Source organism: Mytilus californianus, unplaced genomic scaffold (genome assembly GCF_021869535.1).
Source record: "Mytilus californianus isolate M0D057914Y unplaced genomic scaffold, xbMytCali1.0.p SCAF_80, whole genome shotgun sequence".
Classification (NCBI taxonomy): Eukaryota; Metazoa; Mollusca; class Bivalvia; order Mytilida; family Mytilidae; genus Mytilus; species Mytilus californianus.
Genome location: NW_026262735.1, coordinates 263,974 through 336,062, shown reverse-complemented (window position 1 = coordinate 336,062; position 72,089 = coordinate 263,974). Strand labels below are relative to the sequence as shown.

General features: G+C 33.8%; 2 protein-coding genes and 1 pseudogene across 2 annotated transcripts; 2 read left to right on the top strand and 1 right to left on the bottom strand.

Moving 5' to 3' along the window:
• Positions 1-49,137: 49,137 nt before the first annotated feature.
• On the top strand, positions 49,138-50,273 carry LOC127713850 (uncharacterized; annotated as a pseudogene).
• Positions 50,274-54,078: 3,805 nt separating this feature from the next.
• On the top strand, positions 54,079-57,472 carry LOC127713849 (uncharacterized; the record flags this gene model as incomplete). The annotated part of the gene is made up of 3 exons (XM_052219821.1): positions 54,079-54,165; positions 56,263-56,834; positions 57,331-57,472. Coding segments are annotated over exons 1-3 (801 nt in total), but the record flags the coding sequence as incomplete, so codon positions are not given.
• A 5-nt stretch (positions 57,473-57,477) lies between these two features.
• Positions 57,478-65,504, bottom strand: LOC127713848 (uncharacterized). Its single transcript, XM_052219820.1, has 11 exons — positions 65,489-65,504; positions 61,350-61,759; positions 60,634-60,859; positions 60,310-60,421; positions 59,864-59,979; positions 59,447-59,613; positions 59,073-59,214; positions 58,673-58,869; positions 58,237-58,498; positions 57,815-57,972; positions 57,478-57,567 (listed from the first exon to the last, which is right to left on the bottom strand). The coding sequence occupies exons 1-11, from the start codon at positions 65,502-65,504 to the stop codon at positions 57,478-57,480; spliced, it is 1,896 nt and encodes a 631-aa protein (XP_052075780.1).
• Between the last annotated feature and the right edge of the window lie 6,585 nt (positions 65,505-72,089).

Here is a 72,089-nt window from a genome sequence, read left to right as displayed (position 1 = left end):
AAGTTTCTTACAATTTCTTTATCTGAATATTATGTACAGGTAATAGAAAAAAAAGTTGCAAAGTAACAAATATTTGAAAAACAAATGAAGTTGAAGTTTTAAATTTTCACAAATTAACTTTTTAGCCCTTTTTTGGATAAAATATCATATATTTGTACCGTGTGTGTATTTAAAACTTTAAGTACTTACGGATATCTTTGGTCATCATTTCAACCTTTCTTCTGTTGGCTTGTTTATTTAACCTTTTGCCAAGGGTCTTAAGATATGTTTTACACGCAAGACACTTCGTTGACATGTGTTTCGACGCTCCGTTTACCAGTAGGAAATCAATAAAGATAGCACAAGAGCTAATGTAGCTTCTCAATGTCCCTGCAGGTTTATGCCTTTCGTTAGTATACCATAGAAGCTCAATTTTTTTGGGGTCAGTAATATCGTGCAATCTTCTTCTGTTTTCTGTTGTAACCGTGTTCCAGATTCGAAAAACATGGGAGCAATGTTGGTTTGCCTCTCTTTCTTTTTTTTTGACAAGTTGAAGATGTCAGCCATTTTTTTAAATTCCGTAGCGTCTCGTCTGACATAAACAAAAAGAGCTTACCATAGTTCTACTTTCCTATCCCCACATGTGAGACTATTGTCTCTGTTGCTGTCCATGTTGGATTTAATTTAACATTGTAATTTTTGTAATTATCTCATATCATTCATGTAAAGAAAACTGATTACTTAAACAATGTATCCTACACGTGTTGATCTAATTTAAATCTTTTTTGATGGATGATTTTGAGCAATGCATTGTCAGTGGGATATTTAAACATATAGTCTTGAGAGACAAAAACTAGAGGCTCTCAAGTGCCTGTGTCGCTCACCTGTATTTACTGATGCTTTGGAAATCATGTAAAATAAGGTTAAATTCATAATTAATCATTTTTGTAGGACTTGTCGGAAAATTTCAAGGCAGATAAATATTAGTCTGATGCACATTTTTGCTACCTGTCAGATTTGCCCTTTATGCTTTAGTTCCAGAGATATAAACCAAAAAATCAATTTATCCCTATGTTCTACTTTTAGTCATGTCTGCCATGTCATTTTTAAAACAAGATGCCCTAATGATAATTATGGCCAAGTTTGGTTAAATTTGTCTCAGTAGTTTCAGAGGAGACGATTTGTGTAAAAGATTACAAAAGATTACGAAAAATTGTTAAAAAATGACTGTAAATGGCAATTAAACTCCTTCAGGGGTCGACTGACAATTTTGGTCATGTTGACTTATTTGTAGATCTTACTTTGCTGAACATTATTGCCGTTTACAGTTTAACTCTATACTAATATTCAAGATAATAACCAAACACTGCAAAATTTCCTAAAAATCACCGATTCAGGGGAGCAACCCAACAATGGGTTGTCAGATTCTTCTGAAAATTGCAGGGCGGATAGATCTTAACCTGATAAACATTTTTTATTGTGTCAGATTTGCTCTAAATGCTTTACTTACAGAGATATTAGCTAAAAACTGCATTTTACTACTATGATCTATTTTTAGCCATGTCGGCCTTCTTGGTAAACAGGCTGGTTCATTCGACACATTTTTTAAACTAGATACCCTAATGATGATTGTGGACAAGTTTGGTTCAATTTGTCTCAGTAGTTTCAGAGAAGAAGATTTTTGTAAAAGATAACAAAAATCTACGAACAATTGTTAAAAATTGACTATAAAGGGTAATAACTCCTTAAGGGGTCGACTGACAATTTTGGTCATGTTGACGTATTTGTAGATCTTACTTTTCTGAACATTATTGCTGTTTACAGTTTATCTCTTTCCATAATAATATTCAAGATAATAACAAAAAACTGCAAAATTTCCTAAAAATCACCAATTCAGGGGTAGCAACCCAACAACGGGTTGTCGCATTTGTCTAAAAATTTCAAGGCGAATAGATCTTAACCTGATAAGCATTTTCATTTCATGTCAGATTTTCTCTAAATGCTTCAGTTACAGAGATATAAGCAAAAAACTGCATTTTACCCCATTGTTCTGTTTTTAGCCATGTCGGCCATCTTGGATGGCAGGAGGAATCATCGGACACAATTTTTTTAACTAGATACCTTAGTAATGATTTCGGCCAAGTTCGGTTAAATTTGGCCCAGTTGTATCAGAAGAGAAGATTTTTGTAAAAGTTCATGAAACAGACGACGGACGCCAACTGATGAGAAAAGCACACTTGAACTTAAAATGGTCAACATCAAAAAGTTTCCTATATATATCTTATATAAATCTTTGTTGTATTCTCTAGTTAAATCATTTGTTATCCTAGCTTCAGGTTTTCGTTGAAATTAGTTAAGCTGTTGATTGTTCTGTATTTTGCCAACGAATTCGTTCATGTTTATTAGCATATACATTTTGCTGAAAAGTAAGGGACAACAGACATCAAAAGATCAATGTAGGATAAAAAAAACTTATATCAAATAGTTTGTGGGTTGAGAGTTACATAGATACTTTGATAGAAGAACAGGGCAATATCTGGTTATATGTATGAGCAGGCACATGTGACTATTTTTAAGAACAGGCGATATATATCTTTAAGAACGCATGATGACTCAGTTGTAGATGATATAATAACTGAATCAAACATTATTACACAATGTATAAATGCTCATCTAGGGTCTAGAGTAACTATACTAGAAATACCTTTTTATCAAATTGTCTATTGGAATTTGGCTGCCGGGATTAGTACAGATCAGATCATTGTAGTGCCAAAACACCAGGAGTTTGGTATGTGATTATAATTTTTTTTGTATTTTATTTTAGTTATCCGTTCTAAACTTACTGGTAAAAATTTTAAAAAATATGAACTTACTTCATTTTGCAGAGAAGCTCATTGTTGTATCATAGGAAAAAGGGTCTCTCTATCAATGTTTAAAATTATTTATAATGATAGTAATCCCGTTTTATTAAACGATAATACTTTTTTAAGAGAACCCAATTCAAATGCATCGTAAACATTTAAATATCTTAGTGTTGCCAAGCATATTTGATCAAGGGCTAAAGACTTTTTCGGGTAACCAGAGTGCTTTTAACAAAATTGTGGTGCACACAACACAGGACATGACCCCCTTTGAATTTGGTATATAGCTATAATAATACATGTACTTGTTTGCTACTGAAAAATATAATTCTAAAACAATAAATACCAATTGATTACTGATTTATACAAGATTCTAAGAATAAAACTAGTTTATTTAAGGACAAAACCTGCATCAAGTTGTCCAACCTTTTCTACGGTTGTCATCATGAACTTTGATTAGCATGGTTTCCTTTATGTCACTAACATATTGAACTCTTTTGTAGATGAATCCTTTAATGGTATGATGGCGGTAGAAATTTCTTTCAATGCCTCGGAGACGTCCTTCATTAATAGCATGGAAATTGAAAGCATAATAGAGGTCCTTAATCACAATACTGATGATGAGAATAACATACAGGAGAAAAAGTAAGTTTTATATCAATACTTCATAACATCAATTACATAAAGTTATCTCATTTTTACTCTATTTTCACACCTAGATTTCTCGTTTCTAGATATAGATAGATTTGAAGTTTGTAGTTAAACTACTGTAGAATATGTCATCAACTGTATATTGTAGGATAATGAAAGCCAAGACATGAAATATACATTACATAAATATGTTTTATACCGTACTCACAACAAACACCAAAAATGTGGTCATTGATTTTAGTTTTTGGAATTCAGGTATAATGTAGGTCAATACATACTCGTATGGTGTTAATTCACTCCCAGCTCTCGTAAGTACCAAGTTGGCTGCAGTTTATTTTTATAATTCTTTCTTTTTGTTGCATTGTAATTTTTTTTACAACAAAAGACACTACAGTTGGCTTATTTGAAAGTTACTTCAATACCTTTTTGAACAAACATGTTTAGATATATGCTTTATAACAATACCACAAATTAAACCATGTTGCCAAAAATTGCCAAATGTAGACTTTAATCTTAAAAGCCTAGAGTTATATTATCGCTATTTTGTTCATTCTTCCTTTGATGTTTCATTTTTCCTTTGATGTTCAGAACTGAGAAGTTTCAAATCACAAAAACAGCTTTTCTCACTCTAGGCGGAAATGGTTCGAGCGAGAAAATCAATTTGTCGAAGAAGACCAGCAATAATCTATATTTATCAATTTTGTACAAGTTGCAGTTCATTGATCAAGACTCAGGACAAGAACAAATGTATAGTCTTTTTCTTTATAACACTACAAAAAATGAATAACCATACAATATAAAGAACAAGATGGTAAAAATGTACCAAAAAAAAAAAAAAACACCATGGCAATTACCAATCCTACACCTTTGACCAGGATATGTTCCTAGATGATTTAAAATCTACAAAAACCAGGAAGCAAAATTAACTAGCAATATCTCGCAAGAAAATACAATGTACTAAGTGAAAATGGTATTCGCCCACTAAATGGTGGACAAGTTCTAAAATACTTTGCTAAAGACAAGGGTGTCAACATACACAGCTTCAACCCTCAATCAAGAGTCAGTGGACAAGACTATATTGAAAGAGAACGACGTGCCAAAATAAGATTGATCGAGCTTATATCAATACCATCAGTTAAAACAGCAAACAACATTACATCATTTGTCAAGAAAAAGCTATGTAGGAGCGACGGCGAAGAGAAAAAGAGATGCAATACATGTCAGATGGTTTCAAATGGGAGTCAGAGGGTTTTCATTATGAGACAGAGGGTTTTCATTATAAGACAGAAGGTTTTCAAAATAATGACAATCATATTTAAAAATATCACTTATTGTTGAAGGCCGTACATTTGACTTCATCCACTTCATTTGAACTTTTGTGGATATACGTCTTAATGGTAATTTAACCACGTATCCTTATTTTTACAAGAAGATCTTCATAATAAACCTACAATGTGTAGGTATTAAGAAATTATAATAAAACAAAAATAACAATTGCTGCATCTCATAAATATCCAAAACATATACAGCTGGATATATTTCACTCTGATGCAAACACTAAATATAGTTATAAATAAGAACATATCAACCATATACGATGCAAACACTAAATATATTTATCCATAATTACCCATCAACCTTGTTTTTTATAACAACAGCTAAACAATGCTAGTTCTCACTTTAATAAACGAAAACTTGTCTAGAATTGCATGTACTTATTGGTAGTGTATGATGTACATGTAAAGTAATCAAAGATACCAAGAGATGATGAAAACTTTACAAAATTGGACTTAAAGCCCAAACACGTGTCAGCATTTTAGAAAGAGTAATAGTACACTTTACACATGAATTTGAGTTAAGATCATGAAGATAAAGCAAATGACCTGTATTTTTCTTAACTTGATAAGAAAATTAAATAAAAAATTTAACAAAAGTATTTTATTCAATTTTGAATTTTTAAAAAAATTATAGAAATGATACATTTTTTGTACATGTGAAAGGTAATGCAAAATTAAACTACACTTACATTTCCATGCAATCAGTGGTGGATCCAGAGGGTGGGGGTTGGAACCTCCCTTTTTTGGACGATCAATGCATTTGAATGGGGACATAAAGCTGGACCCCCCCCCCTTTTATAAATGGCTGGATCCGCCCCTGGCGATGATACATGTCAACATGCTGTGTATTAATGTGATATTTTTTCTTGTTAAGAAAAATATCACATTAATAAAAGAAACATGCAGCTCCAAATGAAACTTTACATTTAGGAAATGTAATAATATTGTTAAACAGCCATTTCTTGCAGATACTTTTTAACATTTTGCCTACCCTTTATAGCCAACATAGCAGCAATTTATTTTCAATATTTTCAAACTTTTTTTTCATACAAAAGAAGTATTGAAGTTTGTTTGTGCCAATTTGCACTAATTTTCTAAAAGCCTAAAACAATCAATCGTACACGTTAGTGTGTTTTCTGTAATTCAAGATTCAACTTTTTTGTAAGCTTAAGCCATGGTACTTTTCTCCCACTCCCCAAGGGTGACTGGGGAATAGAAGTATGGTCACCATTGGTCTTCCTCCGACCGGTAGTAAAACCCTTGCTAAAGTGGGGCGTCCGTTTTGCTGTGCGGGACGTACAAATTTGCAGCCACGTCCGGTCAGAATGGGGACGTTAAATCCGATGCCTCGTGTAAAGAGAGTGCGACGCTCTTTGCACGTTAAGAACCCTTGCAACAACTCTTTGAGGGGTCCGTAGGTGGCCCGTTGCAAGACAAAATTTCTGTCCCTATCAAATATACCCTCATTTCCCAGTTGCAGTCTATATTTTCCCGACCATCATCCCGGATGGTCTCTATTATTACAAGACCTACCCATTGTATTTATTGTTAACTTGTTTTCGTCCTGAACATGCATAAAATATTTGCCACTGGACGTTAACCAACCAACAATCAATAAAACATATCAAGTTAGGATTTGGAGAGACCATAAGGTTTTAATTTCAGTAGCAGTAAGTCATGGGGAAGACGGTCAAAAGCTTTTGACAAGTCCATAAGGATAGCTACAAGGTATGTTTTTTGGTCTTAGGCTAATTTCCATTCTTCAATTACTTTTAATAAAGTTGACCGACATATAAATGCTCCCCCCAAGGGTGACTGGGGAATAGAAATATGGTCACCATAGGTCTTCCTCCGACCGGCGGTAAAACCCTCGCTAAAGTGGGGCGTCCGTTTGGCTGTGCGGGATGTACAAATTCGCAGTCACGTCCGGTCAGAATGGGGACGTTAAATTCGATGCCTCGTGTAAAGAGAGTGCCACGCTCTTTGCACGTTAAGAACCCTTGCAACAACTCTTTGAGGGGTCCGTAGGTGACCTGTTGCAAGGCTAAATTTTTGTCCCTATCCAATATACCTTCATTTCCTGTGGCAGTCTAAATTTCTCCGACCTTAATCCCGGAAGCCCCTATTACAGAAACTACCTATTGTATTTATTAATTTGTTCTCGTCCTGAATATGCATGAAATATTTGCCACTGGACGTTAAGCAACCAACAATCAATCAATCATATAAATGCTGCCAAAATTGTTAAAGATATTATCAAAGTGCTGTACTAATTGTACTTCTATGGCATTTTCCAAAATTGCAGAAATGGCCTGTAATACACTTACCGGTCTATTATTTCTAATACATTATTCTTTTTTGTGAACAGGTGCAACGTGAGCTTCCATTAGACGGTCAGGGAAGGATGGTGATGATAATAATACATTAACAATATATGTAAGAGGTTTTAAAATAGCAAGTTTAGAAAAATGTATTATTTTAGGTGAAATCGCATATATTCCTGTGGCTTTTTTACATTATTTTTACGTACAAGTTTCTCATCAATTCTGGAAAAGGTAAAACTGTTTTGATCAATATCTTAAACATTATCTTTTATGGCAAAAATAAATGATTTAATTCATACAGCCACATGAAAACGTCATTCCTGGACTTATAAAGGAAAAATAAGTTATAAAAGCAAATTCTTATTTTAAAGTGGTTAAAGACAGTACCGCAATGCACTGTTTATCCGTTTCAGCCAGTTTGGCAGAATCTTTTACCATCAATTTTTGGCAGAAACCTCAACACGAATATTGTTATATAGTTATGTTTATAAATCTACACATAATCTGGCAGTAATTCATCACTTGAAAGCAGGAATGTTTGGAAATTGACATAAATTTTTACAGCTAAAATTTACATTATTGGGAAATGATTTTGTAAGCTTCGCCCATTTTGGCAGCTTAATTTATCATGAACCAAAAATTTATGTAACCAGTGTCCAATTTGGCAAATAAATATTATATAAATAAAGTAATGTTTTGAAGCTACACCCAATTTGGTAGCAAACAATCAGTTGAAGATGGTTATACCAAAAAGCTGCACCCTATTCAGCAGCTTGAATTTACATGAACGATAAAATGTTATGAAAGCCATACCTAATTTGGCATCACATGAATACAGTAACATTTTGAAAGCTGAACCTAATTTGGCAGCTAAAATTAACATGAACAGTAAAATTTATAGATAGCTGCATTCAATTAAATATCAGACATTTTAAGAAGCTAAACATGGTTTACAAAAGAAAAATACTAGCAAATAAATACATGACGGTATTTTACACATGACAAATATGAGTAACAACATTTTGGCAGCAATCAAAAGCATGAATATAGTAATACAGTTATGTTTATAAAAATATACCCAGTTTGGCAGCAATTCATCACTTGAAAGCAGTAATGTTTGAAAAGTTACGCTTAATTTGGCAGCTTAAATTTACAAAAAATTGGAAATGTTTAGTAAACTACGTCCAAATTGGTAGCGAATAATCAATTGCAGAGGGTTATACCAAAACTCTACACCTTATTTGGCAGCTTGAATTTACATAAACGTTAAAATGTTATGAAGCCACACCCAATTTGGCAGCAAACTACTACATGAATATAGTTATTCAGTAATGTTTATAATACAAAACCCACTTTGGCAGCAATTTGAAATTTTCACTTGAAAGCAGTTATGGTTGGAAAGTTACACCCATTTTGAATTTACATCAATTGGGAAATATTTTGTAAGCTACACCAAATTTGCCAACTTAAAATATCATGAGCAAGGAAATGTTTGAAACATGAACCTTTTGGCAACAAAATATTACTTGAATAATATAATGTTTTAAAATTTACACCTAAATTGGTGGCAAACTATCAATTGAAGACGGCCCCCAAGGGTGACTGGGGAATAGAAATATGGTCACCATTGGTCTTCCTCCGACCGGCGGTAAAACCCTCGCTAAAGTGGGGCGTCCGTTTGGCTGTGCGGGATGTACAAGTTCGCAGTCACGTCCGGTCAGAATGGGGACGTTAAATCCGATGCCTCGTGTAAAGAGAGTGCGACGCTCTTTGCACGTTAAGATCCCTTGCAACAACTCTTTGAGGGGTCCGTAGGTGGCCTGTTGCAAGGCTAAATTTCTGTCCGTATCCAATATACCCTCATTTTCCCGTGGCAGTCCAAATTTCCCCGACCTTCATCCCTGACGGCCTCTATTACTGGACCTACCTATTGTATTTATTGTACACTTGTTCTCGTCCTGAATATGCATGAAATATTTGCCACTGGACGTTAAGCAACCAACAATCAATCAATCAATTGCAGACGGTAATACCAAAAAGCTACATCCTATTTGGCAGGTTGAATTTACATGAACGATGAAATGTTTTGCATGCCACATCCAATTTGGCAGCAAACTATCACATAAATACAGTTATGTTTTGAAAGTTACACTCAATTTACCAGCTAAAATTCACATGAACAGTGAAATTTAAAGATAGTTACACTCAATTACAATTCTGAAATTTTTAAAAGCTAAACATAGGAAATACTAGCAAATAAATACATGGTGGTATGTACACATGACAAATACAAGTAACTAAAACAATGAGTTTTCTCCTTCAAACAGCAAACAGTAATGACAACATGTTTACACATAACTTATGGATTAAAATCAAGCTTTAAATTAAAGTGTGTATATAAGTTCATATGTTCACATCATATATATCCTTAAAAAATCACCTTGAAAATATGTTAAAATATTATACCTGATTTTGATTTGCTTATACTATATCCCATGGCTGACCTAGAGACCTTTTTTAAATGTCACATTGTGTAGACAATTAAAAATTCTATAAATTACAGGACATTAAATTGAATTTACATGATTTACATAATTAAAGATGATGGTCTAGTTCTACATTTTGGGTCAGAAATATTACTTAGACTGTCAAAATTTAAGAAAAAAAAAACATCTAGCCTCAGTTTTGTTGATTTTTCTAATAATATTTCTAACCTTGTAATGGATGCAACGACATAGTAAATCCTTTAAATTAAAATTTTACAGTGAAAAACAATAATGTAGGACATTCAGTATAATAAATAGCTGAAAGCAGATTATTACCACTCGAAAAAACATTGTCAACCTTGGCTTTGCTTCAGTTGACAATGTTTTTCGAGGTAATAATCGCTCTATCACCCTCTAAGCCATATGTTATTTACAAATGTATATAATGGCAAAGTAATTTAACCAATATGTTTTCCATATTATTGTTCTTAATAGTAATTGCAACTGTAACCGGCAATATGTCTAATAAAACTTTCTTGATGTCCTCTTCCTCCTGTGCAACTGTTGCTTTGAGGATGTCTTTTGATATTACATAGTCATGGAAAGTGTGTGGTCATCTTCGGTGTGACACACCCATGTTATATTATCTTTTTCCCCATAGAAACCTTCAAATATGTTAGTACATCTCTCTGATGGTGTCTCTCTTTGATGAAAAATAGTATTGTCATTACTAAATAGTCATATTTAATCTTCTTTGTGCTTTAAATTTAATGAGTTTGTTCACTTATATTAATTACAAAAATGATCTTATGTTACCGAATAGGAATATCACAAACTGTTAATCATTTATACATATATATATAATAAAAACTATAACACAATTTTCCATACGTTACGGCCATTACGGTCTTCTTCATTGGAAAATTACAACATTGAAACAACAATTACATCGCTTGGATACATTACGTAGTCCATCAGGCTCTAAAGCTTTTAATTTTTTTATCCAAAAGGCTTCTTTGTTTTTCTGTACATTTCTGTTCCAAATACTCTTTCTATTGCGGTCTCTTTCAAATTTTTCATCGAATGATTATGCTGAATGAAGTGGTTTGCTACCGAATCGTCTGTTTTGTTTGTTCGTATTGTTAACAAAACCCACTTTGGCAGCAATTTGAAATTTTCACTTGAAAGCAGTTATGGTTGGAAAGTTACACCCATTTTGAATTTACATAAATTGGGAAATATTTTGTAAGCTACACCAAATTTGCCAACTTAAAATATCATGAGCAAAGAAATGTTTGAAACATGAACCTAATTTGGCAACAAAATATTACGTGAATATAATAATGTTTTAAAATTTACACCTAAATTGGTGGCAAACTATCAATTGAAGACGGTAATACCAAAAAGCTACATCCTATTTTGCAGGTTGAATTTACATGAACGATGAAATGTTTTGCATGCCACATCCAATTTGGCAGCAAACTATCACATAAATACAGTTATGTTTTGAAAGTTACACTCAATTTACCAGCTAAAATTCACAAGAACAGTGAAATTTAAAGATAATTACACTCAATTACAATTCTGAAATTTTTAAAAGCTAAACATAGGATACCAAAAGGAAATACTAGCAAATAAATACATGGTGGTATGTACACATGACAAATATTAGTAACTAAAACAATGAGTTTTCTCCTTCAAACAGCAAACAGTAATGACAACATGTTTACACATAACTTATGGATTAAAATCAAGCTTTAAATTAAAGTGTGTATATAAGTTCATATGTTCACATCATATATATCCTTAAAAAAATCACCTTGAAAATATGTTAAAATATTATACCTGATTTTGATTTGCTTATACTATATCCCATGGCTGACCTAGAGACCTTTTTTAAATGTCACCTTGTGTAGACAATTCAAAATTCTATAAATTACAGGACATTAAATTGAATTTACATGATTTACATAATTAAAGATGATGGTCTAGTTCTACATTTTGGGTCAGAACTATTACTTAGACTGTCAAAATTAAAAAAAAAAAACATCTAGCCTCAGTTTTGTTGATTTTTCTAATAATATTTCTAACCTTGTAATGGATGCAACGACATAGTAAATCCTTTAAATTAAAATTTTACAGTGAAAAACAATAATGTAGGACATTCAGTATAATAAATTAGATAACACATAGCTGAAAGCAGATTATTACCACTCGAAAAAACATTGTCAACCTTGGCTTTGCTTCAGTTGACAATGTTTTTTCGAGGTGATAATCGCTCTATCACCCTCTAAGCCATATGTTATTTACAAATGTATATAATGGCAAAGTAATTGAACCAATATGTTTTCCATATTATTGTTCTTAATAGTAATTGCAACTGTAACCGGCAATGTGTCTAATAAAACTTTTTGATGTCCTCTTCCTCCTGTGCAACTGTTGCTTTGGGGATGTCTTTTGATATTACATAGTCATGGAAAGTTTGTGGTCATCTTCGGTGTGACACACCAATGTTATATTATCTTTTTCCCCATAGAAACCTTCAACTATGACAGTACATCTCTCTGATGGTGTCTCTCTTTGATGAAAAGTAGTATTGTCATTACTGAATAGTCATATTTAATCTTCTTTGTGCTTTAAATTTAATGAGTTTGTTCACTTATATTGATTACAAAAATGATCTTATATTACCGAATATGAATATCACAAACTGTTAATCACTTATATATATATAATAAAAACTATAACACAATTTTCCATACGTTACGGCCATTACGGCCTTCTTCATTGGAAAATTACAACATTGAAACAACAATTACATCGCTTGGATACATTACGTTGTCCATCAGGCTCTAAAGTTTTTAATTTTTTTATCCAAAAGGCTTCTTTAGTTTTTCTGTACATTTCTGTTCCAAATACTCTTTCTATTGCGGTCTCTTAAATTTTTCATCGAATGATTATGCTGAATGAAGTGGTTTGCTACCGGATCGTCTGTTTTGTTTGTTCGTATTTTTGAAAAGTTCAATAGCATCCGTTGATAAAGTGTATCACCCGTTTGTCCTACATATATAAGTTTTTCGCATTTTCTTAAACTTAAAATCATACCAAAGGGATTTAATTTAAAGTGGACATTAAACTGATGTAAAGTGGACGCCAGTCATCATAAAAATGTGAATAATATCTTAGTGAACTCTTCATATCAGTTTATCAAAGAAAGTATAAAGGTATGTGCTACACAACTTCAAGAAGTTGACCAACTCTTTGAGGAGTCCGTAGGTGACCTGTTGCAAGGCTAAATTTCTATCCCTATCCAATATTCCCTCATTTCCCGTGGCAGCCTAAATTTCTCCGACCTTAACCCCAGACGCCTCTATTACAGAACCTACCTATTGTATTTATTGTTAATTTGTTCTCGTCCCGAATATGCATGAAATATTTGCCACTGGACGGTAAGCAACCAACAATCAATCAATCAATCAAGAAGTTGATAACAATTTAACACAAATACACAGCAACATCATAAACATTTTGGGAATTGATATCTTACAAGAAATTCAACAGAATCATGAGAATAAACTGCAAAAAATAGTAGACAAAATTACAAGAATGAAGAGCAAAAAACTCAGCATTAACATCTCAAAGCTACGAATTGCACAACAAAAAAAGATCAACAACAGATATTCAAACTAGAACTAACCCGATTAAAAAGCAGAATATAGATATAATAAAAGACGGGAATTGCCTTTTAAGATGCATCTCAAAATATTTTTTCGACACCAAAGAAAGACATGAAGATATACGTCATCAAATTTTGACAACAATTTCAACAAACAAAAAGTTTTATACGAAATTTATTGACGGTGATTTCGATACCCATATAAATAACATTTCAAAAACAAATGGACACTCCTCATCCTGGGCTACGGAAGCAGAAATTATAACAGCTAGCGAAACATACAATGTTGATTTTTTTATCAAAACTAAAGTCGGTGTCATAGCTGAATGGAACCAATTTTCAAGAAATAAACATTGCAACCATGGCTTGCCGTATATTACAATACTACATGAAAACAATTTTTCGTTTGTACAAAATATTCTTAGACCGTGTGCATGCAATCCTATTAACAAACCTAATTTAGCAAAAGATTGATTGATTGTTGGTTGCTTAACGTCCAGTGGCAAATATTTCATGCATATTCAGGACGAGAATAAATTAACAATAAATACAATAGGTAGGTTCTGTAATAGGGGCTTCCGGGATTAAGATCGGAGAAATTTAGACTGCCACAGGAAATGAGGATATATTGGATAGGGACAGAAATTTAGCCTTGCAAAAGGTCACCTACGGACCCCTCAAAGAGTTGTTGCAAGGGTTCTTAACGTGCAAAGAGCGTGGCACTCTCTTTACACGAGGCATCGGATTTAACGTCCCCATTCTGACCGGACGTGACTGCGAATTTGTACATCCCGCACAGCCAAACGGACGCCCCACTTTAGCGAGGGTTTTACCGCCGGTCGGAGGAAGACCAATGGTGACCATATTTCTATTCCCCAGTCACCCTTGGGGGTATTTAGCAAAAGAAACAAATACAAAATTAAGAGACGAATCAAAAGAGTCAAAATTTGCACTCATACCACATTTTTACTTTTAATGAAAATATCTTATCTTCTATTTTCTTATCTTATCTTTTTATTTATATAAACACTACATACAGCTATTACAGTGCACATCGGAGGCATATACGGTGGATTACCGGTATTTCATTAGCAAAGCATATGGAAATGAGGAAAGCCACAGCTGGGATATGCGAAAGACAGAACATTTTTGGAAATACTGTAAATATAAATATGTCTAATCTTAACTATTGGTTCAATACTTTTTAGTTTTTTAATACGTAATTCATTCAATGTTGTAATTTATCTTCTATCTATATGCTGACACTGCAAGAAGGACAATAATCCTTTAAACATGTTAAATGATGTGCAATGTTTATGATAGAAAATATGTTGAAGATGACTAGAATTGTGTCAATTTTATGGCCACAGGTCTAATTAACTTGGGTTTTTATTTTTTTGAAGTTTAAACTGATTTGCAATTATTTGTGTTGTATGTCTGTAAACTACTATTACAAGTAAGATGTATGAGAGTCAATCACTGATGACCATTTCTTCCTATTGAGGAAAAATGGGTCAAAATATTATCCTGAAATTAAAACCATTCAACATCGTAGCAATACTTATACATGTATCATTTTCTCTTTCAAATAGACAATGGAACTAAAATGAATCCACTTTAATGATGTTCTTACCCTGTTTTCAAAATATAACTGATCATTTTACATAATGCTTTGAGGCAGACAAAGAGTTTTCGGAATGGAAAATTAAATCAATACAGTAAGTATGAACAGTTTTTTAAAATTTAAATAGTCTTATTTCGTAAAAAGGGAAGGGGATTGTAGTTACGACATAAGGAAAATAAGTTGGAGGATTTGACAAAAGTAATGCACGAGAGTAAGGATTTGATCTCTACAAGATGTACATCTGAAGAAGTTACAAAGATCACTGAACAAATTAAAAAAGACGAAGAAACAGTTATTAACCACCAAAACCATTATAGGACAAAATTGCATCACTTGAAAATACCATTCAGTCAGTGACACACCATTAGTCAGCTGTGGTACATCATCAGTCAGTGGCACAACATCAGTCAGCTGTGGTACATCATCAGACAGTGACACATCAATATCCAATTCACCAGTTAGCACCATGAATATACATGTATCAGCAGATAAGGAAACACCACTAAAATCACCCTTTAAACCATTGGTTATTGAATCCACATTAGTTAATGATGCAACAAAGGCATTAGTTGATGAAAGTTTAAAACAATTGGCCAGCAATACATTTAAGTCTCCTATCAAGGAATCAACACATTTGCTTATATCAACAAACAAGACAACACCTTACAGCAAAAGTGCAAAGCCATCAATTAATGAATAAAACAATCCCCAGTCTACACAGTTGAGGAAACTTCATCTTTTCAATCCTTACCTTATGATGCAAACGAACAGTTCTATTACAAGTTGGGAAGGTTAGCAGCGCTGAATGAAAGTCGAAATAAGAATAGAAGTTTAAATCCTGTTGCTCAAGATTTAACAAACCAACATATAAGTGTAAACTTTCATTTAGAAATGGCAGCTATGGATAGATAAAACACATTAGTGGATGCAAAGGATGCCAAAGGCATAGTCTGTGCTGATATTGATTCTGTACAAAATATTGGCAAAAGTTGGAGGGATAAAACTCGACAAAATCACCAGATTTATCAGTCAAGAACCAATGCATGTACGCCAATGACACATTTATTCCTGGAAACAGTCTCCTCTTCATCAAATTTAACGCTTATGAATGTGGTGAGAACTGGTCAACCTGTCATTCTGGTTAATATTTCCTTTTATGAGCCTGAAACAGTTTTTAGATGTTTCAATGAACTTTTTCACTTTCTTTCTATTCCTGCACTTGATGTTTTTATCGCAACTCAGTCACAGGACAATTAAAGAAGAAATGGATATGTGTGGTGGACAATGGACCTTCCGAGGCACCAGCCAGTTCAGTAGTACGAATGCTCTTAGTAAGACTTGTTAATTCTCTGGCATTAGATAGTGTTGCACAAATCTCTTTTGAAAAATTAAATTCAAAAGACAATCTTGCTGAAAGACCTCATGACTCAGAAAACCTTGTTTTAAGTAGATATGGTCCATTTAAGTCGTCTGAAATATTTGTCCACAAAAATGCTAAACCTGGAATTTCTGATCATTTAAAAACTATGGAATGCATGGCAGATGAAGTCATATCATGTTTAAATTCTGCCAAACTTTTACAGCTTCAGAGGAGTAAAAAACAACTATATTTTTGATGATGAAGATCAACTTAAACATTTTCTGAAACTTTCTGAACTTGGAAAAAATGACTGTCAGTCGGAATATTTTGTAAAAAAAACTTTCTTTTACTTACAAGCATCTGCAAAACCTGGAATTTACAACATAACTTTGCAGGATCCTATATTGAAGACTACAATCATTTATGCAACTCTGTTTCGGATAATGTAAGGAACGCATGGTTAACAGAATACTCTGCAACAATATTTTCTAAATGCCCCAAAACCCAAGTAAATCGAAATGTTAAAGAACCATTGCCTGATTTTATGCGTTGGATTGAGGCGATGAATTAGACTACATGTGTTTTGAGTCTCGACAGCAAGTACCCCTCGGTGAATGGGGTTTAGAAGAATTGTTTCTTCCATCCAACACAATAATTTTGCTGAGTTAATTATGTGTGAGTATACCTTAAACTGTCATGTCATCTGCTGCTTTACTATCCTGGTTGACTCCTAATCAAATTGAAAGAGAACTTCAAAAAATTGAGGAGAAAATAGAACATCAGATTGCAGCTGATGAAATCAAGGAACGATGGAAAGATCATGAACTTTTCAAAAAGACTCTTGCAGACCTTCAAGTTATTGCACAAAAACCTAAATATCACATATGTAAACAAATACACCAAAAGAGATTTCATGGAGCAAATAGCTGAAATGAAGAAACTATGCATTCCATCGCTGAAAGAAATATATGACAATTTGAGTACTGTTGCAGCAAATGCAAGCAGTCTTTCAAATTATTCCAACCCCAAGGGTGACTGGGGAATAGAAGTATGGTCACCATTGGTCTTCCTCCGACCGGCAGTAAAACCCTTGCTAAAGTGGGGCGTCCGTTTGGCTGTGGGGGATGTACAAATTTGTTGCCACGTCCGGTCAGAATGGGGACGTTAAATCCGATGCCTCGTGTAAAGAGAGTTCAAAAGTGTTTCTCAAAAACTCTTGTATCCACTCTTTTATTGTTTGGTGCTATTCTTCAAAGGTATAAGCTAAAGACCACTACAATGAAAGACATTGGAATTGATGTTCGTATGAATTCAAAGCTGCATCAAAAAATACATCGTAGAGTTTTAAATGATACACTTAAGAATCTCCTTTAAATATTCAGCTGAAACGGAATCATCTTAAGTCACCTGAAAAAATTATAAGTGGTATAATTCATTTACAGTTACAGTACATTACATTAAGAGAGTATGTTAATGAGAATTCATTTGCAGTTACAGTACATTGCGAAAAGGGTATATGTTAAGTAGATGAGGACCAAGACATAAATCTTTAATTTACACCTAGGTTTTCGTACGATAAAGTATGATATGATGATAATGCTAAATAAGGTTATAACTTCTAACAGATGTCATACATTTTCTAATAGATTCATTTTGGAAATACCACTATGTTACAGCGTCCTTTCTGGTCATATAAAAGATGTAGTATGATTGCCAATGATACACCTCTTCGCAAGAGACCAAATGACACAGAAATTAAAAACTATGTGTCACAAAACGACCTTCAATAATGAGCAAGGACCATACCGTATAGTCAGATTTTAGATCTTGGACTTAAATACATTCTATGATCATATCTTTTTAACACAAGATCATTTGCAACATTTCTATGCTTATCTGAAAATGATTGTCCACAGCCGTAACATTTTCTTATTCCAGCTATGAAAGTAAGATGAAACGGTTGCTTATTTAAATCGGGTCTTTGAACTTCAGTGTCTTGTCTATACTCATTCACCTCTAATGACTTTGTTAGCAGAGCCCTTCCTTTTTTGTCTCGCACTTTTTGTTATAATAAAACACCCATGCAACCACGCATCCCATATTGCATGATAGGACCCGACACTACTTTAGTGTTTCGGCAGTTAAGCTTGGGATGGTCATTTTAAGATGCATTATTTGAATATAATCAAGTATGAAAGTTATTCATGTATATATTGATATATTTATATTTCAATTTTTCTTCAATAGATCTAGTTATTATGACAGATCTGTCATCATCAGGGGTCCAACTGTCAATTTTATGTTAAAGTCTTTAACTTTGATCTCCAAGCGGGTCGCCGTTTTAGAAATCGGCCACTTTTACGACGGACGAAATATCGCTGTCATAATACGGTTACGACACTACAGGAACGAAGTATACACTGTACATGGGATGTGAGGCGAACAGCTCAAGCACAAATTGTTAAAACGCAATACGAAACTTGAAAACCGGAAGTCGCAGAGACATGGGACTACCACCATTCAACTCAGGACCACTTGACCTTTCAAATGTCACAAGGTCATGGTCATAGTACACTTTAAAGGTCTAGGTAAAATTTCATCATACCTGACATTGACCTCAAATTGAAGGTATTTAAATACTGATCATTTTTGCAATTTATAGTAGGTTGATATCTGTTTCCTTTTCAAAGACATACACACACTACTTTACTTTTAAGAATTATCTTGTCGTAAATTTTGAACAGACGGTTGGACATTCTTGAGCTTTATGTATAAAATGTATAGCTCGTCGAGAGGAACATTTTATACACAGTATGTATGCAGCAAACTCTTATCGTTTTCTTAATATGTAAGCTTGAAATTGAAGCGTAATTTTTTTTGCACTCTGTGACCTTTGACCTTGGGTGCAAATTAAAGATTATTGGTGAAGGTCCCGAGTCTCTACGACTTCCGGTTCTCGAAATAGAATTTTTATTTAATTGAGTGTAATTTTTTAAGGGAAATAAGGGTTGATAATAAACTAATTGTTTATGTTTATTAACATTGCCATCTGTTCTTGTACACGCTGCCATTTTCAATTCGATTCTATCTCTAATACTTTTTAAGAAAAATGCTAATAAAAGAAATTGCTTCAAGGGGATATAACTCTCAAAGTGGTTGATGAAATCCTACGCAGCCTCATATGGTAATACATCATGATAGGATCTACCTATTGTACAAATAAGGTCATGATCTCTTTCAAAACAACGAGGGGGGGGGGGGGGCATGTTGAAAAAAACCAATAAAAGGGAGATAACTTCTAAAGGGGATAATGAAATCTTTAACAGGGTCATCTGGTAATACTTCATGATGAAGTCTATCGATGGTCCATATTTGGTCTTGATATCTTAAACAAAAACGGGGGGAGGGCATATAAAAAAAAATGTTGGAAGAGAAAAAAAAAACATTAGAAAACAATAAAGTCTTTCCTCATGCAGCGGAAAGACCTTAAACAGATAACGGTTAAAAATGGTACCCAAGCTATAATTATAAACCCACACCTCAGTCAACTACTGGTAATTCAGAACTTACTTTAAAAATAAGTCAACGGACTGGTCTTCCTTTTCCCAGTGCAAAAGAAGCCCACTTAAACTGACTTTACCTACCATTTTTTTTCCTTCAGGTATCTAATCCTGTTAAGCAAGTCGTCATTATCTACTCTCGCCACCCCAAGGGTGACTGGGGAATAGAAATATGGTCACCATTGGTCTTCCTCCGACCGGCAGTAAAACCCTTGCCAAAGTGGGGCGTCCGTTTGGCTGTTCGGGATGAACAAACTTGCAGCCACGTCCAGAATGGGGACGTTAAATCCGATGCCTCGTATAGAGAGAGTGTCACGCTCTCTGCACGTTAAGAACCCTTGCAACATCTCTTTTAGGGGTCCGTAGGTGGCCTGTTGCAAGGCTAAAAATTTGTCCCTATCCCATATACCATCCTTTTCCCGTGGCATTCCTAATTTTCCCGACCTGCAACCTAGTTGACCTCTATTACCGGACCTACCTATTGTATTTATTGTCAATTTGTTCTCGTCCTGAATATGCATGAAATATTTGCCACTGGACGTTAAGCAACCAACAATCAATCATGAATATCTACATTTTTCTCATTGCTATCATTTTCAACAAAATGCAAAGCTCTAAGTGCTGTGGACAAACAGGGCGAAGTTGAAGGCTGTATGTCACATGGTTTTTAACAGGGTTTATCTCTTTAGAAGTATTAGGCAAAGGATTGGTTACATTGCGATGAGGTTGGTCATACGAAGTAGAATTGCTAGCACTAAAGAAGTTATGATTATAGTAGGGGATTCAATTGATTGATTGATTGTTGGTTGCTTAACGTCCAGTGGCAAATATTTCATGCATATTCAGGACGAGAACAATTTAACAGTAAATACAATAGGTAGGTTCTGTAATAGTGGCGTCCGGGATTAAGGTCGGAGAAATTTAGACTGCCACGGGAAATGAGGGTATATTGGATAGGGACAGAAATTTAGCCTTGCAACAGGTCACCTACGGACCTCTCAAAGAGTTGTTGCAAGGGTTCTTTACGTGCAAAGAGCGTGGCACTTTCTTTACACGAGGCATCGGATTTAACGTCCCCATTCTGACCGGACGTGGCTGCAAATTTGTACAACCCGCACAGCCAAACGGACGCCCCACTTTAGCAAGGGTTTTACTGCCGGTCGGAGGAAGACCAATGGTGACCATACTTCTATTCCCCAGTCACCCTTGGGGGTTGGGTTGAGTTGGAGTAGAAGGGTAAGAATAGGCAGAAAAACTTATGAGGTGGAGGTTGATTTGCAGGGTTATAGAAGGCTGGCGTGTTTGGATAAGATGGAAGTTGTGATAAAAGATTATAAGTCCTTGATGTGTTTGGATGTGGTGGCGGTTGAGTTGCAGGGGTAGAAAGGACTTGCGGGTTGGGAATTTCAAAAGAATATCTGTTTTGTTTAAAACACGGATGGGGCTGCAATTTTCAAAAGGTTTCAGAGAGTACTCATAAGGAGAATGATTTGGAAAATTAGCAACATTGTGTGACTGCATCCGGTCCAATTTTGTTGTTTTACTCTGTGCTAACGAACAAGTAGTCAAACTATGCCTGGTTTCCTTATTTGCGATTGCATCTAGTAAATTAAAAAGTAAAAGTAGTTAATATTATATGCATCCATTGAAATTGAAGTTTAATACTGTTTATAATTGGTAAATATTATTATTAAATTAATATTACTTACACAACAGTAGTTTCACTTTTGCAACAAATTTGTAGAAATTTAGTATTTATTAAACCCTACATCATTATAAAATATAGTGAAATAATCAATAAAGAAAGTGACCGATTTAAGGTTACATCTCAAACAATTATCTTCTAAAAGTGGTCAAATCTTGAAAAATGTAATATAATTATCAAGGAAGAACATCGCCGATTAAAAGTTACTACCAATACAATGTTCCAGAACATAGTATATCTATTTAATAACACTATTTATTTCACATCAGTCAAGAATTATCTTCTCTTAATTTGTAACTAAAGGCCACATGACATTTTTTAATTCTTCAGTAAATATGAGAGACATTGTTCAATTATTCTCCTTTAATGATAACACAGACAGCAGTGTCGTAGTTCAGGTCCAACACACACATCATCTCTTATCTATAGCCTATATAAAATAACAGTGTGTTGATATTTTTTTCCTTTAATAATAATTATAAGTTTTTTTAATTAATTGACATTTACATGTTGTTGTGTACCTGGATGTTCTTACAGAGGTGGACATCATTTTCCAACAGATGTGGAATTTAAAAAGAAATGGTTAAATGCAATCAAAAGAAACTGTTATAAAGAATGGACACCAAGCAAAATCAGTGTTGTTTGCTATGATAATTTTTTGCAAAGTGATTATACATCAATTACAAGTTTTGGTAAGTGCGTATTGAAATTAAATTCCAAAGATTTAATACTGAAAAAACTAAATTTAAAAGAACTCTTATATTAAAAATGCTTGTGATTTTTTTTTTCATTTTAAATTTAATCTTAAAAGAGGAATGATAAGATTATAGAGCATTTGTTTCAATAGTAATGTAAATATAATATTTTCTTTATTTTCATTTGTTTACTTATTTAAAATGTGTCGTCATAACATGCAGCAAAATTTGTTAATTATCCTTACAATGTTTAGTCAGATAATGTACTTTCACATGCCATACCCTGCTGTGATGATTTCTAATGTGTTTGTTTACGTAAGCTGTATTAATAAAAACAGTGTATGATAAGCAGATGGAAAATATGATTATCAGGTAATCTTTTTCAATATTAATGGGTAATTATTTGTTTATTTCTTGTAGATCTTATATCAGATCTTTATCATTGTCATGGTTTTGCCACAAACAGCTATCAAAACTAAAACATCTTATTACCTAATAATTAAGAATAACTCAAAATTATTACATAGATATATATATATATATCTTTATGATAATCACAAAAAAAGGAGTAGAAGACATTTTTAAACATCACATTACATACACACAGTATATATAATGTACTGTAAGTGAAAGGAAACACACAGCCATCGAATTTGCAGCCACGTCCGGTCAGAATGGGGACGTTAAATCCGATGCCTCGTGTAAAGAGAGTGCCACGCTCTTTGCACGTTAAGAACCCTTGCAACAACTCTTTGAGGGGTCCGTAGGTGACCTGTTGCAAGGCTAAATTTCTGTCCCTATCCAATATACCCTCATTTCCCGTGGCAGTCTAAATTTATCCGATCTTAATCCCGGAAGCCCCTATTACTGAACCTACCTATTGTATTTATTGTTAACTTGTTCTCGTCCTGAATATGCATGAAATATTTGCCACTGGACGTTAAGCAATCAACAATCAAGTAAAGAGGATGCCACGCTCTTTGCACGTTAAGAATCATTGCAACAACTCTTTGAGGGGTCCGTAGGTGACCTGTTGCAAGGCTAAATTTCTGTCCATATCCAATATACCCTCATTTCCCGTGGCAGTCCAAACTTTCTCCGACCTCAACCCCAGACGCCTCTATTACAGAACCTACCTATTGTATTTATTGTTCTCGTCCTGAATATGCATGAAATATTTGCCACTGGACGTTAAGCAACCAACAATCAATCACAGCCATTGAAAGCGTTTTATACAGCCTAGGTGGTCGAGTGGCCTAGAACGCTGGACACGAGACGCTAGACAGTGTTGTCATAATATCGAACCTCTTCAAGAGAAGAAAATAATTTGCATCCACAGATTTTACATTGTTGTGCTGATGTGCTGATATTTAGAAGAATATGTATATAATCAGCCTTGGTGGATGGATGGATCTATCGAAGAGTTGTCACTTGTTCAGACACATGTAGAATAAAAAATTATAGTTTTCGAATTTATTTGATGCGGTGCAGCACCTCTGTTTTGTAAACTCAATTTACATTATATATAGTTTTGTAATTGCAGTGTGATGTACTTGAATCAGTGGGGTTTGAGATAAGGGGATTAGGAGTTGACCCGACGGAAGAGGTTAATCCAGTAGTATTTGCCTCAAGAGGAGCATTGTCGTTTTTTAACCGGAAAATGCAGGACAGTTTTCAAACTATGTGACAGGTATCAGATGTAAATGCTGAGTGTTTAAATACTAAACTTAAAAGAGTTATCTGCTATTAGGAAGTCTTCGACTCTTATTAGTTGTTTTTTTTTTAAATCCTAATTTGAAGAAACGACTATTGGTTGTCAAGATAACATAGATCAAGTTCGAGACTAAGGGAGACAGATTTATATCTTGTTTCCGAATCCCAGTATTTCTATTGTATAATTGTATATTTTGCACTTTTGAAAAATAAAATATTGTTTAAACTAAGTTAGAGACTTGAAAATTGGTATTTGCTACTCTGAGTCAGACTATTGTCTTCCTGTGCACTGTTACCTAGTGAGCTAGCACGTTAGAAATTCATCATCATCATTTTTTTAACAGGAAAAACACAAGTTGTCACTTTAAATTTATAGAAAAAAGATCCCAAACAGCTGGTGAGAAAGCAGGTCAAATCTGCAAGGGGTAAGTAATGTAGAGAGAAAATTGAAGATAAGTTTACAAACCTTTGATATGCTTTAAATAAAACAATCATTACATGTCCAATAAGCAACATAATTTTACTGGAGTATAAATGATTGATAATCGTCAGCTTGATTTACGTTATTTACAAAAATACGATAAAAATGCATCACAAGTGGAGTATCTCTTTTCATAAGCTTTCTTTGATGGATCTTATAAAACTTAATGTTTCGTATTCTAGGGTATTAATTCTGTGAATTTAATGAGAAATTTCATAATTTGACTCAAACTTAGACTCAGAAATTATTTAGCTTTTAGTGATAGTTGTCCTGTTGCTAAAGTACAGTACTATCATCTTGTTTCTACAAATATTCACCATTTAAAAATCAAAGAATCTAAATAGGAAAGTAAATGTTTTTTTTTCTTTCTCTTACTTTAGTATATTGATTCATTGATGCAATATTTTTACATATCAAAGGAAAAACATCCACTTCATCCAAATGCCCATAAAAAGATGTGAAAGATAGAAAAGTTGATGTGGAGGTTACAGGATTGCTAGACAATGTTGGGCTGAAAGACACCAGCTGCTATGGAATCAAAACCCTAAAGACTATGCTGCATTCGAATATAGATTTTAAAATCTCGGTAAACAATTTAGCATAATGTTGCATTTCGACACATATTAGATACTAAAACTGATTAATATGAAAGATACTACATTCGCTCTTTTCAAATAAGAACTAAATTTTTCGTTTTTTCGGCGGGATTGAAAACAGTTCCCTAAAATATTTGCAACTGGACAATAAGCAATGTCAGTCAAAAGTTAATTCATATGTTACAGAGTAAATTTGCAATTATGATTCCCATTAACAACCGGCATTGAACAAACTAATGCTAATAGATGACAACCTCACCAACTGTGCCCCCATGATAAAATTGGCGTAAACGCTATTGATTTCATCCGAGCTGTAAATGTTGTGTTCCACATTTTGATACATTCCTATCTAATGAGCTGCAACGTTAGCATTCGCCTCTTTTGACTTTTTCGCAGCCGCCAATGCACCTTCATTACTTGCCCTGCTCGTCATCACCCTTTTTCTTTCCTATCTCCTATACATGATCTGAAACTTAAGGGTATTTGTGTAATTTTCGTTCAAATAAATACATGTGCTAAATATTATATGTATATTATATTGTATATATATGGCATGTTGACACAATTTTATTTGCATGATTTATCTATCTAAAGGTCTGCTTGTTATCTTGTGCAGTGCTTATATTATGACAGCACCAGGAAGAACAGATAATTAAATTCAGTTTTCTATATATTTAGGATCACTGTATTTGTCAGTGTGAAAACATAATATTTATATAAATATACATTATTGTGTATTTTCTTTTTATTTTATTCATAGATTTAATTGTATGTTACAGATGCTTGAACCTACATCAAGGAATTCATCTTTAGGGACTTACAGTTGAAAAATTGATAAAAATCAACATTACTTATTTACACTAAAAAGATTTGGTTTTTCATTTTCTCAAAGAATTTTCCAGCAAGGTGTGACAACAAACTCACCAAATTTGTCTCCTTAGAAATATCTTCTAGCTCCCTCTCTATATCCTCAAACTCGTCTAAAGTTTCAGTCTTCTCTAGATGGCATTGCATGTGATGAGATGTCTGTGTTTAAGCATATCCTTTATCTCCACTAAAAGGAGCAATGCTTTTCTCTGGAAACGTACAACATAAATAAAACACATGAAATAAATGGAGAATGTTTCTATAGTACCCTGATGATATCCCCGATTTTATATATCGTTATAAAGGAGCTGTCGAATTGTAAAAGAGATGCCAACCAAATTCAAACTTGATCTGTGTTAGTGATAATAAGCATGATGTATAAGTGTTGTTAATAATAAGCATTATGTATAAGTGTCATTGATTATAAGCATTATGCATAAGTGTCATAAAATTTGTTTGAGACAGAAAGGAAACCAATTTTGTACGTGCATATGTTCTGATACACTTTATGCCCTCTAATGACAGGGACATAAAAAAGAAACTTTTAATAAAGGGGATGATCATGTGTTTTTGTGTTGATGACTTAACGTTTTATTTGGTAGAATGACATTGATCAGATAATGAATTGAAGACCGTACTTTGACTTATATCGTTGTTTTTTTTACAAATTGTGCCTTGGATGAAGAGTTGTCTCATTGGCACTAATACCTGCTGTCGGCCAAATAAATGAACTACAACAGCATTAATATCTCCTGATGAAACAATACTTTCACATTATTCTTCTTTTTTCATTTCAATTCTGTCGCTAACTTTGACATTAAATTTTAAGAGGTTTTAACATATTTTTCTATTTCTATATCAATATTCACTACAAATCATTTATACACATTTATAACTACTATAAAATAAATGCTGAAAATAATATATATTAAGTAATATGATATGTATGTGACCAGTTATATAGGGGATTAAGATCAACAAACCCAGCATAATACATGGTCTGGGTTAACTGGCATTGACATGATATCTGATAAGACCACAGCTACAAAGTAACTGTAGATTCGGGCTTATGTCGTATAGTGTTTAGTTGAAGCTATAATCTATCTCTGTGATGACAACAGATCCTACATTCTGTTATTTTTGCTAGGTTTATGATGTCATCTGGTTTTTCTATTTCAATTATTCGACCAGTTGAAATCCTATTTGCAGCTTGAAAGTTATATTGTGGATGATTTACTATAAACTGCGTTGTCATTGATGGTGAAGTATGATGGAATAAGTTTGCTATTGGCTGCTGACTGTTTTGATGTTTTGCATGTTGCATTGTTGGTAGTCATGTAAAAGGTTGAGGGTTTGTTTGTAAAGTTGACATATGATGCTGTTGTCGACTATGGTTATGAAAATGTCTGTGCAGGTGTTGATTAAATAGTTGAACACGGCTCAGGAGAATAGATTGCTGAATAAAAAAAGTGTTCAAAGGTTGGTGAAAACTACAACTGCTTTCAACATTTATTACTTGGAGGTACATGTAACTGGTGCTATAGTCAGTGGTTGAGCCAAATAACAAGCAAAAGGAATGACTAACTGCCCAGTTGATGTGGTAGATTGTTGAGACCCACTGCTTGAACTGGATGTCATTGGCCGATTTACATTTAAATTGATTTCGGATTCAACAACATGTTAAGAATTGGCTGTTGTTGAAGCATTGTTTTTATACGACAAGACCATGTCTTCAACGATCAACACACCTGCTAATTTATCTTGTGGTGGTTTCCATTGCCTTGCCGCTGGCAAAGAAGGCAATACTTTTTTTCTTTCTTAAGCCTAAGCTTATGATGTTGACGAATCTTTGATATCAGACAAAAACTTGTCTAGGTCTGATTTTTCAGACAAAACTGTTATCAGAAATACTTTGTATTGGTGGTGTAGGTTCGAAAAGTTCAGACTGATCAAGAGTAATATCTTTGAAAGTTTGGTTATCGTTTAAAATAAATTTTGGAAATGTGTCTTCAGAAACACTTTCATTGGAAGAGCTGACTTATTTTTCCCATCCAATATCCTACCTTAACTGTCGGAACTTTCGTCAAGGCTTCTTACGTACTATACAAGAGGCTGTCAGAGTGACAGCAAACCGGATTTTCCTGCAGAGGTCGAACCCCGAACAGTTGAGCAAATATGGACACTACATTTAAGCTTAAAACAGCTCTGAATTTGGATTGTGATTGAATATTTGACACAGCATAGGTTTGTGACACAAATTAAATGTGGTCAAAGAACTGAAATATTTGAAATTGGACATTTACCTATTATGATCCAATATCCAAAATATAAGAACATATTAGAATCAGCATACTAAAGAACCATACGAATTCATTTTTTTATGAAATCAGACAAAAGTTTAATTTAGGACCCTTTGTTCAGGTATTTCACATCCAATATTTTATGGTAATATTATTTACAAAGCACAAAAATGTCGGCATTCACCTCAAAAGCTAACCAAACCTTTAAACAGACTTATTCGGAAAGGATATAGTTACGATACTGTTGTCAAGTCATTAAGGATTGCATATTTTGGTATCAACATTGATTCACTCAGAGGGTCTTTGCATCGGAAATAAACACATTTATTCTAAAACCAGTTGTTGGCATGATACGGGTTATGTTCTTCTCATATACTTTATGATGGTATGATACTAAACCCCTAACGGGAGGGATTGTACTTGTTTTTCATATGATGAAGACATAATCTTTCAATCAGTTTAATTGAGGTCTGGAGATGGCATGTCAGTAAATGCTAGTAGTCCTTTGTTCATTTATGTATCATGGTCATTTTGCTTAGTTTCTTTTGTTACCTATTCTGACATCGGACTCGGACTTCTTTTAAACTGAGTTTAACTGTGCGTATTGCTATGTGTTTCTTTGTTCTACATTGGCTAGAGGTATAGGGGGAGGGTTGAGATCTCACAAAACAGGTTTAACCCCGCCGCATTTTTGCGCCTGTCCCAAGTCAGGAGCCTCTGGCCTTTGTTAGTCTAGTATGTTTTTTTAATTTTAGTTCATTTATATGTTTTGGAGTTTAATGTGACGTCCATTTTCACTGAACTAGCACACAATTTTAGTTAAGGGCCAGCTGAGGACCACCTCCGGTTGCGGAATTTTCTCGCTGCTGTTGTTGAGTTGTCTCATTGGCAATCATACCACATCTTTTCATTTTGTATATTGTTATTTACCAAGCAAGATGATAAGAGTATTTAGTTAAGTATTGAATATTTGACTATTTTCCTTAATCTGTGTTTGGTGTAAAAAGTAAATAAACTGTACAAACATAAATCAGCTTCTAGATAACTTTAATAATTTACAAACATACAAATTTAATTTTTTTTTTTTATAAATTAAGTTTTATTGCATCTTTGCTGTTAACAATTTACTCAATCTACAGCTTCAGTTAATTATCCCTTAAATTAAATATTGCCTATCTAGGGAAAAATATTCAATAAAGCTAGTTATATTTATTCAATACATTAGAACAATTATACATAGTACAATTTTATACCGGAATACGGTACGTTTCTTAACCTAAACTGATTTGATTTTTTATTAAAGCTTCACTGAACTGTGAAATTGATGATGATCTTTGATACTGATAGCATGACTTTTCAGCTGACAATAGAATTTAGAATTTTTTTTGTTAGTTTACTCCGTTGAATTATTATAGAAGTCTGAGATGATGAGGTAAGGGGGTTGTTTTTTTTCCCACACATTTTATGTACAACATAATTTTTAACAGTAAATGTTATATTTAATGATCAAGCCAAAGATCGAAAAATGATCGAAAGTACACGTGGTCTTCAAATTATACATGAATGCAGTATAGATGCATTGTGTTGTGTAATCTAATAACAATACTAATTTAGTGTAGCTATAATAGACATGATAAATTATATAAACATAATAAAATAGTTGTTCACCTTTATTTACGATTACAGAAGCGTGTTGATCGCGACGTTCGGGAAAGACGGTCGTTTTTTAGCAGCACTAAGCATAATTCGTATGTTCTCGCTTTAAACCAAGCCATCAGAAATACAATTGACTAAAAGGAAAGTCTTAGATTTTTAGGTAGGTATAAAGCTTCAATTCAACCATTAACTACCGTAAATTATCGATTTTTTCAGAATTACGATCAATAAGTTATATTCCCTGAACTTCAAGAAGCTTATACTTAGTTCATTTCGATTGAATGAAAGTTCGACCTTAAAATAAGTAGACATGTAATTAGCAAACATAAAAATGAAGTTGAAAAAGCAAGAATATCCTCATTGTTCAAAGTTTGAAAGTTTGAAATGCAGAAAAGCAGGGAGCTTCAACTTGATGTTATCAGAAACATTTGCGACATTTTATATAATGTTTAACCGTTAGTACCGTCCTCACGGGACAATAGACCTGAAATATGAAGCACAAGACTGTTGCTTACTTGCCCTGCAAGTTTTGCTTGAATTTTTTCATATCATACAATCAGAACTGTGGATACATTGTAAGACATGTAATTTTATCAGCGATCAACCAAAGAAAGTGTAGGAATTTTTGAAAGCACTGAATGAGTCCGATGTGAATAGATTCATAATTCGATTGTGTTACCATTTTGAAGGAACCACCGACCCAGAAGTCCATCAACAACATCAGTGTTATAAAGTTATATCATAATCATGACAATAGTTAGAATGTATTTGATCTGTAATGTATCTATAAATGTGATATTTTTTCAACCCAAAATGATTTACAATCTCTAACGTATGTTTTATGCTCTTCAACTTTGTACTTGTTTGGCTTTATAACTATTTTGATCTGAGCGTCACTAATGAGTCTTATGTATAGACGAAACGCGCGTCTGGCGTATTAAAATAGAATCCTGGTACCTTTGATAACTATTTACACCACTTGGGGTCGATGCCACTGCTGGTGGACGTTTCGTCCCCGAGGATATGAGCAGCCCAGTAGTCAGCACTTCGGTGTTGACATAATAATCAAGTATATATGGTCATTTTTTTTTTTTTTTTATAAATTTCCAGTTTCAAAACTTTGAATTTATCGAAATACTAAGGATTTTCTTATCCCAGGAATAGATTACCTTAGCCGTATTTGTCACAACTTTTAGAAATTTTTGGTCCTCAATGCTCTTCAACTTTGTACTTGTTTGGCTTTTTAACTATTTTGATCTGAGCGTCACTGATGAGTCTTATGTATAGACGAAACGCGCGTCTGGCGTATTAAATTAGAATCCTGGTACCTTTGATAACTAATTATTCCTTAAATTCTACAATAAAAGTTATTATCGACATTTTCTTGTACTGAATAGTGTATAGAAAAAGAGAAATCAGGTAGATAAATGAACGTTACTATTTAAGGTTAATCAAATCAAAGTTTATTGCGGATTTTTTCTAACGCTAATGATAGCACAAGGAAAGCCAGAAGGCATAAATTTCAAGGATCCCAGCAATTACAGTAAAGGTCATCTTTTCAGGATTGCTGCTGTTGTTGACCAGATAGATACCATGTACTTAAAAATAAATATACATGTAGGTTATAAGTCATCTAACCCCCAAGGGTGACTGGGGAATAGAAGTATGGTCACCATTGGTCTTCCTCCGACCGGCAGTAAAACCCGTGCTAAAGTGGGGCGTCCGTTTGGCTGTGCGGGATGTACAAATTTGCAGCCACGTCCGGTCATAATGGGGACGTTAAATCCGATGCCTCGTGTAAAGAGAGTGCCACCCTCTTTGCACGTTAAGAACCCTTGCAACAACTCTTTGAGGGGTCCGTAGGTGACCTGTTGCAAGGCTAAATTTCTGCCCCTATCCAATATACCCTCATTTCCCGTGGCAGTCTAAATTTCTCCGACTTTAATCCCTTAATCTATTACAGAACCTACCTATTGTATTTATTGTGAACTTGTTCTCGTCCTGAATATGCATGAAATATTTGCCACTGGACGTTAAGCAACCAACAATCAATCAATCAATATAAGTCATCTTGTTTCCTAGCTAAGAAATGTGTTGATATATTTATTTATGTAACTATAATGCAATAGAACGGTGGAATTCATCATAATGAACATAACATTAATAGAGACAAACCTTTTAATGTACATGACTGTGTAAACAGCGGAATGGAAATACTAACACCATTAGGCAACAGTGTCACAAAATATATTGACATCAAGATAAAACATATTAACTGGAAACATGATCTTTATTTTGTTGCAAACAGGGACAATGAACCTGGAGAACAAATGTTCTGAGACTATGGTGTTAAGTTTCCCCGAGAGGAACTTGATATTAAGGGCATTCTGGATAAGGAGATGAGACAGGATATGTTAAGAGGGTGGTTTTGAACAATATCTTAGGGGTATAAATTCTTGTAGCACAGCCAAACGGACCCCCTACTTTGGCAAGCGTTTTACTGCCGGTCGGAAGAAGACCAAGTGACCATATGTCTATTCCCCAGTCACCCTTAGGGGTTGCCGGGGTAGGAAGCAGACCTGAAAAATTAAAGAATTAATTTAAAACATTATTTAATTGTTACAAGAAGGAGATATTCGATTAAGCCGAGTATATTTGTTTTAATAATAGACAGGAAAATTTTGGGCGGACACAATATTTTCCTCTTAGTGATGATGCAAGAAATTTTCGAAATTACACTCTTACTGGAATTGCTCAGAAAGATGACCCATATCAGATTTTAGAAATGAATGAATATCCCCAGCTTAGAGAGACAGAGTTACATTTTTCAATGCAAAGAGGGGAGGAGAACCAAGTAGACCATAATGGTGTAATTTTTTTACGGTGTAATAAGATAGTACTATGATGTTAGATGCTCTTAAACATCTACATAGTCTTTGCCATAGCTACAACAATTCATTTTGATATAACTCAATCAATGTGAAATTTATACTAGAAACCTATTACTTTATAAGTAAGAGTTTAATTAAATTAAATTGATAAAAATGAAGATGTTTTATTTCTAAACTTTTCAGTAAATTTGGCAAGCAAGAGTAAGGCGCCGCCAAGACTTGTTATTGTACAACATGCTGACAAGGCAATAAGCAAATGCTTTATTGTGGTAGATGTTTATAGGCTAAGTGCAGGAAATAATTTGCGATGCAAATACTGTCAATGGCATATTATGTGTTTGATTTAACTTATCCAAAGTGAACCCAGTCACTTGATTGTTTGCAGATGGTCCTGTTGCAAAGGAATTCAAAAGAATGCATATGTAACATCTAATTGGCATTTAGACAATTGTGGTAGGTCTAGTTATTTCTCTTGTATGCATTAAACACAACTTGAAAAAGCTGATGTAACAAAGTCTTTTAGGAACTAACAGCAAGCAGAAGAGTAATCAACCAACAAACTTTTCTAGAAAAATATGTCATAGGGATTTCAGATGCGGATTTAGATTGGGAGGCAGGAGGCCCGGGACTCCCTTTTCTGAGAAAATTTAGGTTGGTTATATAGGGAATCACTGAAGCGTGACGGGAGCGGGCCCCCACTTATGAAAATTTCTTTATCCGCCACTGGATTTCAACGTCTTTTTGCAGTGGACTGTATAGACATGCTTATCGAAAGTTACTCTATGTCACAAAGTGTTTCAGAATTAAGGAAAGACAACTTGCCTTCATCGGCTATTGGTCATTCTGAAGAAGACATTGATCAATTGGACAGAACAATGCAATCAATTAATTTTAAAAGTGGCAATAGAAGCCTTTACGATACTAAACCACTTGATTAATACAGCTCCTGTTCCTGAAATATATGATACCTTAAATAAAACATCTCCTGAGTCTTTGTATATTTTACTAGAGAAAATTGGTATATCAGCAGAATTAAAGGGGGATATCAACATAAGTACGCAGCATTAAGAGAATGAAAGATTGTCTTTAGACCTGTCTGAAATATAAAGTCACTCAACAACACTGAGTTTGAAAGAGGAGCGATAGATACCAGAGGGACAGTCAAATTCATAATTCAAAAATAAACTGGACATTAAGCAACCAACAATCAATCAATCTAAGCTTTTCTGACTAAAAGTTTGTAGACTTCCAAGATTTTAGTTATGTCCCACTAATTTCTGTGATGTCCCATTAATTTCTACCAATTTTAACATGACCGTTTCATCTCCTACGAATCATCTTGTCATCATGTTTTGATATAACTTTGAATAGTACTTGCACTGTTTCCATGTTCAAATATAATTCTGAAATGTATTCCAGGATTCTGATGAAGGAGTTAAAAGAATCAGAGTTGTTTGAAGGTCAGCAATGAAGTTATAAGCTCACAACATAGAAGCTCTTGAAAAGAAGTACAGAATGGCAGGCAAATTAGTTGCCGTGTTCTTAGGCCAGGCCCACATTGCTTAAATGAAAACCGGTAAAATAAGATGTTTTCGGTCGATGACAATATTGGATCGTTCGACAATAAGTGTTTGCCTGATATCCTTCAAGTAACTGTGTTCAAATATTTGTGTTTTTTTAGTGTGAACATCGCTCCTGATGAGGCTGAGCAAATGGACGCCTAGCAGTTCCTGGATGTTCGCACTCCACGGGAGTGCACGTGTCCATGGTCTCCCTGCACTCTAAGGTCAATTCATTTCAGATGGACCAGAAAGAAGTAAAATCAACACAGGCCTCGGGGGTAGCAGCCCGCAATCCTCCCCACTGCAGCCCTCTGTCACAGAAGAAGTAGAGGAATCGATTGTAACAGTGCCAGAGGAGGAGACGCGGGACTGAATCCTGGGCCCCAAATATAGGTAGGGAAGGAGGGGAATCAGCAGCGGGTCTGAGGACGCCACTGGGGGATAGGCGGAGGTGGAAAAGGGGGGGGAGAAAGAACAAGAGGACTAAGAACAGGAGAGACCGCCGTCGGGAAGCCACAAAGAAGAGGAACAAGGCAGGATCCGCACATCCCCTACAGACAGCCTCACCCCAAGGTGTATGATTGCGTATAAGGATAATGATAGAAAATTTTCCAATGAAGTAACATAACCTTTGACTTTGAAAGAAAAAATATTATCATTATAATTCAGATAATCTGGAATGCATTTAAATTTTCAGCTCAGAATATGGAAAAATTTGGTTAGAAAGACAGGTATTTTCTTGCCAAGGTCTATGGCAATGCTGTTACATATGAGGACATCAGTTCCCTGAATGAACATGAATGGTTGACTGACAAGGTAAATAAATTCACTTAGCTACAATCCTAATAAACATAATGTCTAATCTAAATAAACACATAAGTGAATTATATATACATAATTGAAAACTTAGATCCAATTTGTTATCTTTTTTTAACAATTAAATCAATTGTATTGCACAGAATGCAGAGTTTCACCTTAATTTAAAAGCCTAGGTCAAATTTACAAAAGCTATCCCAGTTACAATGTGGAGAATGCAGAGGAAAATTCATGCATGTAAATTTTAGAGGAAGGAATAGGTAACATTATAGATATAGAACAAGAAGCTACAGTCAGTTCATGCCAAGACAACATTATAGAAATAGATAAAGAAGCTACATTCAGTTCATGCCAACAAATAATTTCAATTGAACAGGAAATTCAGAAATTTCAACTGAAATCCTCAAATTCGAAAAAGAAGAAACGAAAATTCTAATAGAAACCTTTACTGCAATTATTGATTCTAGTTCTAATATAACAAAGGAGGAAACTGCCATCATACTTGGGAATATGAGATATGCAAATCAGGTTTTATTTCAGAAGGCTGAAGATCATAGAAGAAACCAAGTTCTTATAAAAAGAACAAATGTTGGCAATTTTCAAACGCAAGGCTCAAGCAACTACTGTGGACTTAGCAGCCTCAACAATATAATAAGAATACCAGACGAGTGCCCAATAGTTACAATTGATGACATGAACCTGGCTGCCGATCAGTTGTGGAGGTTATCCATCATATTGTTTCATAGCCCATTTAGAACCAATGAGAGATAAAGAAGGCTTTTATTCCACAGAGATCATGCAAAGGGTATTTCAAGATCAGGGATATGACGTCTCTTCTAAAGTACAATCGTTATGACTTATTAACCTTATTTCAGGATAGAATTACTCGTTTGACAGAGGAAGACTTGTTACTGCCATAGCTACACAATAACCTGGGTTTGACAAACACGATAGCCTTCGCCCAACAATTCAGTCCTTGACTAGTGCGCTTGCATCTACTGTAGGGAGATGCCAACAGAGGCGGAGAAACGGTGTTGTGGCAGAATAAGCCAGAACTGCTACTCCCGGATTCCAGTACGTACCCAATTCATGACCAGTTATTATATTGCAGCAGCTGACTAATGTGGCAAAATTCATGTTCTTGTACTTTTTTTACTTCTAGTCCATAAATATTGTTTAAAAAAATATAAAAAGAAAATATTTATTTTCTATTACAGATAGAGGTGTTAGACCTCTTTCTGTACAGTGTACTTTCCTGTTTATTGGAAATCGTTTTCAAATCATCACACAAGTAAATAGTGGCGTTTGATCTGCGATTGTAATCAGATTGATTGATACAATAGGTATGTTTAATAATCAAAGAGGCCATCCGGGATGATGGTCGGTGAAATTTGGACTGCCACTGGAAAATGAGGGTAAATTGGATAGGGCCAGAAATTTTGCCTTGCAACAGGCTACTTAAGGAACCCTCAAAGAGTTGTTGCAAGGGTGATTCGAGCGTCACTAATGAGTCTTTTTTACAGACGAAACACGCGTCTGGCGTAAATATAAACTTTAATCCTGGTATCTATGATGATTTTATCTTAACGTACAAAGAGCGTGGCTCTCTCTTTACACGAGGCATCGAATTTAACGTCCCCATTCTGACTGAACGTGGCTGCAAACTTAATACATCCCGCACAACCAAACGGACGCCCAACTTTGGCAATCGTTTTACTGCCGGTCGGGAGTAGACCAGGTGATCATATTTCGTTTCCCCAGTCACTCTCGGGGAAAAGGGGGAGGGGGGTATGCATTGTAATAACCAATCATTTGGCAATGTTTAAATTAATTGTGGTGACCTTTCTTCAGTATACAAATTCATTATTAACTGTCTATGTTATGTATGAAGTTGACTTCTTCTTGCAAGTCTAAGAGGAGCCAGCGCTTGCTGTGGCAAGAAGGCTTCCGGATGAGATTTTACTCATGCCTCAGGATGAGGACTTTTTAAGGTCTAATCGCTATGAAGCATATATGCAATACATTGTCTGGGAACATGGTAGACTAGGGGCAGGAGATCGTCGAGTTGTCCCAAACTGCAAAATCAGATTTGTAATACGAGGCTTTATCATTCTTGGAGCCATGCAGTTGTTACAAGATAAATGAAACAAATACACGAGAAGAGGGAAGACATGCATGTGGATATCCTGGCTGCAAGAGATTTGCTGTAGATGGGAAATGTAGGTCAACGCACAGATTTCGGTGTCCTTATAAAGACTTTGAAGGTGTTCTGCAGCCAGATTATCAGGATAACGACCAACACGTTCAAAGTACTATTGACAATGACGAAAAGAATGACGATCATAAGCACTACTACAGCTGCGGTTTGTTAAGGAATGGGCTGTTTAACTGATTAGAATGTGGCGATTTGACATTTTGAAATGTGCTTTAAATTATCATGTAAAATACAAACTCCTATCTTTTAGGTTACATGCCCCGTTATTAGTTATCCTGCCTCCGTAACAATCCTTTCAGCTAAAGAAAAAACAACCGAAGCGTAAATATACATGTTAGAAAGGGAGCTAATGTTGCAGGAGACCTTGCTCTTGAGTTCATGAATATGAGGGCGAAAGATGCTTTGAACTCTCTCAGGAATAATATATGGGCTATTAAAAAAAATGTAGCCTTTCCTTTTGAACTTTGTCGGTCTCTTGTATGGTACTCTAAATGAGATGTTTTTATGTCAGATAATGTATTATGATAAGTTTGTTCTTTCAGTATGTGCTCTGTATTAAAAAAAAATACTGTCCAAAATTGTACCCAAAATTGTCAGGGGTGAAACGCTTTTAGTGTGACATTCACAAGAAAGTATGTGCATTCATTGATGACATTTAATAAATACTTGGAGATACAATACCAAACAATATCTCTCATCAAACTATATTTTTTTTTTACATTTTTACAGACAGCATAAGGTAATTCAAATATGTTTGAGTAAAAATTAAAGTCTGTAAAAGGCAACATCTTGCCAGAAAATGTGTTTGTAAGTGAAATACCATGTTTTATTTCGTTTCTTTAGTATCTTGGATTGGTACAGATAACCCGTAAGTTCTACAGCTAAGATAATATGGTTACAAGAAGAAGACTACCCAATGTTGTCAGGAGTGTAACAATTAAGTTGACAATGTCATTTTTTAGGAACCAATTTTGTTTTTTCTTGTAATTCAGTAAACACCACCTGTTGCAGATCACCAGTTACTAGTCTAGTGTAGACTTGTCTTCTGTGCTTAGCTGAGGTATAGTAATTTCATTTTTTAATCATTTTCAGCTTGTTTTTATTCACATAACTTTGAAATTTATTACAAAGATTGAAAGAAAACATTTTCAAGAGCAAACAAACTGATAAATTTCAAAGAAAAATGAACTCAGCTTAGTTTAAGGTTCCACCTAAGTCAAAATATAGGACACTTAAATAAAGTTATCTTGAAAGCCTCCAGATTTTTGTGTTCACCCCAAAAACCGGTTTGGCCACAACATAAAAATTTCAAGTTTATTCACAATTTTCACAGTGTGTATATGTTAAGTATGTTTAAATGAACATATGTTCCCATAGTTCAGGACTTTATTCATTTAAGGTTGAAAAATACAGGCAAAGTTCTGATGTTTATGCAGTGTCCTATATTTTGACTTTAGTGGAACCTTAAGTAAAATCAGAACTGAGAATTTTCACCTTTTTTTTTTAAAGAAAGATTTTTGATGTCGAGATTTAACCGTTTTAATGACTGTCCAGAATCGTATCGCTTTTGAAAGGTTTCAAAGCTATTACAAAGGAACTTGAAGTGACTGCAGTGGAGGAAAGCGAACTCCTCATTAAGGGGCTTGGTCCCGAATCATCCAAGTTTGGTCAAAGCATTTGGACATCGAACATAACTGATCCATCAACGGGATTACGCATGATATGACACATGCTAAAAGAACGTTTCGGGAGCCCGGAAATGATAGAAACGTCGCTCAAGTCAAAAATCAGCGACTTTCCTACAGTGACATATAAAGATGACAAACGCTTACATGATTTACAGAATATTCTTTCAGAAATATTATCGTTTAGAGAGAATCTAAGTTACTTCGACTCTTCAGTAGAAATTAACCCGACAGTGTGCATTAATCGCTACAATATAATAAGTCAAAAGAAAGTTCCATAGAAGCCTTTTTCGTTTGTTTGTTGAATTCATATCCGATCAGGCTAGTTCAATAACCCAGGATTCAAATTTGAAAGTGATCAGAAGAACAATTCACCACAAACACTGAATAAAGAATCCGGACATTCGTCTCAGAGATCACGCGTAAGAAACGTAAACGTCAGTAAGACCGAAATTGTTACATATTAAGTACAAACATTACAATGCTAATGTTCAAAGAGAGAAGACGATAAAGAAAATAAATATAATGTCAGTCAAGAAGAAGTTAAAGACAAATTGAGACACTGAACTCCAAACTTGCAACCAAAAGAGTTTGTTGTACCAAAAATTGAAAACAACATGTTTAATAATTTCACGTGTCCGAAGCGCTTTTCAGGATTTACCTTCATCAGGAACGCTTAAAGCCAAACATTTGAAATCCGAGGATGTATAAGTACCGAAACCGTTGAAGAGCTATATGTCAAAAATACCTAAAATAAATAGCCAAAGTCATATAAGGTCAACTTTCTTAATGATATCAAAATTTATAAACGTACAATTTTAGATGGGTTTGTTTAATCATATCAGTACCGAAGTACTGACTACTGATACCCTCGGAGACTGATAGTCCACCAGCAGAGGTATCGACCCAGTACATCCACAACCATGTCTAAAGTAAAAGCAAGTTTATTATCTAAATTTTCTGTCGCACTTAAGTGCTCGGAAAAGCAGCAGTGTACCACAGCTAACTTAAGAAAAAGGAAACCAAAAGGCAGTACGATCATCTTAAAGGCAAAAAAAACAAAACCAACTGTAGTGATGGTTTAAACGATCAATTAAACTCCAAATAAAAGTTTGATTTACTGCAGCAGAAACGACAGTTGCGTCTTTCGAATCGTAATTTGAAATTGTCTGACACGGCTTACACATGTATTTGGCAGATTGTATATAATTTGAACGACAGTTTCAATAATGATTGACACATTTTTTTGCAATAAAGCCAGAGTATAAAAAAAAGTTCTCATATAGGAATATTGTAGATACACCTGCTTCAACAATGGCACTAAGAAAGAGGCAATTCCAAAGGTATTAAGTCCTCCTCAGTGAAAGTGAAAAGGAAAAAAGAAGAGTCTGAAGTAATTGAGAGAATATCTAGTCCAATCAGCATATCATCTCTTGATGAGAACAACATAATGGAGAATTATCAGTTGTCAAAAGGGAGCCTTCCCCTAGTTTCAGTAAGAAATTCTTTCTTCTTCCGCCGATACATTCTTGTCACCTTTGTCAATTCCAAAAAGGAGGAAATATGAAAACACAGTGTTTACTTTTTACAATGACGATCCTCTCCTGCCTTTCTTGTTTTGCTTGATTTCAAAGACGATGTTGAAACATCATCTCACAAACTCAAAGACTACCATTAAATCTCAACAAAATCCCCAGAAAGGAAGGGAAGATATGCAGAAACAAAAGAAGCAGCAGATATCTAAAGAAAGCAAGCATCTGAAGCTGACGTTGAACGTACTTTACCCACTGGCGTTCACGAAAATGTGTATTTATAATGTTGATCTTGAGACAATTGGCCACTGGACAAATTTGTTTGTGGATGACAATGGTGTTTAGTGGCAAACAGAAAAAAAGAACACTTTTTGTTGAAAACGATTATAATCATCAAGTATCGTCAGTTCAGTCCAGTGTTGCCTCTCTCACACTTTCAAGATATTTTGATGTAAATGAGCTCATCTTCTGATTTTTATAGTGTAATTATATTACACTTCTAGATGTCTATGGGGGCAACCACCAATACATATGCTAACGCTTCATTATACTTAAAAATTTATAACAGATCCAAAGTTTAGTATAATAAGCCTTTGCTCCATTGAATTCGCATAAACCAGCAGCTTTAACATGTCAACTTCATAATTTACCAGCAACTCCAGAAGTCAGCAACTCTACAGCAATTACTGAAGCCATCGTTCAAGATGCCAGGAAAAATCAGCCGAATATAATCGAATGTTTGCATCAACAATATTCAGGCTCGTATATAATGCCCACGATACACTTGATGAAAATGAAACTCAAAGAACCGATAACCATACCAAGATGGCCATATTAAAACTGAAAATATTTCAGCACTTCCCATATCCTTCATCAGAGACGGATAAAAAAAATATGTGGAGTAGGTAATAGGGACTTAGACAAAACCAACTTTAGTAGCTTAGAGGCACTGCATCAAGATGTGACCCAAGATTCATCTCTATGATAACATCTAAGCTAACACATGATTTGATGGAAAACATAAATTTATTAAACAACGGATGAAAGGCAGTGACAATTTAAAAAATATAGTTAAATGTTATGAAATTAAGTTGCATGCCTATAAGGATGTCTCATAGGAAGTTGACAAATAAAACAAGGTAAAGATCTCGAAGGACATGCCACCGGTACTTCAGGTGTTGTAAGAGGTATACATATATCATATAAACAACGTACATCCAGGTTGAGAGTGACGATAATAGTTATCAAAGGTACCAGGATTATAATTTAATAAATCCTTAGTATTTCGAAAAATTCAAAGTTTTGTAAAAGGAAATTTATAAAAAAATGACCATATAATTGATATTCATGTCAACACCGAAGTGCTGACTACTGGGCTGGTGATACTCTTGGGACGAAACGTCCACCAGCAGAGGCATCGACCCAGAAGTGTAAATAGTTATCAAAGGTACCAGGATTATGGTTAAAGGAAATATGAGACTTTCTGCAATTTTATTGCTAAAATACAAAAAAAAGGGAGGGAGGGGGGGGGGGGGGGCTATCTGAATGATCAATAAAATCTATTAAATTAATTTGCAACCGAAATTCCTTTTTCATATTTTGAACCAAAGAAAATGCAAAGCATTTCTGAAATCAAGGATAAATTAAAGCGACTTTTGGGCTGCAGTGTCTGTTTTAATGTGACTTGATGAAAAGGTCATATTTTTAATTAATTGATGTGTTTGGCCACACCCTTATTTTCTATGTATATCATTATGTTTTATGAAATTATGTGATTTATACTTCATACACGTGCTATCTGTGATATTAAAGTATTTAAACACTTTAAAGTATTTAAACACTTGGAAGTATTTAAGTCTTTTTTTCTTTTTGAGAATTCTATGAAATATATGCATTTCAGTGAATGCATCTACAAATAAACTAGAAAAAAACTAAGTACCTATCGTTGCCATGGATACCATTGGTGTAAGGGCTTCAAACTTGCATGACTTTCATGAGGTCAAACTGAACATTTAGGCAAAGTTTCATCAAAATCAAACAACCTTGCATGGAGCGCCATCTGCATTGTTTTCTCATAGATGTCCATTTAAGCATACATAATTAGTTCATATTGTTGGCTATAATTTATTGTTTGAAAACTCATATGGTTAAGACATTTATGAAAAACACTCTGTTGTCATGGTAACCAACCAGAAGTCACTGCTTTAATTAATTTAGGATATCGGTCTTACTTGATTGACTGTTCTAAGGGTGTGCATTTTCCATTCGTCTATCTTTGCAATTGCAGTTTCACAGTCATATTGTAGGTCCATTAGCTGCTCTATGGGAGGTAGTTGCCTAAAAGCATTCTGCATTTCAAATTAAAATATTTTCTAACAAACTACACCCGTGACATGTGATGTCATGTTTGTGCGAACAATGCACTTTGAAGTTGCCAAATTTGTCAGTTGTGTTTGATAATGCCCATTGCAAGCAATGATCTGCACATCTACTTCCAATTTGCAGATGTAGCTGAATGTATGATAGACAGTAAAAAATAAGCTGCATGTGCCAACTTGGACCTAGTCTTTCTCTTGTGCGTGTACTAGATCTTCTTGTACAAAGACAATGTTTCAATGATTATCGAGTGACACATAAACAATTTCATTCAAGTCTGAACAAATTTAGAACTTTATTTGTAGAAATACAAAAAATATCCGTGGAATCTTTCCCGCGCTAGCCATTTTCTCATTTTTTTCCTCGCCTCCATGTACAAGACCCCAATAGCATTTAATATAAAGCTGCCTATTAGACAGTTTAGAAGCTTTTTATGTGGTTTCAGATATTAACATTTCATTAATTGCTGCTTGTTGACCTCAATATAGTTTATGTTCGAGAATAAACTAGAAATCTCTCAATAGACCACCAACTCCATGCAGTTAAAAACCTATATTATTATCGGACAGTTAAGTAAATTACTTAAAAGAATTCCTTGGAAATACAGTTGTTTACAACAAAGTAAAACGTTGGTGCAGAAGTGGATCAACTGTTGAAAAATTACAAACAACTGCCTCAAAGCAAACATACAAAATATAATCATTATCTACGGTAAACTCTGGATATATTGATTGATTGATTGTTGGTTGCTTAACGTCCAGTGGCAAATATTTCATGCATATTCAGGACGAGAACAAGTTCACAATAAATACAATAGGTAGGTTCTGTAAGAGGGGCGTCCGGGATTAAGGTCGGAGAAATTTAGACTGCCACGGGAAATGAGGGTATATTGGATAGGGACAGAAATTTAGCCTTGCAACAGGTCACCTACGGACCCCTCAAAGAGTTGTTGCAAGGGTTCTTAACGTGCAAAGAGCGTGGCACTCTCTTTACACGAGGCATCGGATTTAACGTCCCCATTCTGACCGGACGTGGCTGCAAATTTGTACATCCCGCACAGCCAAACGGACGCCCCACTTTAGCACGGGTTTTACTGCCGGTCGGAGGAAGACCAATGGTGACCATACTTCTATTCCCCAGTCACCCTTGGGGGGTACTCTGGATATATGTTTGGTTGGGACCTTGTAATATTACTACAAAAGAAGGAAATTTTATTCCCATAAGGTCAGAAGATAACCAAGCTGTGTTGATTATCACACGCTATTTTCAAAAATTCTCAACATTGATTCAGAAGTATTCTGATGGCAAAAAAAAAAAACATTTTCAGAAATTCCAGTCTTCTCAATTAAGTCCTTCAACAAATCACATACAAAATGTGCTATACTAAGGGCAATCGATGCTTTTGCACGCTAATAAAAATAAAATGAAAATTATGTAGTTCTTTAATTTGTTTCACATGCATTTGTTAAATTATATTGTAGAATATAGAAAGAGAAGCAACTTCCCTAAACATAGGTTTTGCATGTTTCCATCATGGTAAGCTATATATTTCTTATTATTCTTTTTATGACTTTGTTATATTTGTATGTGATTATTCTGATACTGAATTATTAATTATAAGATGGTGATTATGTATATAGTATATAAAGATGTTTTATTAGTTTCAGTTATGAGTAAAAAGAAGTGGTATGGTTATTAATGAGACAACTATCAAGAAGACCAAATGATGTTGAACATTAGCAACTATAGGTCAACGTATGGCCTCAAATAATAAACAAAGGCCATGATTATTATTATTACTACATAGAAGGCTAGAAAAGCCCGACAATGTGAAATGTGTAAACAGATATGGCCCGAGAACACAAGTTAATTTCGTAGTACACTATAATAAATTGTACTACACTATAATCTAAGCAGTATATAATTGCTGCCTTCAGAAATAATTACACGTCAATAAATTTTATGAGCAAGAGAACATCATTTTGCGAGATTGATTGATTGATTGTTGTTTGCTTTACGCCGCATTCGCAGACAAAGGCTATAAATTGATTATTTACAAATAAAAATCACTAAGATAACGTGATAAAAATTTAAATCGTTTTAAATAGAAAACAACATACAAAGGTAAGGGCTATTATCAGAAAAAAATAAATGGCACTTGGAAATATTTTTGTATGGGTGGGGGCAGGACAATAAGTTCAAATTATATGCAAAGTAATGGAATTTTAGATTGAATCGATATCAATAACATGCATAAATACATGGATTAAAGATGGTGACTTTCCTTACTTACGAATCGGGTATCTTCAGTTTTATACCGTTTGTTATCCAATCAGAAAATTTAAAAACAATATTGCATTTGAAATGTGACAGTCCAATACAGATACCGTAAATGTTTTTCTATTATACCATATTTGAATTATTTTTAATTTTGAAGGTCATAACCCAAAGCTAGAATTAAGTGTAAGGGTCAATACTCATTTTAAGGAGATGGGTGAATGTCATAGATATCCAGCACAATGTTGTACCTACACGATTATGAAAAAAAACCAAAAAACAATATTGTGTCCCATCACCATGCACAAGAGACAAACTAATGGAAAAGTTGGAATCTAGAGAAAGCTTGTTTTTTAAATGGACTACACTTTTTGAAAGGAAACAATCTGATATGATGGATGTCATCACAGATCTCTGCAGTAATGAGTACGCTTGATAGATATTATTTCTCATGACCAACTGCAATATTTCAATAAAACTACTTAAGATCTACAAAAATATATCTTCCTGAATATACATAAATTATTTCCCATTGGTCTTAACCAACATCAACCAATCAATTAATCAATAAAATTTCGGAATATTGAAGTTCCAAATTATTCTCTCAGTTTAAAGTAAGAAAGTATGTTATCATGGTACTGTACATGATAAAAAATAATTCTATTGGAATGCATTAGAAAAAACAAAAATGTCCAGCTTACACTAAGTCTTTATATCTAGTTGGCAAGCGTTTTACTGCCGGTCGAGAGAAGACCCAAGTGTCCATACTTCCCTACCCCAGTCACCCTTGGGGTTTCATGGTTAAGTTTGAAGTAGAAATCTCCCTGCCATAACTCGGATCGTAATGAGATCCTTTTTAGCAAATAAACTTACTTCTTCTGAAATTGTTCGACTTTCGCTCTAAAATGATCAGAGGACATGGACTTCGATGACAATAACGAGCATATTTACCTATTTATATAAGATTTCTACAAAACATAACTCTATATTCAACAAACAACGGATGCGTTTGTCTCCAGAAGTAGCGATTGATTGATTGATCGATTGTTGGTTGCTTAACGTCCATTGGCAAATATGTCATGCATGTTCAGGACGAGAACAAGTTAACAATAAACACAATAGGTAGGTCTTGTAATAGAGGTTATCCGGGATGATGGTCGGGGAAATTTGGACTGCCACTGGAAAATGAGGGTATATTGGATAGGGACAGAAATTTTGCCTTGCAACAGGCCACCTTCGGACCCCTCAAAGAGTTGTTGCAAGGGTTCTTAACGTGCAAAGAGCGTGGCACTCTCTTTACACGAGGCATCGGATTTAACGTCCCCATTCTGACCGGACGTGGCTGCAAACTTGATACATCCCGCACAGCCAAACGGACGCCCCACTTCGGCAAGCGTTTTACTGACGGTCGGAAGAAGACAAAGTGACCATATTTCGTTTCCCCAGTCACCCTTGGGGGGCCAGAAGTAGCGAACTACCACCGTGTTGGAAAACATCCTAATAATCAGGGTACATATCAGTTTAAGAATCATTAACAAGTTTGTAAATATCTTCATCCGTACAAATCGTTTAGAAGCATTCGAAGTTATGTTAGAAAAACTGGCATCTCTTCTAAATGATAACATTAGTGATGGGACAGTCAATAAACAGAAATTGAATAACAAAAAACATTATGAAACAAGAGTTTTCTAATATCTATCACTCATATCAGTAAAAAGGATCAAGGAACTCAACAAGTGTGTAGTTAAACTTAAACATCAACAAAATCGGAGGAAAATTTGGGACGGCAATTTGCTGACACATATTCGATTTGTTTTGAGTTATTTTTGATTCAATGATGTAAAGCTTTCTCATTATTTTGTCAAATTCCTGTTTTCCTATCTAAACTTCCAATCGATTGTACTGCCTACATATTTCTCAAATTTTGCTTTCTATATTCATGTTTATGTTGTGCAAATGAGTATCAACCCCTTTAATAATATTATTGTCGCTTACTGACATGCTGTTTCTGATTTGATGACACTTGAATTACGTGCTACATAGATATTTGTCACAAAATAAACTTTATTTGTGATTTTAGACGATCTACATAAGCTTACAATTAGTGAATTTATGGTATATTAAGATACAATAAGAAAGATCATCTTTATAAGGGAATGTAAGAGTAAAATACGGTAATGTTTTAAGTTCATTAATTAAAACTCTATTTTGGCATTAAAATTAAAAAGATCATACCATAGTGAACATGTATACTAAGTTTCAAGTTGATTGGAATTCAACTTCATCAAAAACTACCTTGACCAAAAACTTTAACCTGAAGAGGGACAGACGGATTAACGGACGCATAGATCAGAAAACATAATGCCCCTCTACTATCGTAGGTGGGGCGTAAATAAGCACTAAACTAAATAATTGTTCATATGCAAATAAGGAGATGTGGGATAATTGCCAATGACACAAACCCTCCTCCAGAGACCAAATGACATAGAAATTAACATCCTCAAAATTTCAGACTGTTTAAACCCAAAATACTATATAAAATGTTGTTCCTGCTGTAACATCGCCAGGAACTTCATCGGGTCCGGAGTACTTGAAAAAAGTTGCCACAACATGACAATCTACACCGGATGATGAAAAGAAAATGGCAACTAAAAAATGGCCAAAAAGATCAAACTGGAATCACTTATTAGCTGTACTTCAGCAAATGACATTCCTTAGCCGTATTTGGCACAACTTTTTTGAATTTTCGGTCCTCAATGCTCTTGAACTTTGTACTAGTTTGGCTTTTTAAGTGTTTTGATCTGAGCGTCACTGATGAGTCTTATGTAGACGAAACGCGCGTCTGGTGTATTAAATTATAATCCTGGTACCTTTGATAACTCTTGTTTTTATTAATTTAAAACGCCCTTTTCGAATGTTTTTTTTTCGAATTACAATTCCCACAACTTCCCTTTCTGTGCCGAATTCAATTGTCAGAAACTGTTTTGACCTTTACTGGAATAACACAAAAGAACCATTTGCCCGAAACCCGCAGCATATTTTTTTGGTGAACAGAAGAATTGGGTCCACAAGTATAGGAAATTTGATCTCTCTATCTTCCCCTTAGTTGTTAGGGGACGACCATTTGATATTCGGGGGGGGGGGGGGGGGGGTGCAGGAGGATTTGTCTTTGATTGGTTATTAATTTTTGTAAACTAAGAGGACAGATTATCTATTTTCTACACTGTTGAAGCAAGCTTTTTCATTTAAACAAGGGACTGATTATTTATTTTCACAACTATGTTTATAATATTTGAAAACATACCATTTTTAAATTCATGTTTTATTATAATTAATATATGAATAGTCAAGTCATTATGTACCATTCAATCAAAATTGATCATCATCATCTGTGGAAATGAATCTTCTGAATTCCCAACTGCATATACATGTATTGCATACATACAAGATATTAAAGTTTGGCTGTAATTAGTCTCTTTTAAAGAATTGCAAATAATTTATGCCGAGCGGATCGAGGCTAAAAACAATTTGAAGGGTTTTGGAGCCGCTGAAGGCCACAATAAGCTATAGAACTAATTATGCTAAATCATGCTCGTTAGGTGTTTCCCAGACCCTTTCTTAATCTGAAAATGGAAGATCCAATCTGTTTTAATCATTTTTTTACAATATTTTGGTCTCAAAGCAACATGTTTAGATTCAGTGTAATTAGACTTAAGTTTTTAGGGACAACATCAAAAGACCAATATGTAGGATAAAGCAAAAATCAAAGAACTATTTGATAGGTGCAGAAAGTGTATTAATTATGTTAATGGTTCTCTAGTAAAACTATCTTATGTATGTCCTGCCTGTAAATTTTCTTTCAAATGGTTTAGCCAGCCTTTTGTCGGAGGAAAGCCAGCTGGATATTTAAGCATGTCTTCTGCCATTCTCCTATCTGGATCAATTCATAGTAAAGTACTGAGGATGTACAACTACATGAACATTTCTTGTATCAGTATGAGTATCTATATGAACCACCAAGATTATGTTCGGGATATTATACAAAGTAGTAGAACTGTTGTACTTGGCGGTGATGGAAGATGTGACACTCCTGGCAATTACGCTAAGTATGGCAGTTACAATATGAATGATTAAGATGAGGGAACTGTTGAAGATATTCAATTAGTTCAGATATTTACATTTGTATGCTTTAAAATTAGTCTTTTTTCCGGAAATCAAATTAATAAATATCTTTATGAAAAAAAGTGTTGAAAACTGATAAGGCGGACTGACAGATGGACAGACTGACGGCAAGCAAGCAAACCAAAACTCCCCTATAGCTTCGCCTACACTTAACTGAACAACACCATGTATATATAATATAGACCAAATTATATTTAAGAACAGGTAGGTAACACTTGCAGAATATTTTTTTTTAGTTATCAGTATTTAAATTTTCACCTGTTATTATTTGCACAGAGTAATGAAGTTCCAAATAGCCAACATATGGAAAAGGCTGGATCAGTGCGAAGTGTCGAGTTTTTCCAACACCATACTATTCCAATAAAGACAATCATAACAGATGGACACAAAATGATAGCGAAATGGATACGGGAACAGATGCAAGAAACAACACACCACTTGGATGTATAGCATGTTGCCAAAGGTTAGTTTTTTAAAATGCTGTTAAATGAATTTTTTTTTTTTAAAGTACTTTACGATTATTGGCCTTACTAACCAGTTTTTACTGTGGCATGAATGTACTATAAACACATTACGTTAAGTAAAATATATAATGAAATGGCTATTTTTCAGGTTTAAAGAAAAAGTTGGCTAAACTTTCAATGGAAAAAGACTGCAAGGACATTCAACTATGGATTTAAAGTATTGTTAACTACCTTTACTGGACTGCTGCCTCTTCAGCAGGACAGGACCCGGATGTAATTATTGCTAAGTGGTATTCTATTCTGAACAACATCATAAATGTACATGATGGGCATAGTGATGAATTTCCAGCATGTCAGCATAGGTCATTAGATGGCAGAGAAAGGCACAAGAAATGGCTTTAAAAAGTACTGGATATTCTTTATAACGATTTGTAAAATTATAAAAGAAAAGTATATCTTAATAAGGGCCTTCAACACAGAGCCTTGGCTCATGTTTGTTTGAAACATTTTAGGTACATTTGTATATGTAATATGTGGCTATTCTCAGCTGTTTTTAAGTCCCCGCTGTAGTGGAAGGACATTAAATTTTGCCCTAGTCCGTCTGTACGTCCGTTCGTCAGAACATCCCAAAATTGGTTTCAGTTCTGTTTGCTTCAACCAAATGTTATACAACTCTTACAAAATGCTTTTTACAACAAAACACAGATTAAATTTGAATTTTGACGGGTGTCACTTTTACCTTCCTTGAGTTATCCCCTTTACACATGAAAAAACTGCACAAATATTGTAGTATTTCAGATCTCACAATACCCAAGTGTTCATCGACAATTCAGAAACAAGGAAGCTGTTGTTAAAGTTACTTAAGGAGGGCTTGGCTGAAAAAGAATTCTGCAAATTGAAAAACCAAATTGCCATATATCAACCTGCCATGACAGATTTATTGAATAACTTCTGGGAATCTGGTTTTGACAAATGTCCTGGTATTTATTCCTATTTTTTATTGGTATTATCCAGCAATTACCCAGTTTGTGGTTTCTTGCATTATAACAACAGCAAATCTTTTCCGATTGATGACAGTGCTTTTGATTGATTGATTGTTGGTTACTTAACGTCCAGTGGCAAATATTTCATGCATGTTCAGGACGAGAACAAGTTTACAATAAATATAATAGGTAGGTCCTGTAATAGAGGCCGTCCGGGATGAAGGTCGGGGAAATTTTGAATGCCACGGGAAAATGAGGGTATATTGGATAGGAACAGAAATTTAGCCTTGCAACAGGCCACCTACGGACCCCTCAAAGAGTTGTTGCAAGGGTTCTTAACGTGCAAAGAACGTGGCACTCTCTTTACACGAGGCATCGGATTTAACGTCCCCATTCTAACCGGACGTGACTGCGAACTTGTACATCCCGCACAGCCAAACGGACGCCCCACTTCAACGAGGGTTTTACCGCCGGTCGGAGGAAGACCAATGGTGACCATATTTCTATTCCCCAGTCACCCTTGGGGGGCCTACTTATTACAAGCTAAATGTTTTGTGTAAATAGTAACTTCACTTTACTTTCTTAACTAGCCGGGTATAAGCTTAACAATGTAATGCAAGAATTTGACATAACATGCTAATGAAAAAAAATATGCGTAACTTTACAAAATTCACATACATGTGAATATATATAATATTAACTTCTAAAGCGTACTAAGTATTTAAAACAAAATCACGTGTGAATATATAAAGCCATTGACATGAACAGCCACTGAAAGAACTTGGTCTAGGTCTTTTCAGCTGCTTACGTTCCTGTAAAAAATTATATTTTCAGTGCTTTATATCATTCAATTTAAATACATTTGAAGAAATTTTTTTTACCCCTGCTCCGAAAGAGATTGAATTGAAATTTAAAAAAGACATGGTTTGTTTAGGCCTGCCCTATTGCAGGATTAATTTTTTTGTATTTTTAGAATTATTTTCTTTAATCATATTAGTTATGATGAAATAGATACAAATATGGAAAAAAAACAGCCGATGAGTTTTTTTGCCAGATAATGCTGTCTGGGAACAGTATAAAGAGAAGAACAGACGCTAAATAGAAAAAAGCTCAAAGTATCACTTAAAAAGTTTTGATATACATTTATTAATAAAAAACAATGTTCATTTACTTCTCAAGACATACAATATGTTGGTGGAGGTTTTTCGATTGGCAGAAAAACATATATCAAATTGCTTCCAAAGAAAAATTTCTGTTTCTGAAAACAAAAACTTAAATCTTGTGAAAAATATATTTTGTAAAACTTTGCTGACACAAAATTCTATGTAAAAACTCAAATTGCAAGCGATTCAAGACAAACTTGCAAGTCATTTAATGCTCATGTTGTTTATAATAAACAAAATATAATGTAATACAATGTAAATGTAAATGTCATTTAAATACTTAGCTGATATTTCTTGAATAAATTGTATTCACAATGTTGCTTCAATTATAAAAATTCAAAACAAAACCAACAATATATTCTCAAAATTAGTGTTTTCTTGTTCAAGGAAAAATAACCTCTAAACTGAATTGTGACTTTTCGTCCGTGACATTTTTATACAACAAATGGAAGTTTATAACGAACTTGACTGACTTTACAGCACTTGCACGGTCGGTAAAACACTTTGTCCTGTGACCACATTCAGTCACGTGACACATCTTAATTCAAAATAATTTTGTCGTTTGTGCTGCTGATAGTTGCAAAGGAAGTTCAACTGACATTAGATGATTAATATCGTGAACAACACAAGTGTATCTGTTATATGAATTAAAGAAGTAAACAGAATATATTTCAAGTTCTTGCTATTATATATGCACACAATTATCAACAAATTCTTTTAATCCTATCAGTTTCCTTTCTGTCCATTTGCGTCACTGATGAGTCTTTTGTAGACGAAGTGCGCGTGTGGCGTAAATAAAAAATAATCAATTCAATCCTGGTATCTATGATGAGTTTATTTTCTCCTGTTCGACAGTCTATTTCAATTCCATAGTATTGAATGTGTGATCAAAATCAAATAGGCAAACACGTCAAAAATGGGGTACAGCAGTCAACATTGGAATATAATATAAATCACTTTAAAACAATTACAACAGTCTAATGCATAAGGAATGGATCTTAGCGTACTACCAACGACAAAATTAATTTTATTACTACATAGGCAGATAGGGTCACCATTAACGTACCCTGCCTTTCCGGACGGAATATCGATTCCGCACAACGGTTTAAGAAGGGCATAATAAGATAACATGCCTAAACAGCTTACAGTTATTCTAGTGCTGCTCTCGCGATAAGAAACATATTCAGCTCATAACCTGGAAAAAGGTTTCCGTTCATTTGGGAAAACTTTAAAAACCGATGAAACAGATATATATATCAGGGTTCTGGTTAATATCTAATTCTAAAGGTTTTGCATTACTTACATGCTCACCATATATCTACCTCGTGTCGTATTTCATTGGTTGTAATTTTATGAACGTGTCTTAAAATTCACCTATTCAGATTTTGAGATTTTGAAAATGGCCATTGTTATATGATAGTACGTTTCTGTGTGTGTTACATTTTAATGTTATTTTTCTGTTGTGTCGTAGTTCTCCTCTTAGTGTTTCCCTCAGTTTTAGTTTGTAACCCGGATTTGTTATTTTTTCAATCGATTTATGAATTTCGAACAGCTATATACTACTGTTGCCTTTATTGAGCTAACCTCAAACGAAACCATTTTGTCGTTTGTATTGCCCAGACGGTAAATCCGATTTCACGTTCCCTGCATCTATTGGAATGTTATGAAATGTATCATAGATTTACTGGTTGAAGTAAGAATTTACACGGATATTTCATTTTTTTTTTAATTTCAAGAAGACATCTGCAATCATTTGTCAATTGCATAGTATTGTGCAATAGATTTTTAAAATTTTTGGCCACATTTATTTTGTGACGGAAACCCATGCCAAGAAATCCCAGCCAAAAATTCCGGTCTACCCCCTACGGCACTCATTAGTAGATAATGATCGAAACAGATTAGTTAATGGCCTGTATCGCAACGACCAGGCGAAGTTTCCATAGCAACTTCCTGTCTTCTCATTAAGTTTTGTGATAACAAGATTGACCTACTCTCAAGTGGTACTGCTATTGTTTATCTGTGTTGTTGTGTCGTATAAATGTAAGATATATAATTTCAAAGATGGCAAGAAATAGAAACGCTCCGGCACTTTATGGAGAATGGGAGTTTTCAGGAAAACTTCCCTTGAAGAGAGAAAAAGTGAAAGAGGTAATATTTTTAATGTATTATATATAATTAAACATATGAAGAATACACCTAATATAAACACAAAAAGGTTAATTTATGATATCGGAAATCCATTAATATTAACTTAGTTATAGGACATCTGATACAAGATACACACATGCTAAAGAAGAAAATTCCGTTTCGGTTAATACTTGGATTATTAACTTTTTATTGTTTGTGTTAATGGATATACGATTCAAACGGTTTTATCGCGATTTGATTAAATGAATAAATATACACACAGAGGCACTCCCTTTTATTCTGTTTTGTAAGTAAATCCTTATTTTAAATTATTAATTTATATTTAACGTGTCTAAGTTCAACGTATATTGCTTGGACAAGAATGAAAAATAAAGCAAGTGAAAATAAGCCGAAATGTTAAATCGATATCAGTTAAGAATACCAAAAAAAAAGTCGTGTACAAGACCAAAAAAATGCTATCAATGATCCTTGCATAAATAAAATCATGTAAGTCTTTGTTTTTTGAACAGTAAATAAAAATAAATCTGTTCTCAATCCTCAATCTTAAGGCCTGATAGCACACATTGTCTTAAATTTGCAGATTCAATCCTTCGTGTGTAATGTTCAACGTATTTTTGGCAGCTGGTCTCGTGTATTCGCTAGTTAAGATTGGGATATCGTGTATACATGGTATACCTCTCTTCAAGCATTCGAAATTATTTATCAATGGTTATGCTGAATCTGATATATATTGGGCACAATCTGATTGAAAAGGGAATGTTAAGCAGACTCAAAAAGAGAAGTTGTTTCGATGGTTAATCCCTCCCCCTTTTTTTGCCGATGTTATATTTTTAGCAAAACCTTTTTACGTGTACGTTCTCTTACCAATTCGATCGCACAATGGTTCCCGAAAATCAAGACAAAGAACAAAAAAGAAATTAGAAATAAACACAAAAAATAACCCCAAGAGAAAAAAAAGGGGGGGGGTCTCAAAGTCACTGTGTCAAGGAAGCCTGGTACTTGCAATTTTAACATGCTTACTTAAATGAAATCGGCATTTTATCAATAAATCTGTGGTTTTCTTTAAAGGAATTGAGTTGTATTTATATTTAAAAAAAAAAAAAAAAAAGGAAATTGCCCATGATGTTTCAGTCACACAATTCTGTAAATTCAGGAATTATTAAGAGGTTTTTATTAATGCAAATAATGCGACTGAATGTGTATCTCAATAATAAGAAGTCGCATTCTGATATCTGAAACATACAACTGTATGCAGATTTTCCTGAAATGACAGGGGCCTCGGTGGCCGAGTGGATCTTAGTAGTTACTACTGTAATCTTTAGCCAGTCAACACTGAGGTTGTGAGTTCGAACCCCCCTCGTGCGGGTGCACTCGACTCCCATCTTAATTGACTAGGATTGTCAGTTTTCCTATCGAAGGTTGGTGGTTTTCTCCGGGCACTCCTCCACCAATAAAAACTGACCGCCACGAAATAGCCCCAAAGCGGTGCTTAAAAGTGGCGTTAAAACACCAAAAATCAAATCAAATCCTGAAATGACAATATTTTAGTCCATACTACAAAATTCGGAATAACAAATGCACGCAATAATTTCTGAACGTACAGTATTCAATATCTTTTCTCTAAACAATATTGCCGCCAGAAAGTATCCAGAAATTTATGAAAGCTGAGCTTTTTCTATCATTGAAAAATGATTTTGAATATACGTACCAACAACCACCTCAATAAAATACATTATTAGTAATTTTTAATTTTTAATCTTCTAATTTTTTTTTATTAAAATACAAATTACACCCATAATACTAAATAGTGTCAATGGCAAATACATTATAACAATATCAATGACATCATGGCATTCAAATACAAATATATAAAATAGAACATTGAACCCATATCACAACAAATGACCTCAAGTGCGCCTTGTCTTCAGTTACATAGACTTTTTAATAAGGAGCCTAAATACTCTATAGTAAAACATCAGTAATGCATAAAAAGAATTCAATTTATATAAATTATTGCGTTGTTCTTTAAATTTATATGTGAAACTAAACACCCCTTGCTTCTTTCATACACTTTACTTTTATGTGTTTTTTTTTCAGAAAGTTTGGAAGATTGAAGATGTACTTCAAAGTAGAGGGGCTGGTGAAGAGGAGGAGGTATTGGTAAAATGGTCTGACTGGGATGGCCCAAATACTTGGGTGAGGTTACAGTTTAATCCAGAACTGCATTCATACCTCCACCTCAACAGGGCCAATCCAAACAGTTGTACTTTGGTAAAGGTAGCCCTCACAAAAAGTACACCTGCAAAATTTTCTGTGAACTCAGATTGCATGGCTCTTCGCCAAGTAATCTTTGACAGTTTGGCAGACGTCAGGTATACCCCGGATGGCAGTATGGGTCGCCAAAATAGAATAACTGTCAAATTACCATTTCGGGAAGAGGAGTTTGATGCCAATTTCAGGGTTCTAGGTCTCGAAAAGATTTCTGCCAATGAAAAGGGCAATGTTGATTGCCATATTGCTGGTCAGGATCTTACTCGTGCCCTAGGCCCTGGTTGGGACTCAAGATGCTACCACACATCAACTCAGACCTATGTATCCTTCAAAGAATTGATCCATCTCTCTTGGGGATATAAACAAAGGACTAATTTTAGCCACTTAGCTTGTCAACGGTAGTTACAACTGTCTATTGCGTTTAATCATCTGAATCAAAATAACAATATGTATAATGTTAAAAAATACACATAAAAAATATTCATATACAAAACAAATGAAATTTAATATAACGTAAAGAGTAAATTAAATGTAGAAATACCTGCAGCAAGTTCAACAATCCTAACACTTTTAAGTATCGAACTATAGCGTTATACAGTACATGAAAACATACACAGAATATATTGATTGATTGTTGGTTGCTTAACGTCCAGTGGCAAATTACACAGAATATATATCCATATTTTAAATCGTAAATTTGTTTAAGGTGATACTGAATAAAATACATAAATTCATACAAATAATACAGATAAATTCAGAAATATTTATTATTCATTTTTATTAAAAATTATTTTTATGAAATACTGTTTAATGTATTTAATTGTTTGTTGTGAAACTTATGAATATAATCAGATTTAAGGTTAGTTTATATTTTTAACTTTAAATTTTAAATAGATGTCACTTTGATGGTGAGAACGAAACAGCAAGACCAGATATGTGCTCTCCCATTGAAGAAGTTGTAGTTGGACCACCATGGCTGCAGTTAACATTCACCCGGGGTAGAAAGAATATGGTTACTGGTGACATATCTAAAAGAAGGTACTATTGATTTTCTTGATAAGTGTATTTTCTGACTTTTCTTTTTACTCCTTCTAGGCTTGCCCACAACAGTCTATTTTCTCTCTGTAGTATCTGCAAATAAAAATCCTTTCTTATCATATTCAATTGGCTTAACTAATGTACCAAGGGAAGCAACTCTTAATTTATTTAATAACCTTGTTTGGTTCATTCAATCTTTTGTGAAACAAATATATATATATATGTAAGTTTTAAGGCACAAAAATCATTAGTTTTTTTTTCAGGAAGAAAAACAAGTAAACTTAAGGTCACATATTGAAGATATCGACGATTGGTAAGATAGTTTTCTGTATTTTTATACCTGTTCTGAAATTTTCTTTTTGTGTTTCCCACCATATCTATTGGTGCTATCAAAATATGCCATTCTTTGGTCATAATTTTTCCTTTCTACCTGAGCAACACCAATATCGTGCAGGTATCTGTACTTTTCCAAGAAATATGGCACGTGATACACCATAGCTGTAAAAAACATATATCATTAAAAGTATTAAATAGAAAAAACATTCTTCACAAAAACATGAATCAAAAATTGTCAATGAAACAGTAAAATATATTAGCATACATGGCTAAACATGTGACAATTTCAGTACAAAAAAGTTAAGCGATACATAAATACATGTTGTTTTTTTAACATTATATGCACTCCGTTATATATTGCAACATAATTAACAGATACCATTTGTTCTTTATTTATGTGTATTAAGTTAATTTTAATAAAATTACCATGAAGGTATGGTGTAACATCTTCATCAAATGTATATCTCCGAAAGTTTTGTGCCCACTCTCTCGCTTCTTGCATGAATAATTCTGGATTTTTGTATTCTTCAGAACCTGGGAAAGCTCGCAGAGATTCCATCAGGCAGTGAAAGTTACCCCAGAGTGTCTGGAGGGCATCAACATCAAGACTAATCTCATCATCATCATCATCGTCATCTTCATAATCGAATGAAACCTGCAGGCGGCTAGCATTGGCCTTCTTTCTAAACTGAATAAAAGACAGATTTTTGTTATAAACTGTTTATTGTAAAATGAAACATTTCTTGTATTTACATAATTTGTGTTCAATTGTTCCAGTTAAAAGACAACATTCTAATTTTAGTAAAAGGTAAACGATGCATATAGTTGTTAGAATTTTATTTTAACCAAAGTAGAATGTTACCTTACAATTTCCAACAGCTTCTTTCAATCTTGCAACAAGTAACACTTTTTTCCCTTTGTTGTTAAGACCTCTTTGGACAAGCTCGTTCCTCAACTGGTTTACTGACAAACTTTCAACACTGATCAAGTGTTTGTCCTTTGTATTGTCTAAGACATTGTGAAGCTGCGAATACTTTATGATTTTTCTCAGCTCATCACCTGAAATATTCAACAAAATGTTAAACTACTAGTATCTTATACATTGACATGTCTTAAAATCTAGAAAACTGAAAGCTGGCTCAAAAGTTCATCTTACAAAATTTTACTTGTATTTATGTGCTAATGTTGAATACATATATACAAACTAGAGAAAAAATATAGAGAAATGGTTTAGTCTTTCTAATCTTATTAATCAAACATACCTGATGGCTGCGACCATTTCTTTATACTGGTACTTGATTTGTCGTCTCCACGCTCCTCCCAAAAATGAAAAGAAGCCCCAATCCTTTTCATTTCTGCCTCCAATTTGTCTTCATTTTTCTGGTCAATTGCCCATGTTACAACCTGATTTAAACAATTATAAATCAAACATAGAGATAACAATATGGTATCATATTTTGAACTTCCTATATATCATTGTGGTGCGTTAATTGACAAGAATGAAGTCAGTTTATGATATAGTAAAACAAAAAACAAAAAAACAATTATAGCATGCATTGGTATGCATTTTCAAACGTAACAATTCAATAAGACAATCATACATATATAGCTTATACGCTTTGAAAAGCAAACTAACCTGATTAAGCAACTTCAATGACAATCTGATACGCAAGTGAAGATCATCAGGCGCCATGCTGGTGTAATCGATAAAAGAACACATGTCTTGTCTTATATACCCAGTACTACAGTTAGCTACAGATTCATTCTGTTCTGTTTGTGTGCGTTGAATTGGCCATTCTTTGACTAATAAAGAGAAATTTAAGTTTCCAATTGCAGATGTTTACATATTATCATCATATTATTGAAAACTTAACATTTAGAACAAATGATTAAATATAAAATTGCTTTAATCATGGCATTTAAAGTTTAATCTTTTAACATTTAATTAAAAACTTCTTTCTGAAATTGGGATGTCAGCTTATGTCCTTGCTGTTGACATACATTCAGGACTGCGGAAACATAATAAATTTGTAGCAAACTATTTATAACTTACTGCTGAAATTGCATATCTCTCTTTTCCTGCAATGACACCATAGGCAAAAGTAGTCACTGTTTGCAGCATTTATTCCTCTTAAAAGACAGAGGGCTTTCCAGTCACATGTTAAGATCCTGTAAAAGTATAGCATGGACATGATTATGAATAACTAGTTTTTACGAGGAATTTTGCTTAGGGAGTACATGTAAGTATTCTTCATACACCAACATTTTGATAACATATTATTTTATCTTGGAAGCTTTGATGGATTTATAATTCAAAAGGGAAAAACCAACTTACTTATTTGCAAAAAAACAATAAAAAGAAACCAACATATTTGCTTACTTATATACCATGTATATAGGGGTATAAAAACAAAATATGTATAATCATTGTAAAAAAAATATTTAGTTTGCTGAATATTTAAATGAAAGTTTGACATTTCAAAAGGGGAGATAATTTACCATTCAACATTAATCTTCTTTCCATCTATTTCAAATCCTTCTTCCTGTAGTCTTGCCATCTCTAAAAATGTGTGATGTCCATACTTCTTCAAGGAATAATGGTTTTCTTCCCCTGTTTAAACAAAGTTTTTACTGATAATTTTTTTTTTAACTACTAGTAGTTATGTAATTTCATAAAATCATCATCTTTAATTACATGTTTATCAAGTTTAAGGTAATAAGAGTCTGGTTATAATCACTTCTGTCTGTAAGAAGAAGAAAAGTTTATTTTTTAATTTCAATAACTTTCAAGCAGTGTATTTTTACAACGTGAGTAGTTCTTACCCGTGAAGAAGAATAATGTATGTTCATCATCAGGAGACATGCTTGCATGTAATAGTTTCATCACTCCTCTTACGGAATTAAGCTTTTTCGATATTTTTGCACCATCACAAGCAAATCTGAGTTTTAGATCTAGAGGTCCAGGTGCAATCAATTCTTCTTGGTAATATTTTTGAATTATATACTCCAAGATGTCAGTTATACATCTATAACTGCAGTCATTAGCTGCCTACAAAATTAAAGTACCATTATAATATTGTTGAATGCATTTTGTTACCACCAATAGTTGAATATTAAAATCGGAAAATACAGGAAACACAGCTAAATGTATTCAGGATTTGCAAATCATAAGAGAAAATTCATGATAGGCAGGCATCTTTCCTACCCTATTAGAACAGAAAAGCAAATATTTTGGTTCTTGCTATAAATAATATTTTATATATCTGGAAAGTTACCTTTTAATTTCAAAATATATTAGTTTTGTTATAAAAAATATGATCAAACAAAGATGGGATATCCCTTTTATACCTATTTGAACATATGACACGATTTGATGTCAATAAAAAAACCCTAATAAACACAAAATTCCAATGTGAATACATCAAATATGTATTAACAATGGAATCAATTTTTCATTGAACAACTTCATTTCTTTCTACCCTAGGGAATAACAGACAAATGAAATAAAATACATTTTTTTTTCATTGAACAATACTTACACCTGGATGGATGTGAATTGGTACAACAGTGTTTAGACGTTTTCTTTCTTCAACTAGCATATGTTTACTAGGTAATACACTCCCAACCATATGTAGTTCATGTAAGGCATCATCGAAAATGCGAAATCTGTCCTTGACCATGAGAACTTGTTGCACTGTATCTCTGTCATTAATTCTATTAGAATATTTCAACTCCGAGCTCTCATCATGATCAGATGTCGGTGTCCTTGGGTAAAAGTATTTCTTTTTTCCATTATGAAACTCAAGCTCAACTTTGATTGATGTAATGTCACTATATAAAGACGATGCCACTTCAGAAAATTTTCTCTTAATTTCAATATTTCTGTTTGCTCTTTCACTATGCTTTAACTCAAAATATGGTTTCAAAGTTGGTGGTGTTTTTTGTAATTCTGATGCAGATACATTGTTGTTTTTTGCTGCCAGTGGAGTGCGCCGTTTCTTTTTTTCCGCTGGAGGAGTGCATGGATTTTGTTTTGCCTTTAGCTCTTCTAGTTGTTGTTGTTGGTTTTTAATGCATGTTTGATAAAAAATGTTTTCCTGCTGAAGTTGATGATACTGATGTTGAAGGAAAGCTAGCTGTTGTCCATAATTAGGCGAACTCGCTCCGAACATAGTGTAGATTTCAAATGATTATACTCATGTAGTAAAGTTTAAGTAGATAACATTAACAGTTTTCACTTGTCAGAATATATAATAAGCCCAAAAAGGGGGAGGGTCAAGAAACTATAGATTATACTATGCACTGCAGTTACATTGTTTAAGATCAATCAGAAAAATTAGAATCGTCTTTTGGAATCTATATGCGTTCAATTCTTTGTCGTGTTCTCACATGTTCATATGTTGTTTAAAGTTTTGACATTAAGGTTGTTGAAATGATTTGTTTTCCCTCTATTTACTTGGTGATAAACTGGTTTCTTTTTCTACACGCACTTGTTCTATTTGTTATTTTAATGTAAAGGTACCAGAAGAAAAGAGGTTTACAAAGGTCATACACACATTGAAATAGATTATGATTTTCTTTAATAGAATCTAAAACACGAAATCAGTAATGAAATAGCAATTAAAACTATTTTAAACAGTGAAAAAAATTCCTTCCGTAAACAATCTAGACATGTTTTGCAATATTGTTTTAATCTCCTGACGGTACCTTATTAAAGATATAGACTCGAAGCAAAGTTGATATTTTATATCTGTATAGATTTTCTTCTTAATTTGAATAAAAAACATTTAAAAATAAAAACAAATCAAATTTTTAATTCATTTGTACATGAATTTTGAATAATAATGATATTTTTTTAAAGAGAGATTATGCTAGTCGCTTAGTAACAATTTTGTAAACTATAGCGTAAATATAAGAACTTCTAGTTATATACTTTTCTTAAAACATTTATTCAGTAACTCTTCGTTTAAGAATATCACTTTTTCATTTAACAAAGAAAACAGAAATACAACATCCTACACAATTATTTATTACCGAGAGGCTACTTGGCTGATCTGAGATAAAACTTTCAGATTTATAAACATTTCTGCAGCTGTGTGAATTGCTTCAATCTCCACATAGCCACTAGGTCAACTGTTATCATATATTAATAGGTGATAGTAATCATCCATGTAATTGGCTCAGCGGGGTGTTTGCGAAATTTCACCGGAGGCAATTTCTTGGCATGCTATATTATGGCATAGAGTATCAAGCTCCAAACTTGCTTCAACTGTTCCGGGTGTGACTTCTGCGGTCGTATCAGGCTGCGCTTAGTTCAGCATATTATTCATTTTCAATATGTTATAGTTATGGCAGCCTTTTTCTTTTTCCGCATCATATGCATGGTTGTCAGCTCTTATCGGACGTTGCATTGCATTATTACATCCTTCTCTCCTTTATGTTTAGATCTTAGATTAGTTTGAAATTTTCCACAAACCACATATTGTCTATTTGGTTTTGCCGTTCGTTATTTCAATAGAATTATGATATTATATATATATATATTATTTTTGGTCTTTTGGAAAATGTTGTTTGTGCTGTATTTAGATCCCTCTGACAAGAAATTTGTTTTGCATGCACACGTATAAAAATTGCGGTTTTTATCCAACGCAATCATAGGTTTGAACGTTGTTTTCAATTTAGACTTGTATATATATAAATATATATATATGATACTTGCTACTGGAGACTGTAGAGACTTCCTATGAGAAATTGAAGCGTTATGCAACTATTGTTTGTTAATGTACATAACTTAATGCAACTACCTAACATATGACTGAAATCATACATTTCTTAAATTCTAACATATTCAAGTAAAAGTACATCCCTAGCTTGCTTGACCAATCTTGAAAAAGGCAATTTCAGATAATTGCTTAAGAAGCACAAAAGAAGCGTGTTTCGTATTAGTGGAGTGACCAATCCAACACTGTTTCAACTTTAATGGACTACCCTCGCTCATCCGATATCTTAATTGAATGAACTACTTGGAACTCCTGCAAGATCAGATAAATCAAACTCTAGGATAGTGTTATTCCTCGTACTCATCTAAATATTCATGAGCCAAGGAAGACACCACAATTAAATCACAAGTGAACAGGTTTTAGTGTTTTGCATGGTGTCTTTCTGCCACTCATCAATATAGGCTATCAAGTCTTCCTGGTCATACTTGGTCTTCATTGCCTTCATCTTGGCAGCTAAAACAAAATAAGTAATATCCCGCTAACTTGGGGAACATCTTATATTTGTCCAGTTGGCACAGTTCTCATCAGTAAAGATTTTTTTTTTACAAACTGCTCTAGTGATGATCTAAATAAGATTGATCACATTAGACCTTCACCGACATACTCCCATTTTTGTAACGATTCTCTTGTCCACTGGTATGGAAACCTCTCAGCCTCAAGTTATTAAACGTTTCAACTAATGGATTGTCATGGAATCTATGGACTAAGATAACATTTATATATTCCTTGCACTTTAAAGCAGTTATAATTTTGTTTCAATACAATGCATTTTTAACTGGTAAGGGACTATACATTAAAATGTGGCATTAAATGAAGAAAATAATGAATCTATTTTGAAACAATTAACTTTGTCGATTTATAAATGCATCAGTAAATGTTTGAGAGTTTACCTGCAACTGACGATCTCTTTCTACCCTCGCCTGTGTTGATACTTCGGCCCTATTTACAGGTTCTGATAGTTCTTGTAAGGCTCTGATATGGCATCTGCCTCTGCCACCTCTCGCCCTATTTATCCCCTGCGCTGTCCGTCTTCTATTACTCCCACCACAAATGTTCAGGTGTTGTAGACCTGATTCTGATATCTGAAATCTAAGGAATGTAATGTGGTCAGTTAGAAATTTCTCCAAAATATGATTTTCTATGCTTGACGTAATTTTTTTTTCACGTTTTCACAAGGCTATCAATGTCCCTCGAATCAATACAGCCACGGGACTGTATGAGGAAGAATTCACATGTTTTTTTTTCAAAACACCACCTTCTCTTTGTAACTTAATTTTTAAAAGAAATGATGATCCAGTATGACAAATAAAGAAGATGTGGTATGATTGCCAATGAGAAATTCTTCACAAGAGACCAAATGACACTGAAACTAACAACCATACGGCCTTCAACAGTGGCATTAAAAAGATGGTTGGAGTTTATTGATAGCTCAGTCAGTGTTTCCAATACCATATCTTGAATTTTTTTTCCACGTTTCTCTGTTTCACCATTATAACCTGAGACCTCTTTTCCATTCTTATTACGCATATTTGAAGTTTCCTATCTGGTGAAGTCATCAATTAAGTTGATATACTCCTGATCTAAATGGTGTAAATTGGCCATCTGTCTGGCAGGCATTACATTCACGGTTAATACACTTAGTTTATGAAATTGGTTTTCATCAATGCTGATTCCTATTTGTCACACATCTTCATTTCAATTTCATCTTTCTATTTTACTTTTGTTGCAAACGCATTGATAGATCTAAGCTGAATTATTGTAACACTTGCACAACAACTGAACCAATGTTTACTAGTGCCAATATAAGTTTTTTTTCTACCTTTTGAGGCAAACAGACGATCATCAAGACATGCAACCTTGAAGCCTTTATATGAATCTTATAGTGGTATGTATCTTACCCTTTTTAATCTCCATCTTTCAATATTGATTTTTGATCGGTTAAAGTTGTGGTTGCTTAATTAAGAAATCTACAACTGTACCAAAGGCAACGGTCTAAACAGCGTGTAATCCTACTTGTTTGTTTTCTGTCTTTATGTCAACAAAAAACAAATCTCACCGAGAAATTATCAACTTGAACTACTTATTTATTTATGACATCAAACGCAGTGAAATGCTCTGACACATTATCAGTGATATGTGTGGATTAGTTTCTTAACAAAAAATAGTCAATATATAATTTTTTATAACAAAGAGTACTATTTTCTAAGCATACATGGAACCAAAATGACAATAAAATAAAATTTTATATATATTTCATTTATGTCTAAATCGGCCCAAGGGTGACTGGAGATTAGAAATATGGTCACCATTGGTCTTCCTCCGACCGGCAGTAAAAAACTTGTTGAAGTGGGGCGTCCCTTTGGCTGTGCGGGATGTACAAATTTGCAGCCACGTCCGGTCAGAATGGGGACGTTAAATCCAATGCTTCGTGTAAAGAGAGTACCACGCTCTTTGCACGTTAAGAACCCTTGTAACAACTCTTTGAGGGGTCCGTAGGTGACCTGTTGCAAGGCTAAATTTCTGTCCCTATCCAATATACCCTCATTTCCCGTGGCAGTCTAAATTTCTCCGACCTTAATCCCGGACGCCCCTTTTACAGAACCTACCTATTGTATTTATTGTTAATTTGTTCTCGTCCTGAACATGCATGTACTATTTGCCACTGGACGTTAAGCAACCAACAATCAATCAATCAATTTATGTCTAAATTTATTTATGTTGGAAACCAAAAGATCAAATTGAAAATTTTAGGGTGGTCTTCTAGCTGTACATTATATATCTTACATTTATCATTAATGTATTTCAGACAGTAAATTTTTACAAATAAATCAGTTCAATTGTTAAAACATTTACAAATAAAATGGAAAAACAAAAACAACATGAAAAAATTAATAACTGACGAATGTCAGGACTATCTACAAGGCATACATTTTATAAACAAGTGTTAGAAGATTGGAAGTTGTGGGATCCAAATGACCCCATTTTCCTCTCCTTATATCAGTGGGGCTGACACATCTTTGACGGATTACATAATTTGGAAGGTTCCTGCTGTTTTTGACGAACAACACCTGGAACTAGTGTCGTAGTCCAGGTAACTGAACCAGTTAATAAAAGCGACATCCTCACTACTACAACTAAAGAATAACGAAATGGATCCAACACAATTATTGTACAGGACCATTTATCTTTCGTTTTATGTATGACGGTAACTTCCATTGGGTGTTCTGGCATGGTGGAAGGTTGTTATCATAGTAGAAACAGTTCTCTCTTTGAAGTATGTTTGTATTTTTTCAACGTGTACCTTCTTTCTGGTCTTAAATACATTTTCCTGTTGAACACAATTGTTGGAACAACATCCTTGTTTTGCAATTTTGGATTAGATCACCATTCTGTTCGTAGAGAGACAGTGAATAGATAAACGATTTTTTCGGACTGCAATATAGTATAACCGATTTTAGTTTTGTTTCTGCTCACTGAAAAAATAAGTCGATCATCCACTAATCTGTCCGGTTCCTATCATCTTTGTTGTAATTTTCTTCGTATATAATAAGACAGTCAAACAGGAACTGTCCATGTATTTGTAGATTGTCACGAGTAATTATTTTAAGTACAATTTCATCAGTAAATTTTTTAATCTCTCTGAATAATTCAGAAGTAAATTTTCAGCTTCAGTGTCAATGAAATTCAGACACATTGTAGAAATATTGGTTAAAGTGAATTCTTCACTTAAAGCTAAAATAGTAAACACGGTTTCCCGACTAATGTTTTCATCTATATATGTAATACATTTAAATTTTAGTTCATTGAAGGCATACTAGGCTTGTAGTATATCTGGATATACATCTTTATTTAAATTTGGGTTACATCAGACGAAAATATAGTACAGTCAATTGTCATGTCCTGGTTCCATCTTCCACTAAATATGCATTGGAAAAAAATCAGAATTTAAAAGTAGCACAACTGAATGACATTTTAAAAGTTTCCGTTCTGTAGAATTAGTCTTACATCGCAAAACAATTGCTGCTGAAATGCATCTTTTAATTTCTAGGCTATGTTGCTCATCTTTGTCTACAATATATAAAACAATGAAATAAATTTTCGGTTCAAGTAAATCGAACTTTTTCAATACTGAGTAAAATATTGGCGATCATGTTCAGTGTGGTATTAAAATCATAGCATATAAAAAAAAAAAATACCAAAATTAGCAACAATTATAGCAAGTTGAAGCTTAGAAGTTAGTTAAAATTTCATATGCTGTAATTACATGATTATGAGATAATACATCTACAATATATACAATATATACATAATACACTTGATAAAATATAAGTTCATTTGAGTAATTGTAGAATAATTGATTAATTTTGCGATATCTCTTAGAGTTTTTACTGGCCATTTATTAATAAAGGTATTTGGAAACAATTGTTATATGGTTAAGTTATAGGTTATTTGGAAGCATTCAAGTATTCATAACAACACCTATATGATTGCATGCACATTTTTGGTAACTTGAATAATTAAAACAGAAAACAATTCACTATTATTTCAAGTTGAAGCTTAGAAGTTAAAATTTATATGCTGTAGTTTCATGAATATGAGATAATAAGTGAAATATTTGAAAAATTGGAACATATCTTTAATAAAACTAATTTTAATGTATAACTCAGAAATTTGGAATATGGACTACTATGAAAAAAAATTTAGATCTAAGAGTAGAGTAATAAATAATGACAAATATTTTGATTTACTAAACTCTATTATATATAATAGCTTTATTGAAAAGGTGAATTCAAAATTTTGCAAATTAATTCTAGGTTTAAGTAAAACAAAAGCAGTAAACATTGCATCACGGGTAGAGTTAGGACAATATTCAATAGATGTTTATGTAAAAGTTCAAGCACTCAAATATATGGCAAGAATATCTAACACTGAAATTAATCCGTTGTTATATGATGCATATTGCACAACTAAACTGTTGGATGAAACAGGAACCTATTCTTGGTAAACCTTTGTAAAAAATATAACTCATCAAACTAATTTAAAACTATCTAATATTGAAAATATTGACTTTATAAAAGAAAAATATAAAATGAATATACACATAAAAGAGATTATGCAAGAACATTATAAAAAGCTGTTCTTTAAAAAATTTAATTCTTTAACAGAAAATAACAAATTATTTATCTATATAATAGTAAATTTAAAAAGAAATATGAAACTAAGCCTTATTTACTTAAAGAAAACAACTTTGAAACAAGGAAAAGATTTACTAAATTAAGGGTAAGTGACCCTATTTTGGAAATTGAAAGGGGTAGATACAAAAATATAAATAGAGAAGAACGTTTATGTCAACATTGTTGCCTAAATAAATAGATGAGAAAGAACATTTTTTATTTACATGTACAAAAAATGAAGATTTGAGATTTGAATATTTACAGAAAGTTAAACATATCTATTCTGATATAGAAAATATAGATAATTTTGATAAATTGGTTTTATGTCTTTCGTGTCGTCAATTATGCAGTATGCTGCTCCCTTTGTTAAAAAGTCATGGTCACTGAGGAGGGTGGACTCGACTACTGCATGATAGATACATATGTATATAATGTTTTGTTCTTTTATTGGTTTTTTTTTTATGATGTATTGTATTATTTTGTTGATTATGTATGCCTTCAACCCCATTTGGGATATAAATGTGCATTATTCAATTTCATTTCCATCTTATGTTTGTAATCTTTTGCGACAACTTCTTGTTAAAATATCCCTACAAAGATCAAAAGTTAGACCAATAAAAAAAAATTACAAGTAATCAGATCTTCTTATTTTTTTATTATCGTAGGTGGGGCATTATTTTTATTTAGTTTGTGCGTCCATCTGTCCTGCTTCAGGTTTAAAAGTTTTTGGTCAAGGTAGTTTTTTAAAAATTAGTTTGAAACTGGTTACACATGTTCCCTACGATATAATCTTTCTAATACTTCAAATTACCTTATTTTCTTTGTTGAAAAGTTTAGTCTTAGGTTTTAAATAGAATTGACATGTGCAAAATGACCATTTACATGATAAATGATTCTAAATGTAACAACCCTACCAACAATAGACCATCTAAATGTAACGCAGTCTAAATTTCTCCGACCTTAATCCTGGAAGCCCCTATTACAGAACCTACCTATTGTATTCATTGTTAACTTGTTCTCGTCCTGAATATGCATGAAATATTTGCAACTGGACGTTAAGCAACCAACAATCAATCAAACAATCTAAATGTAACAACCCTACCAACAATAGACCAATCAATATTGCCTGTGAAATTAAAAGGTAGATACTTGCATGAAATTATCAATTAACATACTATGATGTATCTACCCATTTCAACTAAGTATAGTACCCAAGGGTGACTGGGGAATAGAAGTATGGTCACCTTTGGTCTTCCTCCGACCGGCGGTAAAACCCGTGCTGAAGTGGGGCGTCCGTTTGGCTGTGCGGGATGTACAAATTTGCCGCCACGTCCGGTCAGAATGGGGACGTTAAATCCGATGCTTTGTGTAAAGAGAGTACCACGCTCTTTGCACGTTAAGAACCCTTGTAACAACTCTTTGAGGGGTCTGTAGGTGACCTGTTGCAAGGCTATATTTCTGTCCCTATCCAATATACCCTCATTTCCCGTGGCAGTCTAAATTTCTCCGACCTTAATCCCGGACGCCCCTATTACAGAACCTACGTACTGTATTTATTGTTAATTTGTTCTCGTCCTGAATATGCATGAAATATTTGCCACTGGACGTTAAGCAACCAACAATCAATCAATCAATCAACACGGATGACAGGTTTGCTTAAAGATTGTTATTACGTAGTAAGTCTTTAAATTAATTATCTCTAGGATAAAATATTAGTTACTGTATTCTGTGACAATTTCAATAAGTTCGTCTAATATTGCGAGATAGACACATATAGTTACATATATCCAAAGATGGCGGGTGATGTTCCTGGTCAATATTTCTTTTGTCAATTATGTAATAAATTATGTATCATTTATTGTCGAGCCTTCGACTTTAGTCGAAAAAGCGAGACATAGCGATCCTACATTCCGTCGGCGTCGGCGTCGGCGTCGTCGTCGTCGTCGTCGTTGTCGTCGGCGGCGTCCACAAATATTCACTCTGTGGTTAAAGTTTTTGAAATTTTAATAACTTTCTTAAACTATCCTGGGTTTGTACCAAACTTGGACAGAAGCTTGTTTATGATCATAAGATAGTATCTAGAAGTAAATTTTGTAAAAAAATAAATCCATTTTTTCCTTATTTTACTTTTAAATGGACTTAGATTTTCTGCCAGGAAACAACATATTCACTCTGTGGTTAAAGTTTTTAAAATTTTAATAACTTTCTTATACTATTTTGGATTTGTACCAAACTTGGACAGAAGCTTGTTTATGATCAAAAGCTAGTATCTAGAAGGAAATTTTGTAAAAAAATAAATCCATTTTTTCCTTATTTTACTTTTAAATGGACTTAGATTTTCTGCCAGGAAACAACACATTCACTCTGTGGTTAAAGTTTTTTAAAATTTTAATAACTTTCTTATACTATTTTGGATTTGTACCAAACTTGGACAGAAGCTTGTTTATGATCAAATGCTAGTATCTAGAAGGAAATTTTGTTTTCTTCCAGTTAACATTACATTCAGTCTGCAGTTAAAGTTTTTAAACATTTATTAGATTCATAAACTATCCTGGAATTTTACCAAACTTGGACAGAAGCTTCTTACAATCAAAAGATAGTATCAAGAGGAATATTTTTATTGATTTACTTCCTCATTTTTGTTGAGCCTGCGATTAACAGAAAAAGTAGGCGAGACACTGGGTTCCGCGGAACCCTTACGAATTTTTGATATTTTGAGTCTTTTTAAACGTAATAAGAAGTTTGACACTTAATTACAAAGGGTTATATTGATGGTTCAAACGCTAATTTGAGAAATCAGCCTTTAAAAAAAAACCGCGATGATATGGGTAACTGAATAGATGGATATCCGTAACTTTATAATAATTTAGAAAAGAATATCCGTAACTGTTGAGTTTTATTGTGTCTGCTTCATTCATTATCCTCAATTCAATAGTTTGGACGAAACATTTTCGGAAATAAACTTGTCTAAATTCGTCAAAAGATTAGAAATTATCGTAAATAGAAAAAAATATGTCCTCAATATTATTACAACATTATTAAAATACCACTGATTTTGGCGTCTTTACACTAAATCAATTGGATGTGTTATATTCTGTTACTATAAAAGTACTACAAAAAAGCATTCTTTAGGAACGGTTTTAATTTGACGTAATCCCATTTAACAAGAAATTAATTACATCCTTATTGTATTCTACTGGTTGACCTTTTTCTTAGCATTGTAGGATTTTTTTTTTCTCTGAACTAAACTGAGTATAAATAACATTGAACAACAGGACAATCTTAGATAACTATGAAGATAATGAAAACAATTTATTTTTCAGAT

Excerpts from the sequence above, each read along its gene's own strand:
- LOC127713848 (XM_052219820.1), bottom strand. Across the intron at positions 60,860-61,349 it reads CAATTCACATCCATCCAGGT|GCAGCTAATGACTGCAGTTA; the intron begins GTAAGTATTGTT and ends TTAATTTTGTAG. Across the intron at positions 57,973-58,236 it reads TGTTACACCATACCTTCATG|CTATGGTGTATCACGTGCCA; the intron begins GTAATTTTATTA and ends TGTTTTTTACAG.